The 72089-nt window shown below is 41.7% G+C and overlaps 1 protein-coding gene across 1 annotated transcript; it reads left to right on the forward strand.

Moving 5' to 3' along the window:
* The first annotated feature begins 30903 nt into the window (after positions 1-30903).
* LOC143034545 (uncharacterized) lies at positions 30904-56000 on the forward strand. The gene is made up of 11 exons (XM_076200751.1): positions 30904-30948; positions 31237-31317; positions 31424-31485; positions 35904-36057; positions 36835-36981; positions 40895-40999; positions 41091-41273; positions 41365-41691; positions 44204-44368; positions 48014-48136; positions 53820-56000. The coding sequence occupies exons 2-11, from the start codon at positions 31267-31269 to the stop codon at positions 53949-53951; spliced, it is 1449 nt and encodes a 482-aa protein (XP_076056866.1). The 5' UTR covers positions 30904-30948; positions 31237-31266; the 3' UTR covers positions 53952-56000.
* The last annotated feature ends 16089 nt before the right edge of the window (positions 56001-72089 follow it).

Raw genomic sequence — 72089 nt, forward strand, 5'->3', positions numbered from 1 at the left:
AAGATTGTGCTGTCATACGAGCTGGTCTGACAAAGGAGGTGGGAGAGAGGTACTCGCGTGAAACCGCGAAAGTTTAAAAATAAGGCCGCTTGAATCCGGGCCGATGCGAGCCGTTAGCGTCAGGTCATCCGTAACGGTAACGGCTAGGCTTAACACAAGGACGTGGTGGCGGATGGCGCCAATAGGGAGGCTTAACTATAACGCCGCTTTGGAAGGCTGGGCCGAGCCGAAACTAAATTAAGCCGAAAATGGCTGAACTTAAAATTACGATGTGCGGCTGAGGATGCCGCTGAATGAAGTGGCCGGGCGGAATTACCCGTGAAAAAGGGACCAGTGTAATTTCAGCACAATCTAATTCTACTTAGGGGGCGAAATGTTGCACAAGAGAAAGGTAAAAGTAGGAAGGGTAAATTAATGTGACATAAAATTACTATATCATGGTTGACCTAGTGCGTGCCTTAACGAGCAGGAGTGACTCCTGTACAGTGCATTGAGTTGCTAACCTATGCGCAGGGAAACATGTTGTGATCTACTTCATGAGTTGTCATACTGATTATTGAACTAGTGAAGTCGCATTAATTTACGAGTTCTGTACATAGGTAATGGAATGAATATCCGGTTCGAAGGACCACTAACGAGCACGTGACGCAAATTCCTGGACAGTGGAAGAAGGTGGTAGATGAGGTGGTGTGGGTAACACGTACCTTAAGTGATTGATGAAGGGAGGGGGAAGATAGCTGCAGTTGGGGAACCGAAGTCCAGGTGATTTTTATCACATCTCGGGACCACTCGCCTTCCCTCCAAGGCAAGCGTGAGTAAATCAAAGAGGGGTATGATGGGACAACTCATTAAGTGAACCGTCCTAGGCTAATGAAACCCAGAACTCCTATTGTGAGTTTTAATGAATTGAATAATTAAACACTAAAATTAAGCTACTTGACATTAAATAAGGGTTTTAACAGTTGTGTTCACATACATACATACATCCTATCTATTCCCTGCGCGCGTTCCTAGCTTAAGAAATTGTTGTTGAATGAGTACTTATAATTGTCTTGCTTGTGGAGACGTCTTCAATTAGCCTGATCTCCTGCTGAGCTTCGATCGGCGCCACTTCGTTTGGTGGGGGCGGGGGGTGGACGGCCTGGGCGCGCTGTGATGGGGGTTGTAAGTCACTTCGTCGGCGTACTTTTCCCGGTCAATCGCACTACACTCAGTTTTTGCTTGAGGGGTTTATACCCAAATAATCGACACTCGATTTATTCAAGAGGATATAAATCCCCAACAGTCACTTGAGGGAGGAAAGGACGCGCTTATTCTTCCGAGATCGAGCGGTCTGACCTCCTTTTTCGAACTCGATGCTTAGACTGCCTGTGTCCTGCGACAGGTCAGGTCACGATGTCCGCTAGCCGGCTTCCGACGTTGCCAATAGTACTATGTCTCCGTCCCTAGTTGCGAAGGGTACTACGAATAATGTTCATGCGGGAGGGTGACACAGTTCCAAGTGTTCTTTGAGGTAGACACTGTTCACGAGCGGGTTAAACACAGTCCTAATAATTCTAATTGCCTAGCTTAATCAAATATGTGGCAGCGCGCAGGGGCGGGGAGGGGGTGTGTTTGAGTGCTTTGTGTGAGTGCGAAAACCGTTGAGCATGGCTCCGAGAACACAAATCAAAAGGGGGGGGGTGTGTGTTTCTAGATATTAGAAGTCTCTCCCTTCGTTAAGGCATTGAATTGGTTGTCAAAAATGACATGACAAATAAAGAGGATAACGAGGAGGAGAAAAGACAGGATGTTGCTACTAGAAGTCTTAAGGACTGGAAATTCCCCCGAGTATAGGGAATAAAGGGCTGTTACGGAGAGAAAACAGACGAGAAAATGGGAAGGGAGACAACGAGCTGGGTGTCACAATTTAAAAAATTGTGACAACTTTTCCTATTCAACTTAAGCTAATCTACAGTCATGGTGGTCGACAATTTTACCATGTTTATATTATTTTCGACGCTCGCTGTGACTCAGGACGAAATGAACATGACTTTTCCTATTCAACTTAAGCTAATCTACAGTCATGGTGGTCGAGAATTTTACCATGTTAAAATTGTCTCAACAGCTCACTGTCACTGAGGACGAAATGAACATGACTTTTCCTATTCAACTGAAGCTAATCTACAGTCATGGTGGTCGAGAACTTTACCATGTTAAAATTATTTTCGACGCTCACTGTGACTCAGGACAAAATGAACATGACTTTTCCTATTCAACTTAAGCTAATCTACAGTCATGGTCGTCGAGAATTTTACCATGTTAAAATTATTTTCGACGGTCACTGTGACTCAGGACGAAATGAACATGACTTTTCCTATTCAACTTAAGCTAATCTACAGTCATGGTGGTCGAGAATTTTACCATGTTAGAATTATTTTCGACGCTCACTGTGACTCAGGACGAAATGAACATGACTTTTCCTATTCAACTTAAGCTAATCTACAGTCATGGTGACTGTGACTCAGGACGAAATGAACATGACTTTTCCTATTCAACTTGAGCTAATCTACAGTCATGGTGACTGTGACTCAGGACGAAATGAACATGACTTTTCCTATTCAACTGAAGCTAATCTACAGTCATGGTGGTCGAGAACTTTACCATATTAAAATTATTTTCGACGCTGACTGTGACTCAGGATGAAATGAACATGACTTTTCCTATTCAACTTAAGCTAATCTACAGTCATGGTGGTCGAGAATTTTACCATGTTAAAATTGTCTCAACAGCTCACTGTCACTGAGGACGAAATGAACATGACTCTTCCTATTCAACTGAAGCTAATCTACAGTCATGGTGGTCGAGAACTTTACCATGTTAAAATCATTTTCGACGCTCACTGTGACTCAGGACAAAATGAACATGACTTTTCCTATTCAACTTAAGCTAATCTACAGTCATGGTCGTCGAGAATTTTACCATGTTAAAATTATTTTCGACGGTCACTGTGACTCAGGTCGAAATGAACATGACTTTTCCTATTCAACTTAAGCTAATCTACAGTCATGGTGGTCGAGAATTTTACCATGTTAGAATTATTTTCGACGCTCACTGTGACTCAGGACGAAATGAACATGACTTTTCCTATTCAACTTAAGCTAATCTACAGTCATGATGACTGTGACTCAGGACGAAATGAACATGACTTTTCCTATTCAACTGAAGCTAATCTACAGTCATGGTGGTCGAGAACTTTACCATATTAAAATTATTTTCGACGCTGACTGTGACTCAGGACGAAATGAACTGACTTTTCCCATTCAACTTAAGCTAATCTACAGTCATGGTGGTCGAAATTTTTACCATGTTAAAATTATTTTCGACGCTCACTGTGACTCACGACGAAATGAACATGAGATTTTTTGGATTTTGGGTCATTTTGGTCACTTGCTCCGATTTACCAGCCATCTCACCCACAGGTCGAGGGCGGCTAGGGCTGCCGTGGAGTCCAATTTGACACCACTCAGGCCAACGGTATGGGTGCCAGAGGCCAAAAGGTGATTACTGGGTGAAAAGGCCTAAATTTGTAGGGGTGCCACTGCCACGCCCTTGGACTCAGGCTGCTGATGTTTACCTTGCTGTGCACTTTGACCGACTCTCTCCCTGTGGGGCAAGTTTAGACCAAATCGGTCACCTTCGAATTTTCGGCTAAATTCATGGGGTCCTTTGAGATTTTTTGGATTTTGGGTCATTTTGATCACTTGCTCCGATTTATCCGTCATCTCACCCACAGGTCGAAGGCGGCTAGGGCTGCCGTGGAGTCCATTTTGACACCACTCAGGCCAACGGTATGGGTGCCAGAGGCCAAAAGGTGATTACTGGGTGAAAAGGCCCAAAATTTGGAGGGGTGCCACAACCACGCCCTTGGACTCAGGCTGCTCATGCTTACCTTGCTGTGCACTTTGACCGACTCTCTCCCTGTGGGGCATGTTTGGACCAAATCGGTCACCTACGAATTTTCGGCTAAATTCATGGGGTCCTTTGAGATTTTTTTGGATTTTGGGTCATTTTGGTCACTTGCTCCGATTTACCCGCCATATCACCCACAGGTCGAGGGCGGCTAGGGCTGCCGTGGAGTCCAATTTGACACCACTCAGGGATACGGTATGGGTCCCAGTCCCAAAAGTGAATACTGGGTGAAAAGGCCCAAGTTGGGAGGGGTGCCACCGCATCTCCCTTGGGCTAAGGCTGTTCATGTCTACCTTGCTTTGTACTTTGTCCGACTCTCTATCTGTGAGGCAAGTTTGGACCAAATCGGTCACATTCGGATTTTGGGCAAAATTCATTTTTTGGATTTTGGGTCATATTAGTCACCTGCTCCGATTTACCCGCCATATCACCCACAGGTCGAAGGCGTCCAGGGCTTCCGTTAAGTCCAATTTGACACCACTCGGGGTTACGGTATGGGTGCCACAGGCCCAAAAGTGAATACTGGATGAAAAGGCCTAAGTTTGGAGGGGTGCCACCTCCACGCCCTTGAGCTAAGGCTGTTCATGTTTACCTTGCTTTGTACTTTGTCCTACTCTCTACCTGTGAGGCAAGATTGGACCAAATCGGTCACCTTCGGATTTTGGGCAAAATTCATATGGTTTCAAAGGATTACAAAGGATTACAAAGGCAAAGCATGCCGACAGGAGACCTTTTGATCCATATCTAGGTCGGATGCAAAAAAAAAAAAAAAAAAAAAAAAAAAAAAATCATATTAATAATAAATCAAAACTATAACAATGTAAATAACAATTAAAATACATAAATAAATGCATTGGTATAGTTGAATAACAAACAAACAGGTAAATAGTAAATGATAATAAATTGACATATAACTAATAATAAATGATTTTTTGGATTTTGGGTCATTTTGGTCACCTGCTCCGATTTACCCGCCATATGGTCGAGGGCGCCTAGGGCTGCCGTGGAGTCCAATTTGACACCACTCAGGAATACGGTATGGGTGCCACAGGCCCAAAAGTGAATACTGGATGAAAAGGCGCAAGATTGGAGAGGTGCCACCGCCACGCCCTTGGGCTATGGCTGGTCATGTCTACCTTGCTCTTTACTTTGTCCGACTCTCTACCTGTGAGGCAAGTTTGGATCAAATCGGTCACCTTCGGATTTTCGGCAAAATTCATGGGGCTCCTTTGAGATTTTTTGGATTTTGGGTTATTTTGGTCACCTGCTCCGATTTACCCACCATCTCACCCATAGGTTGAGTGCGGCCAGGGTTGACGTGGAGTTCAATTTGACACCACTTAGGCCGACGGAATGGATGCCAGAGGCCCGAAAGTCAATACTGGGTTAAAAGGCCCAGATTTGGAGGGTTGCTACCGCCACGTCTTTGGGCTCAGGCTGCTCATGTCTACCTTGCTGTGCACTGTGTCCGACTCTCTCCCTGTGGGGCAAGTTTGGATCAAATCGGTCACCTTCGGATTTTCGGCAAAATTCATTTTGGATATTTTGGATTTTGGGTTATTTTGGTCACCTGCTCCGATTTACCCGCCATCTCACCCACAGGTTGAGTGCGGCCAGGGTTGCCGTGGAGTTCAATTTGACACCATTTAGGCCGACGGTATGGGTGCCAGAGGCCCAAAAGTGAATACTGGGTTAAAAGGCCCAAATTTGGAGGGTTGCTACCGCCACGTCCTTGGACTCAGGCTGCTCATGTCTACCTTGCTGTGCACTGTGTCCGACTCTCTCCCTGTGGGGCAAGTTTGGATCAAATCGGTCACCTTCGGATTTTCGGCAAAATTCATGGGATCCTTTGAGATTTTTTGGATTTTGGGTTATTTTGGTCATCTGCTCCGATTTACCCGCCATCTCACCCACAGGTTGAGTGCGGCCAGGGTTGCCGTGGAGTTCAATTTGGCACCACTTAGGCCGACGGTATGGGTGCCAGAGGCCCAAAAGTCAATACTGGGTTAAAAGGCACAACTTTGGAGGGTTGGTAGGTTAGGTCAGATCACCATCTTGAGAAAATGAAGTTGCATGAGATGCATTTATGAGACTTATAACCAATGTGATCTCTTGTATGCATCTTCATATTGTTAGGGAAAACCAATGAAGATCATTTGTGCAAGTTCTCTTCAAAGTTGGGGGCCAAGTAATAACTGGAGACTCAAGAACATAATAAAAACTTACCATCCATGTGAATTCTTGTATGACAATTCAGTTCTTCAGATTGAAAAAGAAGATTCACATAAAGTACACTTATGAGACATATCATCAAAATGGTAGTGAAAGACAAGGAGAAGGCAACACAACCAGCAACCAAACTGGTCCTCAGTCTGGTAGATAAGCCATAAGGAATGACTAAAAGTACTGGGCCTACCAACTTTGAAAGATCAAAGAGAAAGAGATGACATAATTACAGTGTTCAGGTCATTAAAGAAGATAGAAGAGATCTGATTAAAGATGAGAGGGCTTTAAGAGGTCATGGAAGTAAATTAATAAAAGATGTGAAGAGAGATCTATATATATGTGGAATAGCTTAGAAGGTGATATAGCCCAAGCTCAAACAGTACATGAATTCAAAGCTAAATATAGTTGGAAATCAAAGATATAGATTAAGTTGGAACTGTACATGAATTTGAGTCTAGGGATGTTAGAAAATTAGGGAATAGGAGATGGGACCCAATGAGCATTGCTCCTTTCCTGTATACTACAATTAATAAATATAAGACTCTCCCTCATGATTCCCCTCACCTTCACAGAGGCTGGGGTAGACTCCAAAGAACAAACATGGTCAGGTTATGGGGAGAGGAGTGTCCAGATAAATGGTTTGCAATCTTAATGAATATCAGCATCACTGGAATCACATGAAATACTATAGGACCAGGGGTACCCCCAGGAAAACACATTAGACTTAAAAGCATTCACTGTGTGCCTATAGTTCGGCATTATGTCCTCACTGTGTAGCCCTGCACCCCAACCCCCAGGGTTGGCAGGAAGAATGAGTGAAATATCACCAGAATTGCATTAATGAAATCAAAATACTGATTCCTCTCATTTTTGGGTAAGAAATAGATTACCCTACTCAAACCCAACCTAACATAATGTAAGTAAAAGATGAAAAACTCGCATGTATTTTCATTTTTTAATTTTTATTTTTTAAAGATATTTTTCATATAAACTTTTTTCTTTTGTTCAGAAGATATTGCCACATAAATAATAAGAACACTATTTTATAACAAAATTAATATACTACACTTACTTCAGCTACTCATCTTTCCACCATCATTAAGTGACCATATATAGTGAAAAAGGGGAGCATACACACATTATACAACCAAAAAATACTTTGTCAGAAAAAGCATACCTTTATGGAAGATCTTCAGTCAACAAGAGGTTGTGTAATTGATGAGGTAAATTCAATTAGAATAGAAAAAATGACAGGGCATATGGCAGACCTCTGCAGAAATAATATGGCATTTAGGACACCTTCTAGTATTAAAACAGTACATACATACATACATATACCAAGGCTCTTTTCCCCCTTACCAGGGGGGTAGCCAAAAAGGACAAGGCACAAAAACATTCCCACCCATTTCATCCCCGAAAACACTCCACACCCCTCCACCCTCCCTCCCATCTTAGCACCTCCTAGATGACGGGTCATCCCTGCACCCTGTCCACTGCCCTGGGTCAGAAGCAGTGTTGCAGGACACAGCACATCCACAGTACAGTACTAACACATATTAATAAAAATTAAAACAGTACTAACACATAATAATAACAATAATGATAATAATAATAATGATGATGATGATGATGATGATGATGATGATGATGATGATGATGATGATGATGATGATGATGATGATGATGATGATGATGATGATGATGACGACGATGATGATGATGATGACGATGATGATGATGACGATGATGATGATAACGATGATGATGATAATGATGATGATGATAACAATGATAATGATAATGATGATAATGATAACGATGATAATGATAACAATGATAAAGATGATGATGATAAAGATAACGATGATAACGATAATGGTAATGATAATTAATGATAATGATAATTAATTATAATTGATGATAATGATAATTGATGATAATGATAATTGATGATGATGATAATTGATGATGATAGTAATAATTAATAAAGTTTATTTGGCAATGAATCAATATACATGAAATGCAGATAATGAAAAGAACACATAGTTCGAAGTAACAATTACAAATGCAGAGGATAACACAAAAAAGTATGTAAGCTTATTTCCATTGTCCTATGTGCATCCACCACACAAAAGACACAGAGCACCTCACCCCACAATAACAATTCCTAAACAACAACACAATATTTCTTCCCTGAGTGAATTATAGGCCTTCCTGGTGACCCAAGCCAGATACCTAGGAGCTGTGTGTCTCCTACAAGAGACCTGGAGCAACACATTGATTGATGAATGTATTGGTTGTGGTCATGTCTACAGGAGTTCTGTTGTTAACAGTACTTATAAATTAGACTCTACTTTACATTTTAAAATTGTTAGAAAACCCTAACAATATTTGGCATTTATTGACACTTCTCTCTTCAAATACACTTGATGTATTTATGTTTGTCGAAAATTATTTATTTTGTTGCTACCACAAATACCTAAAATCACATCATCTTTAATTTCATCATCTTTTCATTCATGACCCTTTCACCCCATCCAAGGATGAGATCAATGGATGGGATGAAAGGGTCTTTGAGCAAGATAGGAATGGCTGTTCAGCAAGGGAGGATGGAGGCAGGTATATGGGTGAGTGGAGGATGGTTGTGTATGAATGATTTTTTTTATGCAACCTAAAGGGATTTCTCCCTGTTTTCTCTATTTTCTGCATGAGGGGACAGGGAGGGAGGGGAGGGGTTGCCATGTAAAAAAGTGGCTCTGCTAGGGATGTGCTGTAAAATTTCAGAAACACACATGTGCAGATATTTAACCTAACCTATTTTTAGAATAAAATGGCATCATTATTATATATAATTGGTAATATTATATTGAAAAGAAATTCCATAGAAAAAAATAATCTTTCAAAAAAAATTAATAAATAAAAATATATACTAATGAAAAAAAATTATTAGTGTGCTACTAGAATAGAACCAGTATCTTGTTACAGTTTAATCAGTTATCAATTTGATCTTATTACTTCACTACACATGTTTAGGCATGCATAAGCATATAAGCATGTCACTACCAGTATACTTCTCATTTGGAAAATCAACCACAAGGTTGCCAATCTGTGAAATCCTTGTATCAATAATGGGCATGTCTTTCAATACCTCTGTATTGTGATTCTCATCAGTACTCGTACTAGAAAGCTCAGTCAATTTAATATGGGGGCAAATTCATCTATTCACTGCCTCCTGCAGATCATCTACCATCTTAGGTTATTCAACTTGCACAGAGTACAGATCCATAACATAAGTAGGTAGGTCAAACACCACCAGAGGCGCCACCGTCGATGACGAGCACAATAGCGCGTCATTTTATGCGCACGCCGTTCAAACGGCCAAATTTACATACCGCGGGAAATTTAATTAATAAAAATGTTGCGTGAGTGTATTTACTACGATCGTAATAAATTTCAAACATTCACATCATCAGTTACATGTCGGTCAATAAAAACATTAGATAAACATGGCGGCCTGCATTCAGCAGTGGATCAAAAATTGGTATATGTTTCAACGTAAAAAATGAGCTAACAAATTTATTGTGCGGGCAACTGACCATAATTAACCAAAACTACTAGTATCGTGGATTATTCTAATACCAAAATAAAGTCAGTATGTTACGGTAGAGCTGAGAAATTGGTTGTTTAAATTAGTTTTTTTTTCTATCGGGTCGGATTATCGGATAACAACATCAACATCCATCCCGCCATCTTATCTATCACTGGTGATATGGACCAAACTTCACTCTATTAAGTTTCTTACTATTATGTTATTAGTGTAATAGACTTATAGTTGAATTATTTTAAATATTTCCTTTAAAATGTGTGATTTTCATGTAATTTGATCGAAGAGAAGTTACGTTTTCATCCTCCGTAATATTACGGACCACAGCTACGATTCGTCCTGCCCGTTATCTATGATCACTGGTGGTATGGATCAAACTACACTATTAAGTTTGTTACTATTGGGTTATTAGCGTAATACCTTGCATATAATTGAATTATTCAAATTATTTTCTTTAAAATGTGTGATTTTCATGTAATTTTACGGTATTCGTAGCTGTGGTGGGTAATTTTGCAGAGGATAAAAACGTAATTATATGATCAAATTACATGGAAATCACACATCTTATAGAAAATAGGTCAAATAATGCAACCATATGCTAATTTTTTATATAAAATTGTGCCTGTCAGTAAAAACCGTCATTGTTTACGTTTGATCGGCGATCAGTCAGACCGCACGTTTCGGCCCGATTTCCTCGGACAAAATAGGCCCGATTTAATTCCATTCAAAATGCAATATCTCGAGAACTAGGACAGCTAGATGGATAAATCAAATTGCATTACACTCATAGCGACTTTTTTCCATCCCATGAGAACTACTTCAGCTCAAATATCAGGAATTCCATTTTCATATTGACCTAGCTAACATTTGCTGAATGCTGTACTTTCATAAATCGACCTTCCTAATTCATATTTCAAGTCCAAACTTGTAACCAAACCATTTATCAAATTCTCCACTAGTTAAATCTTAGAGCAAGTATCTTTCCTTCCTTCTGCCTTCTCCTTAGAACCTACCATTCCAATCTTCCTCATTCATTAGTAATTGTACTTTAAATTATTGCATCAAACACTATATTACTTAAAACCAATGTAGCTAATATGCATTCTTGCTTGGTTACCCACCTTAGGGCCATCATTTTGTTCATCTACTACTTGGACAAAATTTACATAAACTTTGTCTTGTTCTAAATAAATACTCAAACATGAAAATATTATAAAGATATCTCTATAACTAAATCTCCAACTCCTTTCCTAACTTTGTTGTTTGAGGTGACCTCTTCAGTACGGACCAAAATATCACGGGCAGCATTACCTGCCAAACGTACGATGTGTCATAATAATACTCGCATCATAAAATATAGTCGTATTGATTGTTCTCTCTTTCACCCGTGAATATTGATAAACATAGAAAATGTGATGAAGACAGTTTAGAGCAGTGGTTCCCAAACTGGGGGAAATTTCCACCTGGGGGGAAATTTTAAGCTCCCAGGGGGAAATAATTACACTACCTACTAACTAAAAAATCTCTGATGGATTTTCTCATGTCTGAGAGAGAGAGAGAGCGGGAGAGAGAGAGAGAGAGAGAGAGAGAGAATGCCTGTATATCAATATATTTGTACATTTGAAAAACAGATTAGTAAATAGTCACAGTGTATTTTAACTAGTCTTTCCCTGCTACACATGAAGGGGGAAATCTGGATAGTTGACCTGGGTGCAGGGGGAAATGACAGAAAAAAGCCTGGGAACCACTGGTTTAGAGAGTATGTCATTACGTAGGGGCAACTACAATACATATAATCAAGACGCCGATATGGCAGCCTCGCGTATCCACTTGCTCCTCATGCCGCCTACGTATGCGGCACCGTATGGAAGGGGTTAATGTAAATGATGCAACAAATTGGAAGTATTGTAAGGACAATGTTGAAACTGATCACCTTAAATGATTGTTACATATTTCTCAGAAACGACCTAGAAGTATTTGATAGTGCCTTATTAGGTTAGAAGATAAATTTAGGGTAAATACTTGTTTGCTGTATAAGATAATGTTCCTATTTATATACAGATTTTTCTACAATACAAGGATGTTGGTGCTGAGTACTATAGTCACCCATTTATTTTTGTCGTCTTCTGTGGTGCGTTTAGCAAGTGAGAAGAAAGCGTGCCTGGAAATCCCTATTATCCTAGCTCACCTGCTGTACTCGTGATCGACATATTTTTCTCCTCTACACAGGTCCAATAGGCGGGGTTATGTGGCATTATATGGTATATGTAGTACTTGATCCTAATATAGTAATAATTTTATGTGTGTGTAATCTGCGTAGTCAATATTAGGTAATTATTCTATAAACGGGATAATAATTGTTTGAGATCTGTTTACTTTCAGTGGCCTGTATTGTTTTTCTTTAGAGTATGTGCCTATCCTATAGGTCTCCTCGGTTTCCCTATCTAAGCCTTTTCCTTCCGCTTGTAATTCTTTCCGAATTTCCTTGGCGATCTCTTTCTCCTCCTTTTCCCTCTGATATCTAGGTACATCATGCTTCTCTCTAATGCCATAGATTACAATGCTTTTTTTATCCACTGTGTGTGTGTGTGTGTGTGTGTGTGTGTGTGTGTGTGTGTGTGTGTGTGTGTGTGTGTGTGTGTGTGTGTGTGTGTGTGTGTGTGTGTGTGTGTGTATTTACCTAGTTGTATTTACCTAGTTGTATTTTACGGGAAGGGGAGCTATGCTCGTGGGGTCCCGTCTTCATATCTCATTTTATCTAAACTATTTTTAAATTCATGTATTGTTTTTGCACACACCACTTTCTCATCTAACTTGTTCCAACTGTCTATTACTCTGTGAAGAAAGCTGTTCTTTTTCAAATCTCTTCTATAGCTGTCTTTTTTTATTTTCTTTCCGTGTCCTCTAGTATTTCTGTCATCCCATTTTATCAGGTTCTCTCTGTCAGTAATTTCTATGCCTTTCATGATTCTGTAAATAGCTATCAAATCTCCTCTCTCTCTTCTTTGCTCTAGTGTCTGTAGTTCAAGTTTTTCTAGTCTCTCTTCATATGATAGTTTTGAGTGTTGGTGCCAATTTTGTAATTGCTCTTTGTATTCTTTCAGGGTTTTTTTTATACAATTTTTTGTACTTGGTGACCATATCGTTGCTGCATATTCCAATCTTGGTCTTATCAGGGTGATTAGGATTTTCTTCACCATTTCTTCATCCAGGTATGTAAATGCCACTTTGATTGTTCTTATTAGATTATAAGTCTCTCCAAAAATCTTATTTATATGTTTCTCAGGTGACATATTATTCATAACAATGACTCCCAGGTCCTTCTCATTTTCTACTTTTTTTTATTCCTTCTTCTCCCAATTTATATGCTCCTGTTATTCTGTTTTTGCTTTTTCCAAATTCCATTATACTACACTTTTTTGTATTGAACTCCATCTCCCATTTCTTACTCCATTCTTGTACTTTATTTAGATCTCTCTGTAGTGATTCACAATCTTCTTCAGTTTTCACTCTTTTCAGTAGTTTTGCATCATCTGCAAAGAAGCTCATATAGCTTTCTATTCTTTCATCCATATCATTAATATATATAGCAAACATTATTGGGGCCAGCACTGTTCCCTGCGGAACACCGCTTATTACTTCATCCCATTTTGAGTGTTGGTTTCTTATCACTACTCTCATTTTTCTTTCTTGCAAAAAGTCCTCCATCCAATTTAGTAGTTTGCCCTGTATTCCTCCTTCAGTTTCTAATTTCTTAAGCAACTTCTTATGTGGTACTTTGTCAAAAGCTTTCTTTAGATCTAAAAATGCACAGTCCGCCCATCCATCTCTTTCCTGTATTATATCTATTAGCCTTGAATGGAAACATATTAAATTGGTGACGCATGATCGTCCTTGTCTGAATCCAAATTGCCTTGGATTTAACACTTTGTTTTTCTCTAAATATTTTACCCATCTACTTTTGATAATTCTTTCAAAATTTTTTGCTATTGTACTTGTTAGAGAGACTGGTCTATAGTTGGTAGGTTCTTCTTTATTTCCTCCTTTATATATAGGTACTATGTTTGCTTTTTTCCAATCTTCTGGAACTTTTCCTTCTTTCAAGGAACTATTTAGTATGCTATGTATTTTGTCTGCCAGTTCATTCCTGCATTCTTTTAGTATCCAGTTTGCTATTTCATCTGGTCCATGCGATTTTCTGACATCAAGATTACTCAAGTGTGTTAATATTTCATTCTTTGTTACTTCTATTTCTTCCATAGGGGGGACTTTCTCTTTCCATTCGTTCTCTTCAGGTTGTATGTTCTCCCTTGTAAACACTGATTTAAAATGTTTGTTCATAATTTCCGCCATTTCCATTTTCTCAGTGTATTCAACTCCCTCCTGTCTTAATTTCTCCAAGTCTTGTTTGTTTTTCAGTTTATTGTTTACAAATCTGTAGAATAGTTTTGGTTGATCTTTACACTTTTCTATGATATCTTTTTCATATTTTCTCTTTTCTTCTCTGCACATTTGTACATATTCATTTCTATAGCAGGTATATATTTTCCATTTTTCAGGTCTTCTGTCTTTTTTCCATCTGGTCCAGGCTTTGTCTCTTTTGTCTTTTAACTCCCTACAGCTTTTGTTGTACCAGCATTTTACATATTCTTTTTCTTGTTTTTGTCTTGGGACATACTTTTCCACTCCTTTTTTGTAAATTTTTGTCAAAATATTCCATTTCTCTTCTACTGTTGTTTCTTCTTTGTATATTTCTTCCCAGTTTTCCTTTTGAAAAAATTCTCTTATTTTATCAAAGTTTGTTTTTTCATACATCATTCTTCCTTTTCTGTATTGTTCATTTCTTTTGATATATTTTTCTTCATTAAGTTCCAGTTCAATCAATATGTGGTCACTTTTACTTATTGGTGTTTTGTATTCAATTTTGTCCACTATTCTAGGTTCGGATGTAATTACTAGGTCTAGTCTCGATGGCTCTTCTTCATTTCTATACCTAGTGTTCTCCTGTATCCATTGTGTCATTGTATGGTCAGTAACCATCTCGAGTAGAGCGTTTCCCCATGAGCCGTCTCCACCCTTTACTGTCATTTCTTCCCAGCAGATTTCTTTGCAATTAAAGTCGCCCATCATAACTATTCTTCCTCCCTCTTCCATTATCTTGTTTAATGTTATCTTTGTGTCCTCTAACATACTTTTATGTTCACTCTCTTCCCACGAGGCTGTTTTTGGGGGCACATAATTTATCACAAACTTTCTGTTCTTCTTATCTCTGTCTTCTACTTCCATCATTATCATTTCTACTGTATTCTTTCCATATGTGACACCCTTCACGTTTATATCCTTCTTAGTCAGGAACATAACTCCACCCCCTTCCTTTTTCACTCTGTTTCTAATCCAATAATTATATGCATCATGTCCTACACTGTTGGGTGGTAGTGGACTTTTTAATTTTGTTTCTACAATTCCCATTATGTCTGGTGCTTTTTCTTTCAAATAATCATTCAGTTCATTCAATCCTGTTATTAATCCATCTATATTTGTGTAAGACACTCTTAGTTTTCTGCCACTTCCATTGTGTTCTCTGTTTCCCTTTTGTTTTTCTCTTGTATGTCGACTTTCTTTAGTTTCATATTCACTACTCTCCAATAGAATATTTTTTTCTGACTCCGTTCTTATCTCGTTTTTTTCCTTTGCTTCAAGTCTTTTCTGTTTTTCTTCCTCTCTTTCCTCTTTATTCATTTCCCTTTTTATCCATACCTTTTTATATTGTTCACTTGTTGCTAGTTTCCCTGTTTTGGATAAGATATTCTCAGCCGTAGTTTGTGACCTGAATTTAATCTTGATTGGTCTGGTCTTGTCTGTACTATATTTCCCTAGCCTGAATTTCTCTTCGATTTGTTTAATTAATTCTGGTTCATCTTCCTGAACTAATTCTAGTAAATTTCTTACTTTTTCATTTTCCTCTTTGATTCTTGTGGTTCTATCTGGGTTATGTTTCTCTTCCATTCCTAATATAATTATACATTTCTTTTTGTCTGCTAAGTCTCTTACTATATTCTCCTTCTGTCTCATCACTTTAATAACTGAGTTTTCAGTTTGTTCATTCATTTGCTGTCTGATTATGTCAGTGAATGCAACCTTGCTATTTTCATGAATTTTTTTCCAACCCTCCTTGTTCTCCTTATTATTCTCCTTTAAGACTTTATTCTCATCTTTTACTTCTTTTAACTGTTGTTTTAATTCTTCAATTTCCTTAGTTAAGTTTTTGTTCGCCCTCTCTAGTTCTTCCAATTTTTCAACTCTTCGTATAATACTGTCAACATTACCGAACCTACGCTCCAAGTCCTCGATCATCTTATCGACATTCTCTTCTAGTCTTGTCAGTCGGGGGGGGGGGGATTTGTGTCCCCCCCACCCTCTTAAAATCCCTGGAAAATATTCTCATCACTTTCTACTATATTGCTCTTGTCTATACTTCTAATCTTTACATTTTTATTAGACATTTCGTCATCATCGGGAGGCCTTTTGTTTACCTTTCGCCTGTCTGCCTGGGCCAAGTCTACTCCTTCCTCATTTCCTTCCATTTCCCTCAGTAATCCCTCCCCCTTTCCTCTTTCCCTACTTTCCTACTACTCCACGAGCAATTTCCCCCCCACCCTGTAAAAACAATAGGCACTTCTCTTTGCGTTGGGATCCACAAACTTCAATTTTCTTCAGAACGTCTTCTAAGCCGTCCATTCGTTGAAGTGTGTGATTGTGTGTGTGTGTGTGTGTGTGTGTGTGTGTGTGTGTGTGTGTGTGTGTGTGTGTGTGTGTGTGTGTGTGTGTGTGTGTGTGTGTGTATTCACCACGGATCTGCTGCAGCCTCTTGTCGAGACAGCCAGACACCATCCTACGGCAGTGAGCTCAGAGCTCATTATTAGCCGATCTCTGGGTAGGTCTGAGACCACTCACACATCACACACCGGGAATGCAAGGTCACAACTCCTTGACTAACATCCCGTACCTACTCGCTGCTAGGTGAACAGGGGCTACACGTGAAAGGAGACAAACCCAACTTATCTCCGCCCGGCCGGGGAATCGAACCCCGGTTCTCTGACTTGTGTGTGTGTGTGTGTGTGTGTGTGTGTGTGAGAGAGAGAGAGAGAGAGAGAGAGAGAGAGAGAGAGAGAGAGAGAGAGAGAGAGAGAGAGAGAGAGAGAGAGAGAGAGAGGGAGAGAGAGGAGGGAGGGAGAGGGGGAGACACACAGACGTGCTGATGACGTCATCAGTTGTCATCGGGGAATCCACTCGTTGTACACCAGTTCAGGAAAGATGGAACTTGTATGTGGTAATTGCTCATATACAAAAAATACAATAATACACATTTTTCGTATTGATTTAGCTGCTACTAATATGTATTTCACAAAAGCTTAATGTGTATTTTAAACCAACATTGTTAAATACGTATCACCATATAGTGATAAGTCATTTTGATTAACGGATTGGGGTATTGGCTGTTTGTTATTGTGGCAAAGTAACATGCAGTTGATACTTTAGGGTCTATACGGGGCGCCCCTACAGACCAGAGCCACACATCATTTTGTCTATGATAGAGGAAAACTCTGTTCATAGAGAAATTATGACACTTTTATACTACGACTGTCCCTCCGTTATGCTGTCCCCCAACCCCTTGTTGCTGTCCTGTACCATTTCTCTGAGTATTCTTTTTCTGTGATGGGGGAATTCCCTGTGGTGGGGGAAAAGAATACTGCCACCGAGTATTCCCACTTGGATCGTAAGAGGCGAGAAGAAAGGGACGGGGATTGGGACTAGGCATCCTTCTTGTTGCTCCACAGGGGACATTCCTAAACAAAAAAGAGAAGGCATAAGAGGGTCTAGAAGTTCTCGGACCAGCACCCTAAGGTTTGGGTCTTTTAATGTGCGTGGATGTGGTACAGATGAGAGTAAAAGGGAAGAGATAGGTAGTATGTTTGTGAGAAGAAAGATGGATGTGTTGGCTTTGAGTAAAACTAAGTTGAAAGGGAAGGGTGAGTGTAAGTTTGGGAGTGTAAGTGGAAGGTTATCAGGAGTGAAGAGAGGGCGAGGGAGGGAAGGGGTGGCTATTCTAGTAAGTGAAGAGATAGGTAAACGGGTAGTGGAGTGGAAGGAGGTTTCCTCAAGGATAATGTGGATGAAGGTGAAACTGGGGAAGGAGATGTGGGTCTTTGTAAGTGAATTTGGGCCTGGTAGAGAGAAGAGTGTAGAAGAAAGGGAGGCCTTTTGGATATATCTAAATGAGTGCATAGAGGATTTAGGAAGAAATGTCAATGTAATAGTACTGGGAGACCTTAATGCTAGGGTAGGAAATGATCCAATCGATGGAGTGGTTGGGAAATGTGGAGTTCCAGGAAAGAATCTTAGTGGAGAGCTGATGGTGGAAATGTGTCTAGAAAGAGAGTTGATAGCAAATACAGTATTTCGGAAGAAAGTCAAGCATAAGTGCACATGGGAGAGGGTGGTGGATGGAAGGGTGGTAGATAGAGCCCTAATGGATTATGTAGTGGTAAATAGGATTATAATAGGAAGAGTTAAGGATGTACATGTGCTAAGGGGAGAGGGTGGGGGAATATCAGATCATTTTTTGGTGGAAGGTAAGTTGAGAGTGGAGGATAGATGGAGAAAGAGGAAAGGGACAAAAGGTAGGGAGGTTCTTAGAGTGAACTCTTTGAATGAAAAGGAAAAGGAGAAGGAGTACGGAAAGAAACTGAAGGAGGAGTGGGAGGGAGTAAAGGATAGAGTAGAGCTGGGTGTGGAGGAGGAATGGGGATGGTTCAAGGAGGGAGTCATAAAGTGTGCAATGATGGTGTGTGGAACAAGAAGGACAGGGGGAAATAGAAGAAAGGGTAGTGAATGGTGGGATGAGGAAACAAAGAAGGTTGTAGAAGGGAAGAAGCGAGCTTTCACAGATTGGTTACAAAATAGGACGAGGGAGTCATATGAGAGGTACAAAGAAAATAAAAGAGAAGTAAAGCAAAAGGTAAAGGTTGCAAAGAGGAGAGCAGATGTGAAATCGGGTAAGAGTATGACAGAAAATTTTGAAAGTAATAAAAATATGTTTTGGAAAGAAATTAAGAGAGGAAGAGGAGGCGAATCAAATAGAGAAGAAAAGGTAAAAGGTGCAGATAGAGAGATGATATTGGAAGAGAAGGCATTAAGGGGAAGATGGGCAGAATATTTTAGGGAGTTGCTAAATGTGAAGGAGTATAGGGAAGGAAAGATAGCTGCAGTGGGAAATGCGAAGAAAATGAGAGTGAGGAGAATGGAGGAGAAATAAGGAAAGATGAGGTAAAGGCAGTTGTTAAGATAATGAAAGCAGGTAAGGCACCTGGTCTGGATGGATGCCATGCAGAATGTCTGAAAAAGGGAGGTACAGTTATAGTGGACTGGTTGGTGAGGTTATTTAATGATTGCTGGAGAGAGGGTAGAGTGCCGGAGGACTGGAGGAGTGCCTGTATAGTTCCACTTTACAAGGGAAAAGGCGACAAGTGTCAATGTAGTAGTTTCAGAGGGATTAGCTTGTTAAGTGTAGTTGGGGAGGCTTATGGAAGGATCTTGATTGAGAGGATTAGGAGAGGAACAGATGGAGTAATTGGTGAGGAACAGTGTGGATTTAGGATGGGTAGAGGTTGTGTAGATCAGATCTTTGTGGTAAGACAGATATGTGAGAAAGCTATAGGAAAGGGGAAGGATGTTTTCTGGGCTTTTATGGATCTGGAAAAGGCTTATGACAGGGTAGACAGAAAGGCACTGTGGGAGGTTATGCAGATATACGGGATAGGAGGAAAGCTTCTCGGAGCTGTCAAGAGTTTTTATGAGAGTAGTAGAGCTTGTGTCAGGATTGGAAATGGAGAGAGTGAGTGGTTCGAGGTAAAGGTGGGACTTCGTCAAGGATGCGTTATGTCGCCCTGGCTGTTCAACTTGTATATGGATGGGGTGGTGCGAGAGGTAAATGCAAGGGTAGTGGGAAAGGGATTGGAGATGGCTAGAGAAAATGGAGAAAAGTGGGAGGTGAGCCAGTTGTTGTTTGCGGACGACACTGCGCTTGTGGCAGGATCGGAGGAGGGATTGAGGAAGTTGGTGACAGAGTTTGGGAGAGTGTGAGAGAAGAAAGCTGAAGATAAATGTGGGTAAAAGTAAGGTGATGAGATGTACAAGGGGTGAAAGTGGCAGTAGACTGGAAGTGAGCATTAAGGGAGAGTGACTGGAGGAAGTGGATAGTTTTAGATACTTGGGTGCAAATGTGGCAGGAAAAGGTGGAGTGAAGGTGGAGGTAGAATGTAGATTGAGAGAAGCGAGTAAATGCCTTGGTGGATTAAAAAGTGTTATGAGGAATAGACATTTGGGAATGGATGCTAAGAGGAGACTGTATGAAGGAGTGATTGTGCCAACAGCACTGTATGGGGCAGAAACATGGAACATAAGAGAGGAAGAGAGAAGGAGTTTGAATGTGTTTGAGATGAGGTGTCTGAGAAGTATGATGGGGGTTACTAGGCTAGATGGAGTGAGAAATGAGGTGAGGAGGAGAACAGGGGTGGAAAAGGAGCTGGGAGATAGGGTTGATGAAAGAATATTAGGATGGTTTGGACACATGGAAAGAATGAGTGAAGAAAGACTAGTAAAAGAGGTATGAAAGGCAGATGTGGAGGGAGTGAACATGAGGGGACGTACTAAGATGAGGTGGATGGATGGGGTGAAGGGGGCTTTGGGGAAGAGGGGAATGTCTGTTGAGGAAGGACGGGAGAGGACAGAAGACGGGTGAATGGAGAATGGTTGTATATGGATGATGTGATTGCATGAATTGGAATGGGTGGGGTGAGGTAGTATGTGTGAGCAAAATTTGACGCAGCCCAAAGGGATTTCTTCCCGTCCTCTCCTTTTATGCAATGGGGGGACGGAGAGGGGGGTCGCCGATTTAATGAAGCGGCCTTGCTGTGGATGTGCTGTGTCCTGCGACACTGCTTCTGACCCAGGGCAGTGGACAGGGTGCAGGGATGACCCGTCATCCAGGAGGTGCTCAGAAAAGAGGGAGGGTGGAGGGGTGTGGAGTGTATTCAGGGATGGAATGGGTGGGAATGATTTTATGCCTTTCACTTTTTGGCTACCTCCCTTGTAAGGGGGGAAAAGCCTTGGTATAAGTATGTATATGTATGATTCAAAGTATGAAAACGTGGCTACTATTATAATTTGAAGGACATAAGAATGAGACTGCAAAAGACCATGAGGCCTACACTAGCCGGTTCCATGCCCATTAACAGGTATCATCCTTATCCATAAATTCATCTAGTCTTCTCAACAACCGATAGTTTCAGCGCTTACGACATTGTTACCAAGTCTATTCCCACTCGTTTACAAATCTATGGGTAAATCAGCTCTTGCATATTTTCTTCTTAAACCTTAGTATATCTGATTGAAATCTATTACTACGAGTCCTACCCTGTTGTCTTAATGTGATGACCTTGCCTGTTCACCCTTGTAGCCTTTGACCCATTTGAATAGTATTAGAAACCGCCACATGCCTTCCTCACCCAAAAATTTGCTTTCCCAACGTGCCTCTAATTAATTATCATCAATGAAAGATTTGAAAGCTTTATATTTTCCATCAAGTGTTTTCTTTATCTTGTGTAATATAATGAACTTTGTATTTTATATACATATTTCTTTTCTCTCTCCTTGTGAATTTAAGAAATTATATTTGTAAGGGCGCACTAATCTCAACTTTGTTTTACTTCTCATTCCTGCTATGATGTACTTTCCAGCCCCTACACATATGTTCTTTTTTTTCTTACTTTATTTCTTATAACTGGCACATCAGCAGTGTACGGCTTCCTTGGATTCCTCCTGTACAGTCACGGGCCTGGGGAAACCCACCAAGTAAGCGTACCAGGACCAGGAAAAAATATTCAAAGGCCAGCTTTTGATAATATTCGAATATTCGTTTTTATAATGTTTGGTCTTTGTATTGGATACCTAGAGTAATTGTGCAAGTATTTAATTTTGTATTAAGCTGGATTAGTAATAGATGAGAACATGAAAAAATAATAGGGGAATAAATGCCTTTCGTACACGTCTGCCATGTCCCCATAAATCGACCATTGTTGATTTTACCCGACCATTCAAAGGATTACAAAGGATTACAAAGGCGGAGCATGCCGACAGGAGACCTTTTGATCCATATCTAGGTCGGATGAAAAAAAAAAAAAAAAAAAAAAAAAAAAATACATATACATATACATATATATATACACACATATACACATACATACACATATACATATCATAATAATAAATTAAAACTATAATAATGTAAAAATAACAAATAAAATTAATAAATAAATGCATAGGTATAGTTGAATAATAAACAAACAGGTAGTAAATGATTATAAATTGACATATAACTAATAATAAATGAAAATCAGACAGACAAATTATAACAAAACAAATAATATAACATAAATTATAATCATTACAGCATCTTACTTAGGTATTTATCTAAATGATTCTTAAAGCTTTGGACTGAATTACATTGCACTACCTGTGCAGGAAGTTTATTCCATTCATTAACTACACGGTTGGCAAAGTTGTTTCTACCTACTTCCAAATTGAATCTATTTCCGGACAGTTTGAGACCATTGTTTCTTGTCTGATTCTCATTCAATGTGAAAATTTTGTCACTTTTGATGTTGTCAATTCCCTTTAAAATCTTAAAGACCTGTATCAAGTCACCTCTGAGTCTACGCTTTTTTAGGGAAAACAGATTCATCTGCTTAAGTCGATTTTCGTATGATTTGTTTTTGATATTTGGAATCAGTTTTGTGGCTCGCCGTTGTACTTTTTCCAGTCTGTCAATGTCTTTAATGAGATTCGGTGACCATACGGAAACAGCATATTCCAAATGTGGACGAACTAACGATTTATATAGCTTGTTAATGAGTGATGGACTTTTGAAATCAAAAGATCGCGCAATTAATCCCAGAATCTTATTTGCTTTCTCAGAGGCTGAAATACACTGCTTGGATGATTTGAGGTCGTTACTGATAATTACGCCGAGATCTTTTTCACTATCCACTTTTGTTAACGAATTTCCAAATAACTTGTAATCGTACTTGCTGTTATTTTTACCTATGTGCATTACCTTGCATTTACTTGTGTTAAATTTCATTAGCCACTTTTCAGACCATTGCTGTAATTGATCTAAATCTTCTTGAATATCTAATTGGTTTGAGTGATCATTTGCCACTCCGCACAGTTTTGTATCATCAGCAAATTTGGAAACAGTAGATTTTAGTCCATGGTCTATATCATTTATATATACTATGAATAGAAGTGGCCCAAGAACGGAACCCTGAGGAACTCCACTTGCAACGCTTTTCCATCCAGAAGTTTTTCCATTTAAAACAACTCTCTGTTTTCGACCATTCAACCAATTACTAGTCCAACCTAATAGGCTACCACTTATTCCATGCAAAGCTAATTTAGTAAGTAGTCTTTCGTGTGGGACGGTATCAAAAGCTTTTGCAAAGTCTAGATATATTAAATCTATATTGTTTCTTTTGTCATAATTCGAGATAACTGTGTTGTAGAATTCGAGTAAGTTAGTCACGCAAGAACGTTTCCGTCTGAAACCATGCTGGCTATCATTTATCAAACGGTTACTTTCTAAATGATATTCGATAGCATCTCTTATATTTACGTTGAGTACGCACATAAAAACCGTTATTATACTATTTGCACTACAGATGACGAGTCATTATGTAATAGTAACCAAAGCTTTTTGAAGCAGTAAGTTAGTAACTCGACTGTACAGTGAAACCTAAGGATGTTGAGCATACCATTTCCAGGAAAGATATTGCACCATGTAACGCAACAAGTGGTTCCTTGCCAAGTGTTTAGTACAGTAGTACCACTATTAATATAAAATTTAGTAGTTTGCGTATTGCAATGAAATATGGAAAGTTCTGCTTCTTTAAGCGATAGTGGTCAAAACAATAATCTAATATAAAGTAGGAAAAAACCTTAATCTGTATTGGGAATTGGCATCGCGCCAACGGCGCCAACACTCAACAAATAGTGAACAGTCAGGAAGTGTAGTTGACGCCCAAAAGTCCTGTTTTTCATCTGGATATTTTTACTATTAGTATTGTAACGTTGAAAGGTAAGAACGTAGGAAGATAGCTTCATTTGTGTTTTGAAACAAACCGTATGAAATCAGCTGACTTGTGTAGAAAATTGTGTTAACGGGTAAAATTTTGCAAGCGTTCATGACTACGACGTTCATGACGTTCATGACTACGACGAAAACAAATAGTGGGGCATGAATCCTGCAACCTAACCAATAGTTAAACTTGGGTGGTAACCCGTGGTAGTTTTTTCATTAGGCCTTAGGGTCATATTTTATACACTGGATTTCCCTAAATGTATCTAGATGTTATACAGAAGACTGGTGCTTGGTACTTAGATGATATTGAATAGCATACTCTACTACGATTTTTGGTGCGAACTATTAACTGTCGCCTCCTGAACCTACATAAGATAAAGATTGGCTAGTTTCATGCTTCCTCTCGTTGGGTCGTCGTTTCTTTCTAGTTGAAGATTGTCCTCTGCATCATACTTATTTTTCATTATTTTATGTATCAACCCATATTTGACAATATATTTTGGTATTTCCAGGACTTGCAAACACTGAGTAACTTATATTTCTTAGACCAGGGATCAGTTTTGAAGCTCTTCTGAGGATATTCTCAACCAGTCTTATGTCTCTGATATAGTAAGGACCCCATACTGACTGAACATATTTCACATGTGGCTTGACCTTAGCCTTGAACTTAAAAGTAGGGATGTCCTATTACTCGGCTTGCCTAATAGAGAAACAGCGAGGAAATAAGAAGTAAACTTCTTGTCGTAATCCCCACCTCTAGGACTTGCTAGCCAGTTATTGGATCAGTCTTACGTGTGTGTCATAACGAGTTTTAAAAGAGGCTAATGAGGGCAGAGTCACTACACTTTCTGGGAGTGCATTCCAAAAGTTTATCACTCTCATGGCAAACCAGTTACCTTTCAAATTCATTCTCCAGTGTGTGCGTTTAGACAACTTGAGTGAGTGACCCCTTAAGTTGCTTGTATTGAGGGTAAAGAACTTAGTGAAAAGGACATTGTCAGTGCCATGGAGCAACTTGTATACTTGTATTAAGCCCCCCCCCTCATTCTCCTATCCTGGAGGATCTGGATTCCTAATTGCTGGCACCTATCTTCATATTCCAGGTTGGGTAGCTCTGGTACCAATTTGGTGGCCCTCCTCTGCACTTTCTCTAGGGTCTGAATATTTCACCAAGTGTGGAGACCATACTTGGACCCCAAAATCGAGGATTGGCCTGACCAGAGAAAGATAGAGTGGCACCATGATTTGATTAGCCATGTTAACTTTGTCTTGTATATGAAATTCAAAATTTACGTGACGATCATTTGAAATCCCCAGGTCTTTTTCACATTTAACAACCCTAATTTACTTTGGTATTATTAAGGAAGTGAACTCTGTCAATACAAGATTAAATATTAATTTTGTAAATTAAGATAAATCAATGTAATATATTTTTTTGGTAGAAATCCATAAATAACCCTTACTAAATGCAAATGTATTTCTGAAGGGAGATGTGGTGAAAGGTTCGAGACATCATATTTGTGTTTTCTGTTCAGTCCTATTAATGTCTGTTTGATGATGGCACTCTACCTTGCACATACTAGAGTGATATATCAGTATAATATATTAAATATTTATTTTGTAAATTTTGGTAGAAATTTATAAAAAAAAAAAAAAAAAAAATGCTAAAAATGACCAAGTATGATTGGATGCTAAATCTGGCTGTCACCACCCCAGATGACCTTTTGCATTACAGGTACCACATTACTAAATGCAAGTTAGTTTAGGTTAGAACAGAATAAACATGGTGTCTGGGAGCACTCATTGCAGCACCATTAAGTAGTGTATCACTTTTAGCAAGGTTTTTTGTTATTGATTTCTACCAACAAAAACATATTACATTGATATAATTTACAAAATATTTGATTTTCTATTGCTATAGTATTTACGTGTGTACTTTTTAAATGGACATTTATTTTTTCTCAGTATCACCCTTCCTAAATGGCACTTTGTCAGTATTTTTTAAAGTGCACATCTATGCAGTATAACATTAGAAATTGAATATTAATTTTGTAAATTATAATATATCAATGTAGTTAATAATTTTCTTGGCAAAAATCAATATCAGAAAACATTGCCAAAACCTATATAGCAACAAATGAAGTCGCTTATACTCCTTTAGGCACCATCTTTGTTTTGATAGATTTGGAAGTCTGAGATTGTGACCCTGATAACCTCTGGAATTACAGGTCACATTATTAAATGCAGGTTAGGTTGGATAGGTTAGGTTAGACTAATTTATCATACTTTAATATCTTCAGCTTCTGCCTCTGGCTCTACCAAGACAAAGATGGTGTCTCAAGCAACTGAAGTGGCTATGTTTCTTGGTTTATAGCTTTTAGTAACCTTTTCTATTATTAATTTCTGCCAAGAATTATGTACATTGCATTGGTGTATTATGATTTACAAAATTAATGTTTAATTTTTTATTGCTATATTGCATAGAGTGCCAGAGGACTGGAGGAGTGCTTGTATAGTTCCACTTTACAAGGGAAAAGGGGACAAGTGTGAAAGTAGTAGTTACAGAGGGATTAGCTTGTTGAGTGTAGTTGGGAAGGCTTATGGGAAGATCTTGATTGAGAGGATTAGGAGAGGAACAGAGGGAGTAATTGGTGAGGAGCAGTGTGGATTTAGGACAGGTAGAGGTTGTGTAGATCAGATTTTTGTGGTAAGACAGATATGTGAGAAAGCTATAGGTAAGGGGAAGGATGTTTTCTGGGCCTTTATGGATCTGGAAAGGCTTACGACAGGGTAGACAGAAAGGCACTGTGGGAGGTTATGCGGATATACGGGATAGGAGGAAAGCTTCTGGGAGCTGTCAAGAGTTTTTATGAGAGGAGTAGAGCTTGTGTCAGGATTGGAAATGGAGAGAGTGAGTGGTTTGAGGTAAAGGTGGGACTTTGTCAGGGATGCGTTATGTCACCCTGGCTGTTCAACTTATACATGGATGGGGTGGTGCAAGAGGTGAGTGCAAGGGTAGTGGGTCAGGGATTGGAGATGGTTAAGGAAAATGGAGAAAAGTGGGAGGTGAGCCAGCTGTTGTTTGCGGACGACACTGCTCTTGTGGCAGGATCGGAGGAGGGATTGAGGAAGTTGGTGACAGAGTTTGGGAGAGTGTGTGATAGAAGAAAGCTGAAGATAAATGTGGGTAAAAGTAAGGTGATGAGATGTACAAGGGGTGAAAGTGGCAGTAATCTGGAAGTGAGCATTAAGGGAGAGCAACTGGAGGAAGTGGATAGTTTTAGATACTTGGGTGCAAATGTGGCAGGAAAGGGTGGAATGAAGGTGGAGGTAGAATGTAGATTGAGAGAAGCGAGTAAATGCCTTGGTGGATTAAAGAGTGTAATGAGGAATAGAAAATTGGGAATGGATGCTAAGAGGAGACTTTATGAAGGAGTGATTGTGTCAACAGCACTGTATGGAGCAGAAACATGGAACATAAGAGAGGAAGAGAGAAGGAGTTTGAATGTGTTTGAGATGAAGTGTCTGAGAAGTATGATTGGGGTTACTAGGTTAGATAGAGTGAGAAATGAGGAGGTGAGGAGGAGAACAGGGGTGGCAAGGGAGCTGGGAGATAGGGTTGATGAAAGAGTATTAGGATGGTTTGGACACATGGAAAGAATGAGTGAAGAAAGACTAGTAAAGGAGGTGTGGAAGGCAGATGTGGAGGGAGTGAACATGAGGGGACGTCCTAGGATGAGATGGATGGATGGGGTGAAGGGGGCTTTGGAGAAGAGGGGAATGTCCGTTGAGGAAGGACGGGAGAGGACAGAAGACAGGTGAATGGAGAATGGTTGTATATAGAAAATGTTGTGATGTATGAGGTGGATTGGATGGGGGAATGGGGGGTGAGATAGTGTGTGTGAGCAAAATTTTGACGCAGCCCGAAGGGATTTCTCCCCGTCCTCTCCTTTATGTAGGGGGGGACAGAGAGGGGGGGTCGCCGATTTTATGAAGCGGCCTTGCTGTGGATGTGCTGTGTCCTGCGACATTGCTTCTGACCCAGGGCAGTGGACAGGGTGCAAGGATGACCCGTCATTCAGGAGGTGCTAAGATAGGAGTGAGGATGGGGGATCATGGAGTGTTTTCGGGGATAGAAAGGGTGGGAATGATTTTATGCCTTGTCCTTTTTGGCTACCTCCCTAGTAAGGGGGAAAAGAGCCTTGGTATATGTATGTATGTATATTGCATAGGTGTGCACTTCTTAAAATTTACCCTTTGTGTCTTCAGGAATCTTGTATTTACTAAAGATTTTCATGTGTTTACATTTGTCTGGGTGGAAGGGCCACATTTGTGTGGGTGGAAGGGCACCAAATTAACTTCAAATCACTGTTGGAGTTGGTCAAGATCCTCTTGTAGTATTGCTCAGTCTTGTGGTGAACTGGTTTGTCTAAATATCTTTGTCATCATGAAACAGATTCACACCAGATTTCACATGTTCAGGAAGGTCATTAACAGATAGTACAAAGAGAGTCAGACCCAGTACATTACCCTGCTGTACTCCACATCACAAAACATTTCCTCCACAATTTTGCACACAATGCTAGTCTGATTCATGGGATGACAGTTTGAAGGATCAGATTTATTGCCTTTATGGAAGATTGCACTTATGTTTGGAGTTTTTTAGTCCATAGGAAGCTTACTCTCGTTAAGTGTTGTTGAAAATGTCAACATGACAGTACATAATTCTTCCCTTGGTTCTTTCAAGATCCAAGGATGGGCATAGTCTGGACCAGAGGACTTCTCAATATTTAACAATTGAAGATGTGTCACTACTTCCACCTCGGAAATTTGTAGATCGGTGATGGCTTTCACACCTGTATTCACTGATAAGTAATTGCAGCCTCTGATTTTCTCATAAAAACATAGGCAAAAAAATTGGAAAGAATTTTAGCCTTGTCACCATATTCCTCTTGTTCATCTACATTTGTTCTTAGATTTGCAATACCTGTAATTGTCTTCAATTTTTGTTTAACGTACATGGTATGCCAAGGGCTTTTTCCCCCTTACAAAGGAGGTAGCCAAAATCGAAGGCATAAATCCACTCCCATCCATTTTATTCCCACATACTCCACTCCCATTCACCACCCCTCCCTCTTTCCTTGGCTCCTCCTAGATGATGGGTCATCCCTGCATCTTGCTCCCGTCCTGTGTCAGAAGCAATGCAGCAGGACATAGCACATCCACAGCAAGGCAGCTTCATTTAATCTGCGACCTTCCCCTCTCCATCCCCTTGTTTCCCACTCTATTCAGCCTAGTAACCCCTGTCATACTTCTGAGAAATTTTATCTTGAATACAGTAAACCCTTTCTCTTCCTCTTTTATGTTTAATGGTTCTGCCCTGTACAGTGCTGTCAGCAGTATCACCTCTTCATACAATCTCCTTAGCACCTATTCCCAACTGTCTGTTTCTAATTACATTTTTGAATCTCCCAATGCATTTACTTGCTTCTCTTAACCTACATTCCACCTCCAGTCCATCCTTTCCCACCACATTTGCCCCAAAGTATCTAAAGTTATCCACTTCCAGTCTCTCTTCCTTAATACTCGCTCTCAGTTTGCTGCCATCTTCTCCCCTTTTACATCTTGTCACCTTACATTTATCCACATTTATCTTCAATTTCCTTCTTTTGTATACCTTCCCAAACTCTGTCACTACCTTCCATAGTCCCTCCTCTGATCCTGCTACAAGTGCAGTGTCGTCAGCAAACAACAATTGGCTTATCTCCCATTTTTCTCCATTTTCTATAACCGTCTCTAATCCATCCCTTATATTTACCCCATGCACCACCCCATCCATGTATAAATTGAACAGCCATGGTGACATGACACATCTCAGGCAAAGTCCCACCTTTACCTCAAATCACTTGCTCTTTCCATTTCTAACACAGGCTCTACTATTCTCATAAAAACTCGTCACTGTTCTTAACAGTTTTGTCTATTGTGACAGAAATTTGATATGACTCATTATATTGTTAGTAAGAAATGCCTATTCTATTAATATGCATTTTCTTACATACATATACCAAGGCTTTTTCCCCCGTACAAGGGAGGTAGCCAAAAAGGGAAAGGCATAAAATCATTCCCACCCATTTCGTTCCTGAATACACTCCACACCCCTCCCACCCTCCCTCTTATCTGAGCACCTCCTGGATGACGGGTCATCCCTGCACCTTGCCCACTGCTCTGGGTCAGAAGCAGTGTCGCAAGACACAGTACATCCACAGCAAGGCCGCTTCATTAAATCGGCAACCCCCCCCTTGCATAAAAGGAGAGGACGGGGAGAAATCCCTTCGGGCTGCGTCAACTTTTGCTCACACATACTACCTCACCCCCCATCCCCTGCCCATTCCACCTCATGCAATCACAACATCATCCATATACAACCATTCTCCCCTGTCTTCTGTTCTCTCCCGTCCTTCCTCCCTCTTCCCCAAAGCCCCCTTCACCCCATCCATCCACCTCATCCTAGGATGTCCCCTCATGTTCACTCCCTCCACATCTGCTTCCATACCTCTTTTACTAGTCTTTCTTCACTCATTCTTTCCATGTGTCCAAACCATCCTAATATTCTTTCATCAACCCTATCTCCCAGCTCCTTTTCCACCCCTGTTCTCCTCCTCACCTCCTCATTTCTCACTCTTACTAACAATATAATGAGTCATATTAAATTTGTCACAAGAGACAAAACTGAGGTGAAGAAGACTTGTACAGTATGTTCCAGATTTCTTGGATTGTAACCATACACAAATTGTAGGACTGAACAGAATAAACTCATTGCCGAATTAAGTGCTCAAGAGTATTGTTGTTGAAATGTAAACAGAGCTGTAGGGATAAATCAGTTTCAGCTGTTGGACCCTGATGTGGATTTTGCTGCATTGCTTTTGACCCAGGCACTGTTCACGGGACAGGGAGGGCCATCCACAAGGAGGTAAGGTAATAAGGGAAAGCAAATGGGTGTGGGATGAGTGGCCACCTCCCTTGTAAAGGGGAAAAGTCCTTTTGCTGCATGTACTGCAGATATGTAGTATCATTACCATTAATGCTATTATTATTATTTGGGACTTAAACATAGATGTGATAAGTTGAACATACTAAGACTAAATATTTAAACAGAGACAAGTCATAGAGGCAAGCATATAGGCACCAATAGGTGTAGTCAATCTTGGAAAAATTATGTAGGTAAGTTATGATTATTATAAATATATTTTTGTTACAGGGTGATTACAACACTGAAGAGGAATTTAAGATGGGTCACTGCTTACCATGGATTTTGTTGTTGACCTACATGTGTTACTTGGTGAGTTTTGTTTGTAGACAGCCAAAAATTTGTTTGTGTATAGAGACTGGATTTTTATATTTAAATACTGTGAGAATTTATGTATTTATTCTTTGCCTTTTTATAGGGTCTGAGTGTGGGAGCTGTCTTATGGACCTCTTTTGGATTTTCACCTTTAAAGCCCCATAAGTAAGATGTATTGCAATATTGTTTTGGTATTGATATTTACCTAGTTGTATTACACGGGAAGGGAGCCATGCTCGTGGTGACCCGTCTTTGTATCTTTCACCATCAAGTTTTTTTCTTAAAATCTTGAATAGTATTTGCGCACACTGTTTCATCATCTAAGTTATTCCAGATATCCAGTACTCCATGTGGGAAGCTTTTTTTTTTCTCAGATCTCCTCTTTAGTTATCCTTTTTGAGTTTTTCATGACCTCTTGTTTTTCCATTGTCATTTTTTAGTAAATCATTCCTATCAAGGATCCCTTTCATGATTCTAAATATAGTCAGTAGATCACCTCTCTCTTCTCTGCTCCAGTATTGGTAGTTCCAATTTTGATAGTCTTTGTATGTTAATTTGGAAAGAGCTGGTGCCAACTTTGTCGTTGCTCTCTGTATTCTTTCTAATTTCCTCATATTCTTTTTAGTACCGGGTGTCCATAGTGTCACTGTGTATTCCAGTTTTGGTCTAATCAATGTAACTAATATTTTTTTAATCATTTCTTCATCCAAGAGGTATGCAGGATGTTATCTGTGTGGGGATTATTCTTATATCTTGCCCGTGGACACTTACATTTGTCATCAAGAGTTATGCTGTGCATTTCATTACTTTTCCTGTACTCGGGAAGCTGAATTTCTCATCTTTGCCCATGTTCATTTACATGCACTTTCACCTGCCACTTTTTTCTATTCTGTTCAATTCCATAAGCTTTGCAGACCCCAGCTTCCTCATTTTCTTCTTTTTGTCCTTTTAGTTTGATTTTTTGCTAATAAACAAAAATGAAGATAAGTTTAGTGATTTTGTTTTAACAATAGAAAATTTCGTGTAAGAGAGCTTTAAGAGGACTAAAAGGCAAAGCTGAGTAACCAGAGGTACTCTGGAATGAGCACAATCCAAGTATGCCACAAGTTTTACAATACCCTCCCCAACCTTACTAATAAAGATAAAGTTAAAGCGGCCCATACACGATCAATTATATTGTGCAATTTCACTGTCAATACTCTGAATTGATAATTAAATTGACTGTGTATGGGCGATATATTGCCCATACACAATTAAATTGACCGTGTATGGGCAATATATTGCCCATACATGGTCAATTTAATTGCCAATTCAGAGTATTGCCAATAAAATTGCGCAATATAATTGATCGTATATGGGCCGCTAAAGGGTGATGCAAGCATCATTGTGAAGACACATCTCTCATGAACAAATACCACTTAGGACTACACTACAGCCTGTAGCAGTGGAAGTGGTAATGAAGAAGCAATACACTATGTGTTCCCTTTACCTAGTGCCAAATACCAACATTTTGTACCCAGATTTAGAAGATCTAGATAGTCAACTAAGGTGTCCCCCAGGGAAGCATCTTGTGTTACAATGTGTTTAATATACATTAATACTGTTGTTGAATACTTACAAAGTTGAGAATCATCAGTTGTATGTTCACTGTATGTTGATGACTTAGCAATCTATTATAGTTACTGTATGTTGATGACTTAGCAATGTATTATAGTTTATCAGACTTAATCAACACAACATATAAGATCTAAAGATCTGTCAGTCTGGAACCAGAATAGCTAAATTGCACAGGTTCAAGTTTTCCACATTGAAAAGTTGCCATACATTTCTGCAAAAGATCCCCAAGAAATAACACCCTAATATCATGGACGAACAACTGCTAAATTATGAACCACGTCAAGTTCTTAGTACTACTATTTGATGCTCGCCTAACTTGGTCACACAGTCTAAAACAACTAAGAAGTAAAGCTACACCTGTCACTAAATATTTTAAAAGTTGTATCAGGACATGATTGGTGAGCAGACCAACAAACTTTGCTTAAACTATACAATTCCCTTTGCAAGTCAAAGCTAAATTATGGATGCCAAATCTACTTCTCAATTTAAAAATGCTTGACATGGTATATAACCAGTCTTTAAGGATGTGCACAGGTGCGTACAAGACTTTCCCCATTGAATCCCTTTATGTCGCTGCAGGAGAGAGACCTTTAGACCAGCAAAGGGAACTCTTAAACATGAATTTTATTTTAAAGACAAAAAGCTTTACTGAAAGCTCATCTTTTAAAACTCTTAAATAATTTCAACCTTGCGCATTTATAGTTGAAGCCACCAATGCCAAACATTCAGATTGCCACCATGGATGATGCCTGACAACATCTGCTCATTCAACATTAAAAAGCCTGATCATACCACCACAAGTGTATACTCAGTGTTAAAAAGAGTATCGACACACTCTCAAATAAACAATATGTATACACAAATAGCTCAAAATCAAGTGATGCAGTTGGATGTGCAGCAGAGTTGATTGCCATTTTACTAATTAAAAAAAAAAAAGTTCCATAAACATAGTAAATCCCATTTTACCATATTCATGGACTTGAAAAGTGCATTGAATGCCATGAATAATTTTAACTCTGAAAATGCAATAGTATTAGATGTACATTATCATTTGACAACTCATTAATAGTGACAAGTGGATAACATTTTGCTGGTCCCCAGGACGTGTAGGTATCCAGGGAAATGACAATGCTGATAAAGCTGCCAAAAAAGCTTCCTCCTGGGATACTGTGAATTATAAAGCAGTGCCATTTTTAGACACCAAAACTCGTATCAAAAGTTTCATCGCCACCAACACCAAGCTGAAATCCATCAAAAGAGACACTAGACCAGTGTTTCCCAACCTTTTTTGGCTGCGACCCTAAATCCACTCTTAGCCTGGAGTCGCGACCCTAATTGTAATAATAAATTCAACCATTTCATGTTATATTTCTATGTACTTGCATAATGTTTATAAACTTTCGTTTTTATAGTTCAGTTTATATTTACTAGCACAATGAATTTAAATACATTTGAAACTTGAATGAAAAAAAGTTAAAAAAGACCCTCTGGAGACCCTCAAAAACACCCTCGTGACCCTGGGGTTGGGAACCACTGTACTAGACCATATCCTATCATCAAATCCAGGAGTAGAAGAGATTTGAGGGTGCCCAACAGGCTATGCATTGGCCATATGCACATGAATTGGTTATCTTTTTAAAACCCCACATGTTCCAACTATGTGCAACAGATGCCAGAACATGTTAACCATAAAACCCTTCCTTGTGAAGTGACCTGGTTTAACCCATCCCAGGGACAAGCGGAGCATCCTGAAATCTTTGATGGAACATCTGATTGAAAATGTAAACATCAAAAACTTAACATCTTTCTTAAAAGAAAGTAATCTTTATCATAGAATTTAATTTTAAATGACAAATTAAAAACTCAGGAATATACTGCATATAATTATAAATATATTCACATTAACGTTGACAGCCAAATTGTGAATAAACAAGTTTAGCTAGATTGTTGTATGGCCTCAGGACCTAAGCCCAAACCTATCAATTCAATTTAATTCTTCCTGTCTCCTCCTCTTCCTCTCTCCTCCTGTTTACTTGTCTTCCTCTTGTTTCCTCTTCTACTGCCTGTCTCCTCCTCCTGATCCTCCTCCTGTTTACTTGTCCTCTTGTTTCCTCTTCTACCGCCTGTGTCCTCCTCCTCCTTCTCCTCCTCCTCCTCCTGTCTCCTCCTCCTCCTCCTGTCTCTTTCTCCTCCTCCTCCTCCTCCTGTCTCCTCCTCCTTCTCCTCCTCCTCCTGTCTCCTACTCCTCCTCCTCCTCCTCCTCCTGTCTCCTCCTATCTCCTACCCTCTGTCTCCTCCTGTCTCCTCCTCTCCCTCCTCCTTTCTCCTCTCTCCTCCTCCTCTCTCCTCCTCCTCCTCCTTTCTTCTCTTCTCCTCCTTTCCCCTCCTCTTCCTCCTCCTCCTTTCTTCTCTTCTCCTCCTTTCCCCTCCTCTTCCTCCTCCTTCTCCTCCTCCTCCTCTTCCTTTCTCCCCTTCCTCCTCCTCCTCCTCTTCCTTTCTCCCCTTCTTCCTCCTCCTCCTCCTCTTCCTTTCTCCCCTTCCTCCTCCTCCTCCTGTCTCCTCCTCTCCCTCCTCCTTTCTCCCCCTCTCCCTCCTCTCTCTGCCTCCTCCTCTTCCTCCTCCTCCTCCTCCTCCTCCTCCTCTTCCTCCTCCATTCTCCTCTTCCTCCTCCTTCCTCTTCCTTCTCCTCCACCTCCTCCTCCTCCTTTCTCCTCCTCCTCCTTTCTCCTCTTCTTTCTCCTCCTCCTTTCTCCTTCTCCTTTCTCCTCCTCCTTTCTCCTTTCTCCTCTTCCTTCTCCTTTCTCCTCCTCCTCCTCCTTTCTCCTCTTCCTCTTTTCTCCTCTTCCTCCTCCTCTGTCCTCTTCCTCCTCCTCCTGTCTCCTCTCCTCTTCTTCCCCATCTCTTCCTTCAACTGTTCCTCCCCTGTGTGTGAAAGATTATATACTTAATATTTGTATGTTAATTAGTATTTCAGATGCTACATATGATGAGCGGAATGACAGGCAGAGAGGCTTCTACAATTTCCTGTTTGTTTTCTTCTCATGCGGGGCTTCCGCTGTTGTGGCTGCGTTGATTACCCTGGTTGGTATCTGCTCTAGAAGCATCTTCAATACTACAATGGTAAGTACAGACCCAAATGTATAAGAAACAACTCAAGTGAAAGCAAGATTGAAACTTACTGTTTAGGATTATAGTACAAGTGAATGAATTGGAATTGAATTATTTGCCTGTAGGAGCTTGTTCAGAAATTTGATGAATTAAGATGTGGGGCAGGAGGATCTCTGTGCTAGAGTAGATGGGCCAGTAGATTGAGTAGTAGGGAGAATTCAACTGCCAGATGAGTAGTATAGTGGACATATGCTGTTGATATGTTTAGAAACAGAGTTGATGATAGCAAATAGAGATGGAGGTGGAGGAAGAGGAGACAGGAGGTAGAGGAAGAGGAGACAGGAGGTGGAGGAAGAGGAGACAGGAGGAGGAGGAAGAGGAGACAGGAGGAGGAGGAGGAGACGATAGGAGTAGAAGAAGTGTGTGGTTAGAGGTAAGGTTGGGCTGGACCAGGGTTTGTGACATCACTGGTTGTTCAGTAAGGGTAAACCAGCTTTGGTCCCTAGGCCCTGCTGTGGAAGTACTGCATCCAGCTGCATTACCTCAGACTCGAGAAATATGGGAAGGGACTGGAATTGCCCTTTGTCCATTAAGTGTTAAGATGCAAGGGACAACAATGGGTTTTTGGATGGGTGTAGAGTGGGTGAATGGTTTGACTCAGACACTTCCTTTATAAAAGGAAAGGGCCTTCTGGTGTATGTATATCTTTTAACTTTCTTCTCCTCTTCCTCCCCCCAATTGGGGGAAATGGCATGTTTGTTTTAAGACTAATAATTTCACTCTCCACAGGCCTTCCATGGAAGCTTATCTTTGGGAATCCTTCATATGGTCATGATCGTGAAATTCCTCTTTCGTAGGACAGTGCCTGGAGATTCCCCTGCTTATTCATGGAGTGCTGAGATAAATGGTGGCTTCCTAGGACTGTGTGCTCTACAGGTAGGGAATCTCAAAATGTTTGGATAAAAGGGTCTGGGTTTCCCATTTAACAATAAACAAAATCTGACATGTTATATAAAAGGTCATGAGAATGGCTTACCATCCAGTGGTTTAATGTAACAGGATAGTTAGATTAAATGATGAAAGTATATGTAGGTATTAAAGTTAGTGTGTGATGTTTGTGTGTAAGAAGGTGAATATTTGTTTATAGGACCAACTACCTAAATAAAAGCAACCTAATTATAGAAGGCAGATGTGATAAATGAGCCTGCATGGGTTGAGTCGTAAATGCTATTGCATGATTTGTAATATGGTTTTCTCAGTCTGTACCAACACAGAATAGGTCTGGCTACAGACACAAACTGCCCCAAATGCAATCAACACACAGAAGACAAAGAACACCTAATACTACAATGCCCCACACTGACTATCCTCAGACAGTAATACAATATATCTTCTCTAAAGTGACTTACGGTTCTGCCTGGGTGCTGTTGCCGATTTATTAGAGGTATGGGTCTTCTGTAAGTTCAGGGGCAATAGATGATCAGGCTGACAAAAGGTATTCTATAGATTTAGAACTTTGTGGGGGAGAGATATTGATTTTGAGAGTCAGAGAAGAAAAGTTTAAATGTGTTTGAGATAAAATGTCTGAGAAGTATGATAGAGGTTACAAGGTTGGACACAAGGTGTCAGAAAAGTTCCAGGACTGGTGTCACAAAAGATTTATTTCAAATACAAACTAAATGTTTTCCCTTTCAAAGTAATCCCTTAGGTGTCTAACACGCTTTCCCATCTTCTGCCTTGTTTGCATCCACTCTTGGAAGGATTCCTCTGGGATCCTTCACATCTCCATCGTCTCGGCCTTTTTGATGTCCACATCTTCAAAACGGGTCCCCGTGATGACCTCCTTGAGTTTGGGGAAGAGAAAAAAATCACACAGAGCCAAGGTTGGGTGAGTTGGGAGGTTGCTCCAGCATGGCACTGTTTTACTTGGCCAGGAACTGTCAGATTCTAAGGGCATTGTGAGCAGGTCCATTGTATTGGTGAAGCAACCATGAGTTGTCCTGCTACAACTTTTGCCTCTGCTCAATCACTGAGCAAAGCAAATGCCACAGTATCCCTTTGTAGACATGTTGGTTGATTGTCTGGTCCCATGGCAAATACTTAAAGTGGACAGTGCACCCTCACATTGAAGAATGCAATCAGCATGAATTTGACTGGCTTGCTTTCTTCAGCTGTGATAACTTTGGACACTTCCACTGAAGGCTCAGGCATTTGGTCTCAGTCGTACTCAAAGATCCATGACTCATCACTGGTGATAACTCTCCCTAGCAAGTCTAGTTTGATTTTAAGATGCTCAAGGATGTCCTGACACACTTGCACTTATCATTCCCTCTGGTTGTTCAGCAGATTCAGCACCATCTTTGCACAGGCTTTTTCCTCCTTACAAAGGGAGGTAGCCAAAAAGAAAAAGCCATACAATCATTCCCACCCATTCCATCCCTGAATACACTCCACTCCCCTCCACCCTCCCTCCCATCTTAGCACCTATTGGATGACGGGTCATCCCTGCACCTTGTCCTGGGTCAGAGGCAGTGTCGCAAGTCACAGCACATCCACAGCAAGGCTGCTTCATTAAATCGGCGACCCCCCCTTTCCATCTCCCCATGCATAAAAGGAGAAGACGGGGAGAAATCCCTTTGGGCTGCATCAAATTTTGCTCACACATACTACCTCACCCCCCATTCCCCCACCCATTCCACCTCATGCATCACAACATCATCCATATACAACCATTCTCCATTCACCCCTGTCTTCTGTCCTCTGCCGTCCTTCCTCAACAGACATTCCCCTCTTCCCCAAAGCCCCCTTCACCCCATCCATCCATCTCATCCTAGGACGTCCCCTCATGTTCACTCCCTACACATCTGCCTTCCATACCTCTTTTACTAGTCTTTCTTCACTCATTCTTTCTATGTGTCCAAACCATCCTAATACTCTTTCATCAACCCTATCTCCCAACTCCCTTTCCACCCCTGTTCTCCTCCTCATCTCCCCATTTCTCACTCTATCTAACCTAGTAACCCCCATTATACTTCTCAGACACCTCATCTCAAACACATTCAAACTCCTTCTCTCTTCCTCTCTTATGTTTCATGTTTCTGCTCCATAGAGTGCTGTTGGCACAATCACTCCTTCATACAGTCTCCTCTTAGCATCCATTCCCAAAAGTCTATTCCTCAATACACTTTTTAATCCACCAAGGCATTTACTCACTTCTCTCAATCTGCATTTTTCCATATAGATGCATAAATACAGTAATTGGAAATTCAAGATATAGATTAACCTCTTGAATATGACAATGCCTATGTATTTACCTAGTTGTATTTTGTGGGAAGGGGAGCTACACTCGTGGTGTCCCGACTTTGTATCTCGCAGTGTCTAGTTTGCTCTTAAACTCATGAATGGTTTTTGCACACACTATTTCATTGTCCAGTTTGTTCCAAGTGTCCACCACTCAATGTGGAAAACTGTTTTTCTTCAGATCTCTTCTGTAGCTATGTTTTTTTATTTTCTTTCCATGTCCTCTTGTGCTTCTCTTGTCCCAGTCATGAGCCGCGAGTTAGGTATACGAGGATGCCAGCATTTACTTCCTGGTTATATATTTTTTTGTAGTTGTAGCTGATTGACCCCTGTATTCTGTGAATAGGCTTGATCAAGTTTTGTAATATATTTATTCAGAGTTAAAGAGAATGGGTATAACAACAGTAACTTTATATTTTGTAATGCATGTGGTTTCTATGCCTTTTTCTTTTTGGCTACCCCCCCATACACCTTTGGTGTATGTATGTATGTATTGTGATGCATCATCGCACATCAACCTGGTGTGTGCACGAATATTTGACTCGTATTGATGAGGTTAAGCTGGAACTGTACGTGGACAAGGTTAGGTATGATGAAAAATTAGGGAATAGGAGACTGGACCACATGGGTGTTCCTCCTAACTAAAATTAGGTAAATACATACTAGTTGCCAAGTCAGGCTACAGACATTTGAGGCAGCAGATATAAATGTTTATGAATTATGACTAGATTCATGTTTCTTTTCATACATACATACATATACCAAGGCTTTTTCCCCCTTACTAGGGAGGTAGCCAAAAAGGAAAAGGCATAAAATCATTCCCACCCATTCCATCCCCAAAAACACTCCACCCTCCCTCCCATCTTAGCACCTCCCAGATGACGGGTCATCCCTGCACCCTGTCCACTGCCCTGGGTCAGAAGCAGTGTCGCAAGACACAGCACATCCACAGCAAGGCTGCTTCATTAAATCGGCGACCCCCCCCCTCTCCGTCCCCCCATATAAAGGAGAGGACGGAGGTGAAATCCCTTCGGGCTGCGTCAAAATTTTGCTCACACACACTACCTCACCCCCCATCCCCCCGTCCATTCCACCTCATGCATCACAACATCTTTCATATACAACCATTCTCCATTCACCCCTGTCTTCTGTCCTCTCCCGTCCTTCCTCAACAGACATTCCCCTCTTCCCCAAAGCCCCCTTCACCCCATCCATCCATCTCATCCTAGGATGTCCCCTCATGTTCACTCCCTCCACATCTGCCTTCCATACCTCCTTTACTAGTCTTTCTTCACTCATTCTTTCCATGTGTCCAAACCATCCTAATACTCTTTCATCAACCCTATCTCCCAACTCCCTTTCCACCCCTGTTCTCCTCCTCACCTCCTCATTTCTCACTCTATCTAACCTAGTAACCCCTATCATATTTCTCAGACACTTCATCTCAAACACATTCAAGCTCCATCTCTCTTCCTCTCTTATTATAAATTTTCTATAATTTAATTTTTTTTTCATATATAATTATTAAAAAAAAATTGTTTTCCTACAGGTAGTCCTCGATATAATACATCTGAAATGGAGGAAGAATACTTGGATAACTCTTAATTTAAAAGAACTTTTTTCCCTGAACTCTATTTTCTTCACGGCAAGAACAGTAAGTAGATGTTCATTGAAATGTCACTTTGTTTATTGTGATTTTATTTACTTTTTTTCTCCTTATATATACTTGTGTTCCTTCTTTTCAGGTTCTGAGTGGATATCTCATAGATGCCTTTGCATCAGATATGTTGTGGCATCTTACACGCTACACTTGTCATCAGTGCCCACCTTGGAGTTTTTATTTCTCTGTTGTAGCCATTGGCACTTGTATTGTGGTGAATGGTCAATCCCTGTTAAGCGTCTACTTTGGATCACTTCATAGAGCATTTGTAAGTATGAAATTCATGTTTATTTTCATGAAAGAAATTATTTATTTATTGAAATATTTTTATCTACATCACTTTTTTCTCATCATTGCAGGCAATTCTTAGCAGCTTCCTCTTAACGGTTGTTTGTGGTTGCTTGGCCGTGGTGAATTCTCCCTACTTTATCTCAAGTATTTACCATGAATTTATTTATTCAGATGCAGTCTTTACATTTTCACTCGTTCTGACCATTGTGCATCTTGTCCACCTAATCCTTCTTGTTGTTAAACCAAATGGTTCAATATGTTCATTGCTTGAGGTGATGAAGAAGAACCTGGAAAATTTGTCTGTAAATGTGGAGGGATTAACCCAGCAGCTGCAAAGTTCTCATTCTGGAAGTTTGAATACAAAGAAGAAAATTCACTCCCACTTGATCTCACTGGTGAGTACTCGGTTAACTTTTGGTATTTCATAGTAGTTATTATGAATGGTGACCCTATGGACCAGAGCCACACATCATTTTGTCAGTGTTAGAGGGAATCTCTATTCATAGAGAAGTTATGCTGTTTTATTATACTGTGACTGTCCCTCTGTTATGCTGTCCCCTCCACTCTTGATATTGTCCTGTACCACTTCTTTGAACATACATTTCCATTGTTGCCAAACCCTGTGGTAGGGGAGAAAGAATACCATCACCAAGTGTTCCTACTTGTCATCAAAGGCAACAAAAAAGGGACGGAGGATAGATCTAGGCCTGGTAGTGAGAAGTGTTAGAGGAAAGGGAGGCTTTTTGGATTTAAATGAGTGGATAGAAGTTAAGGGAGAAATGTTAATGTAGTGGTATTGGGAGATCTTAATGATAGAGTAGGAGGTGAGCCAATAAATGGAGTGGTTGGAAAGTGTGGAATGCCAGGAGAAAATTTGTACTGGAGAGTTATAGATGTGTTTAGAAAGAGATTTAATGATGGCTAGCATGGCGTTTAGGAAAAAAATCAAGTATAACTACACATGGGAGAGTGTGGTGGATGGAAGAATGGTAGATAGGGCTTTATGGACTATATAGTGGTACCCAGGAGAAGAATAGATAGAGTTCTGGATACACCTGTTCTTAGGGGAGAACATGGGAAATGAGGTGAGGAAGAGAGCAGAGGTGGAAAAGGAAGTGGGAGATGGGGTTCATGAAACTGTATTGTTTGGACACATGAAATAAATGAGTGAAGAAAAATTGGTAAAAGAAGTGTGGAAGGCAGAGGTGGTTTGAGTGAACAGAAGGGGGCACCTGAGGATGAGATGGATGGATGGGGTAAAAGGGGCATTGAGAAAGAGGGGAATGTCTGCTGACGAAGGAAGGGAGAAGACAAAAGATAGGGATGACTGGAGAATGGTTGTGTATGGATGATGCTATGATGCATGGAAGGGAGTGGGTGGGGGATGGGGGGATTAGGAAGTGCTTATGTGTGAATGATGTTTTGACAGAGTAAAGGGATTTCTCTCCGTCTTCTATTTTTCTGCATGAGGAGATGGAGAGGGGGGGGTCATTGATTAAATGCAGCGGCTTTGCTGTGGATGTGTTTTCTCTTGCTGCATTATGACCCAGGGCAGTGGGCGAGATGCAGGGATGACTCGTCATCCAGGAGGAGCCAAGAAAAGATGAAGGGAGTGATGGCGAATGAGAGTGGAGTGTGTAGAAATGAAATGGGTGGGAGTGGAATTATGCCTTTTGACTTTGGCTGCCTCCCTTGTAAGGCAGAAAAGCCCTTGGTGTATGTATGTATGAATTACTATTTCCATGGACCAGTGAGTGAAATTGGTATATTTCAGCTGTGCTTCAAGATATGCTAATATTGGTTTTTATGTAAAAATTCCCTCAGATTTAAAATGGAGCTTGCAGGCAATTTTTGGTTTAATGTGTGTTTCTGTAATTTTCTTTTTCTTTTCTACTTTGTCTCCTCTTTATCCTCGTTATTCTCCTCCTCCTCCTCCTCCTATTCCTTCTCCTTTTTCTCTATTTTCTATTTCTGCTGCTTCTTTTTCTTCTCTCTTCTTTCTCCTCTTTCTTCTTATTCTTCCCTTTCTTCTTGTTCTTCTCCTTCTCCTTCTTGTTCTTCTACTTCTCCTTGTTCTCCTTGTTCTCCTTCTTATTCTCCTCCTCCTCCTCCTCCCTACATATCTACCACGTTTCTTCCCACTCACTTGTTCTGTGTTGCCCCTACATTTCTCACTCTATCCATCCTAATCCCCACCATACGTCTTACTTTTTAAAATGCTTTAACTCATTTTTACAATAGTGTATGGCTCCAGCTTGTGCTATTTAAATTTTGTGAATACAGTATATGTAAATTTATGATTTCAAAGGAGAGGGAGGGTGGGAGGGGTGTGGAGTGTATTTAGGGATGAAATGGGTGGGAGTGATTTTATGCCTTCCCCTTTTTGGCTACCTCCCTTGAAAGGGGGGAAAAGCCTTGGTATATGTATGTATGTATGTATGATTTCAAAGAGAAGAGGATCAAAGAATCCTTGTGGTAAGTTTTAGATTCCCATGAGGATATTCTAGTTATAGTGACTAATTTTATACATACATATACCAAAGGCTTTTTCCCCCTTACACAGGGTGTAGCCTAAAAGAAAAAGGCATAGAAACCACTCCCATCCATTCCATTCCCTACATATTCCACTCCCCTCCACCCTCCTCCCTCCCTCTTATCTTGGCACCTCCTGGATGACGGGTCATCCCTGCATCCTGTCCACTGCCCTGGGTCAGAAGCAGTGTCACAAGACACAGCACATCCACATGGAATTATCTTTTTCTGCTAAGGAGTGGCCCCATTCTCTGAATTTTGTTAGGATTATGAAATTTGTCTTTGCAAAAGAGGAGATAGACAGGCCTCATGATTTAAAAATGAGCTGTATTTGGTGAAAAAATGTATATTGACTAATTTTTTTTCCTCCTGCAGTTTGTATCTATTGTGTCGCTGAGTTTAATTGCGTCATCATACTGGTGGTACGCAGTTTGGTCCAAGGTACTCCTTGTATCAATGTCCAGTTCCCTGATATCAAGGTCCCTAAGTGCTGTATTATACGAGGTTATCACACGTAAAGTGTATGCAACTTCATTCCAAGTGAGTATTTGAAAGTAATTAAGTGTCGGGTTTTAATTCAAGATTTGCTGATTTAGTATTAAGTGGTTTCTTCCCAATATTTGTAGGTTTGCAGTTTGCAGCTTTGGCCATTCACATTTGCTTTTTTGTGATGTCCACTATGATTCACCAAAGTCTTGGATCATGAGTTTGACACGATCCAAGGCTGTGGTAAATCACAGTGGATGCCACAAATAAGGAAATCATGTGGTATGAGCTTAAACACTTCTTTCTGATGCCCATGGCTGCTTCATTGGAGGGGAGTGATGCAAATATTGGTTGTTGACACCTTGTAAGGAAGTGGCCATTTGATATAGATGATAGGCAATTTCCTACCTTGGGGGAACTGTCATTGATAAATAAAAATTTCCAGCAGCAGCCAGGAAATGGGTCACCCAGTACAGAAAAGATCAAAGCAACAAATCCTGATTGATCAAATAAGAGCCTATGCTCCATGGAAATCTAACTTCATGAGATGAAAGAAAATTTGCCTTTCTTTTAATATTAATATATATATATATATATATATATGCATTGTTAAAGTCAACAGCTGTGATAGCATTATTCTGTTTATAGAATTTCTTTTCTATAAACAGAATAATGCTATCAAAGCTGTTGACTTTAACAATGCATGCATTATTAATGGTCTACTTAAAATTTTATATATATATATATATATATATATATATATATATATATATATATATATATATATATATATATATATATATATATATATATATATATATATATATATATGATAGAGCGGGTGGGAAGAGGAAAGACTGGAGAGGGTGGTGCCCAGGAGAAGAGTAGGAAGAGTTCTGGATGTACATGTTCTTAGGGGAGTGAGTGGGGGAATATCAGATTTTTTGGTGGAAAGTAAATTTAGAATGGAGGATAGATGGAGAAAAAGGAAAAGGACAGAAGTTAGGGAGGTGCTTAGAGTGAATTGCTTGAATGAGGAGTACAAGAAGAAGCTGGGAGAAGAGTGGGAGGAAGTGAGAGATAGAGTAAAATTAGGAGTGGAGGAAATGGATGTTTCAAGGAGGGAGTCACAAGATGTGCAAAAATGGTGTGTGGAACAAGGATGATGGGATGAAATAGAAGGGTAGAGAATGATGAAGCAAAGAAGGTAAAATAGGATGAGAGAAACATATCAGAGGTATAAAGAAAAAAAGAGAAATAAAACATAAGATAAAGGAGGGAAAAGGGAGAGCAGGTGTAAAATAGGGTAAGAGTGTGACAGAAAACTTTGAAAGTAATATAAACATATACCAAAGGCTTTTTTCCCCCTTCCAAGGGAGGTAGCCAAAAAACAAAAGCATAGAAACCACTCCCACCTATTCCATCCCCTACATATTCCACCTCCCTCTTATCTTGGCACCTCCTGGTCATCAAAGTAATAAAAAATATTTTGGAAGTTAAGAAATGAAGGGGAGGCAAATCAAGTAGAGAAGATGAAGTAAAAGGTGCAGATGGAGAGATGATAATAGAAGAGGTGGCAGTAAGAGAAAGATGGGCAGAGTATTGTAGGGAGTTGCTAAATGTGAAGGAGGATAGGGAGGGAAAGTTGGTCGTAGTTGGGGGCACTAAGATGATGTGAATGAATGTTGAATGAGGATGGAAAAGAAATTAGAAAAGATGAGGTGAAAGCTGTTATTAAAGTGATAAAAAGTAGTCAAGGCAACTGGGTTAGATGGGTGTCATGTGGAGTATCTAAAAAAGGGAGGTACAGTAATGGTGGACTGGCTGATGATGAATTTTTGTCTAAAAGTGGGTAGAGTGCTGGAGGACTGGAGAAATGCCTGTATAGTTCTGCTTTATAAGGGAAAAGGGGACAAGTGTGAGTAGTAGCTTCAGAGGGATCAGTTTGTTGAGTAGTTGGGAAGGCTTTTGGGAAGGTTTTCATAGATAGGATTAAGAGAGCAACAGAGGGAGTAATTGAAGAACAGTGTGGGTTTAGGGCAAGTAGAGGTTGTGTGGATCACATTTTTGTGGTAAGACATATGTGAGGAAGCCTTAGGAAAAGATAAGGATGTTTTTATGGGGGGCTTTATGGATTTGGAAAAGGCTTATGACAGGGTAGACAGGAAGGCACTGTAGGAGGTATTGCAGATATATGGGATAGGAGGAAAGCTGTAGAGATCAGTCAAGTTTTTACAAAAGTAGTAAAGAATGTGTTAGAATTAGAAATGGAGAGAGTGATTGGTTTGAGATAAAGGTGGGACTTCACCAGGGATGTGTTATGTTGCCTCGACTGTTCAGTTTATATACGGGTGGGGTTGTGCAAGAGGTAAATGCAAGGGTAATGGGTCAGGGATTGGAGATGGTTAAAGAAAATGGAGAATAGTGGGAGATAACCCAGTTGTTGTTTGCTGATGACACTGCACTTGTAGCAGGATCAGAGGATGGATTAATGAAGTTAGTGACAGAGTTTGGTAAGGTGTGTGAAAGAAGGAAGTTGAAGATAAATATGGGTAAAAGTAAGGTGATGAGATGTACAAGGGGTGAGGATTGCAGCAAATTAGAAGTGAGTATTAAGGGAGAGAGACTAGAGGAAGTGGATACCTTTAGATATTTGGGTGTGAATGTGGTAGGAAAGGGGGTGGAGGTAGAATGTAGATTGAGAAAAGCAAGTAAATGGCTTGGAGGATTAAAAAGTGTAATGAGAAAGACATTTGGGAATGGATGCTAAGAGAAGATTGTATGAAGGAGTGATTGTGCTGGCAGCACTGTATGGGGGCAGAAACGTGGAACATAAGAGAGGAGGAGTTTGAATGTGTTCAAGATGAGGTGCCTGAGAAGTATGATAGGGGTTACTAGGCTGGATAGTGAGAAACAAGGAAGTAAGGAGGAGAACAGTGGTGGGAAAGGAGTGTATGTATGTGTGTGTGCGTATATATATATATATATATGTCTTGTTAAAGACCAATGCTAAATCAGTTTCAACTATTTTCTTAGTTGAAACTGATTTAGCATTGGTCTTTAACAAGACATGTTTACAAGAAAATTTACTGCCAAAATATACTAATATATATATATACATATATCTTTTTTTTTTTTTCCCATTTAATTTCTGAAATTAAATTTTGAATTTACAGTGTCTTTTGTTGAAAATTATATGCATCTCCTGTATAAATAGTTTGTGATTTGGTAATCATTATCTTGTTATTAATAGTACACAACATGAGAATAAACCATTGATAGGAATAATAATAGCAATAATAATAATGATGAAAAAATTTAATCACACAATTTTCTGCTTCACTGGTGCATAAGGCTGAAATGACTTGCTGTAGAAATACAAATGAAACCATACTTAATGCACTAAGGGATATTTCTAACTTGATATAATAGATCATGCTTGTGGCTACTATTTTGTGCAAGAAAACTAATTTTGCCAAAAATATTGCTTGACCCTCGTTGGGTGTGGGGCTACTTGTTTACTCCTACAGACAACAATTTATTGCATCTCAGAATTGCCACGTACTACCCATCATTGGTCCCACAAGCATATTAAAGATTTAATACATGCACTAACTGGTCAGTTGTTTTTTCTTTATTCATAGCAAATTTAGGGTGATTGTCTTAGATGTTACTAATGTAATCTTGTTTGTTTAACAGGTCTTACTGGTCAGCACCATTGAATTTATTCCTGTTCTTGTGGGTGCTATTGGAATTTTTGCAAGAGGGAGACTGATGGAAATTTTTGGAGGCATTGCTCTTATCAGTGTTTATATCACACAGGTTAGTATTGTAATTAAATTTTGTCCCATATTTTACCTACCAAAATCTAGCACCACAACCAGCAGTTGTCCTTGTGGCCCACTCATAGGTGTAGTTATGTATTCCATCAAATCTATATACCCTTACAAGGGAAGCTTGCTGGCTGAGTCGGTTAGGGTGTCGTTACTTGCGGTGAAGGTCGAGGGGATGGCAGTTCGAATCCTGCCACCGGCAAAGTTGAACCGAGGGCATGTTTAATTAAATTCCATGCTACAAAGCCCTCTGCGAGGGGCACCATCCTAGCCTTTCGATGAGAGGAGTTTGTGATGTTAAACCATATCATCATCACAAGGAAGGTAACCAGCCACCCCCACCCATCCCATTCCCATTTGTTTCCCCTTTATTTTAGCTCCATGTGCATGAGGGATCATCCCTGCCCACTGCCTGGGTCAGGAGCAATGCAGTAAGACACAGCACATCCAAAGGAGGGCCAGTCACTACATTTACGTGGCAGCCCTCCCTCCGTCATCCCCTTGTGCGAAAATAAAGACGAGGAGAAATCCCTTCGTACCACATCAATTTATAGTCCATTCATAACCATTCTTTACTCTCGCCTAACTCTCTCCTTCTCCCTTCCCTGTTCAACAGACATCACCCTTTTACTCAAGCCTGCCCACCCCTCACTCGATCCATCCATCCCATTCAGAAAACCATGTTTAGCAGATATAAACATAAGTGAGAGAAGTGCTCAATCTCCTTGGATCATTGGAAGTGACAAAAGCCTCAGGACCTGGCAGGATCTCACACTGGATATTTAAAGAATGTAGGAAACAACTCGTGGACAAGATCCAGTCTTGTTACTTGTTCATTGAAAGAAGGCATTGTGCCACTTGATTGGAAAAGGGCAAATGTGGTGCCAATTCACAAAGGCGGAAACGAGGAAATACTACTAAATTATAGGGCAGTATCACTAACCAGCACAATAGTGAAATTATGTGAAAGGATTGTGAAAGATCAATGGACTAAATATCTTCAAAAGATGAACATTCTGACGGAAAGTCAATTTGGCTTCAAATCCAGAAGATCACGTGTGTTGAACCTTTTAACCAAGAACGAGCGATAGAGCAGTGACTTTATTTTTTATAATGCGAGTATTATGATGCAACACCGCACGTCTGGCAGCTAATGCTGCCAGACGTGCGATGTTGCGTCATAATACTCGCATTTTAAAAAATAAAGTCACTGCTCTATCACTCGTTCTCTTTCACCCGTGAATTTTAATAACCATAGAAAATATGATGAAGCCAGTTTACAGAGTATGGGGGTCACGCAGGTACGACTACAATAAATATAATCAAGACACTAACGTCGGCATCCTCGCGTACCCACTTGCTCCTCATGACGCCTTCACCGTATGGAAGGGGTTAAGCTTTTATTCGAGAGTGATATGCTGCAAGAGAGAAAGGTGGGTGGACTGTGTGTGCCTGGACCTAGAAAAGGCATTTGATAAAGTACCTCACAGTTAACTTACGTGGAAATTGGAGCATGTTGAAGGACTGAGAGGCAAACTATTAGAATGGATTAAAGATTTTTTGAAGGAAAGACACACTATGACAGTAGTAAAGGATAAGATTACAAACTGGAAAGCACTAATAAGTCGAGCACCACCAGAGAGAGGTGACCTACTGACCATCTACAGAATCATGAAAGGCACAGAAATACTTGATAGAGAGGACTTGTTAAACTGGGACAGGAGAAGCACAAGAGGACATGGAAAGAAAATAAAAAAACATAGCTACAAAAGAGATCTGAAGAAAAACAGTTTTCCACATAGAGTGGTAGACACTTGGAACAAACTGGACAAGGAAATACATACATACATACATATACCAAGGCTTTTTCCCCCTTACAAGGGAGGTAGCCAAAAAGGCATAAAATCATTCCCACCCATTCCATCCCTGAATACACTCCACACCCCTCCACCCTCCCTCTTATCTTAGCACCTCCTGGATGACGAGTCATCCCTGCACCTTGTCCACTGCCCTGGGTCAGAAGCAGTGTCACAAGACACAGCACATCCACAGCAAGGCCGCTTCATTAAATCAGCGACCCCCCCTCTCCATCCCCCTATGCATAAAAGGAGAAGACAGGGAGAAATCCCTTTGGGCTGCGTCAAAATTTGCTCACACATACTACCTCACCCCTCATCCCCCCGCCCATTTCACCTCATGCATCACAACATCTTCCATATACAACCATTCTCCATTCACCCCTGTCTTCTGTCCTCTTCCGTCCTTCCTCAACAGACATTCCCCTCTTCCCCAAAGCCCCCTTATATCTGCATAACCTCCCACAGTGTCTTTCTGTCTACCCTATCGTAAGCCTTTTCCAGATCCATAAAAGCCCAAAAAACATTCTTCCCCTTTCCTATAGCTTTCTCACATATTTGTCTTACCACAAAGATCTGATCTACACAACCTCTACCCGTCCTAAATCCACACTGTTCCTCACCAATTACTCCCTCTGTTCCTCTCCTAATCCTCTCAATCAAGATCCTCCCATAAGCCTACCCAACTACACTTAACAAGCTAATACTTCTGAAACTACTACATTGACACTTGTCCCCTTTTCCCTTGTAAAGTGGAACTATACAGGCACTCCTCCAGTCCTCCGGCACTCTACCCTCTCTCCAGCAAACATTAAATAACCTCACCAGCCAGTCCACCATCACTGTACCTCCTTTTTTTAGATATTCTGCATGGCATCCATCCAGACCAGGTGCCTTACCTGCTTTCATCATCTTAACAACTGCCTTCACTTCATCCTTCCTTATTTCTCCTCCATTTTCCTCACTCATCACGGTCATTTTCTTAGCATTTCCCACTGCAACTATCTTTCCCCCCATCCTCCTTCACATTTAGCAACTCCCTAAAATATTCTGCCCATCTTCCCCTTACTGCCTTCTCTTCCATTATCATCTCTCCATCTGCACCTTTTACCTTTTCTTCTCTACTTGATTCGCCTCCGCTTCTCTCTTAATTTCTTTCCAAAACATCTTTTTATTATTTTCAAAATTTTCTTTCATACTCTTATCCCACTTCATATCTGCTCTCCTCTTTGCCTCCTTTACCTTTTGCTTTACTTCTCTTTTCTTTTCACCTCTCATATGACTCCCTCATCCTATTTTGTAACCAATCTGTGAAAGCTCACTTCTTCTCTTCTACAACCTTCTTTGTTTCCTCATCCCACCATTCACTACCTTTCCTTCTATTACCTCCTGTCCTTCTTGTTCCACACACCATCCTTGCACACTTTGACTCCCTCCTTGAACCATCCCCATTCCTCCTCCACACCTAGTTCTACTCTATCCTTCACTCCTTCCCACTCCTCCTTCAGCTTCTTCTTGTACTCCTTCTCCTTTTCCTTTTCATTTAAAGAGTTCACTCTAAGCACCTCCCTACCTTTTGTCCCTTTCCTCTTTCTCCATCTATCCTCCACTCTCAACTTACCTTCCACCAAAAAATGATCTGATATTCCCCCACCCTCTCCCCTTAGCACATGTACATCCTTAACTCTTCCTATCATAGTCCTATTTACCACTACATAATCCATCAATGCTCTATCTACCACCCTTCCATCCACCACCCTCTCCCATGTGTACTTATGCTTGGCTTTCTTCCGAAATACTGTATTTGCTATCATCAACTCTCTTTCTAGACACATTTTCACCATCAACTCTCCACTACGATTCTTTTCTGGAACTCCACATTTCTCAACCACTCCATCAATTGGACCATTTCCTACCCTAGCATTAAGGTCTCCCAGTACTATTACATTGACATTTCTCCCTAAATCCTCTATGCACTCATTTAAATCTATCCAAAAGGCCTCCCTTTCTTCTACACTCTTCTCACTGCCAGGTCCATATGCACTTACAAAGACCCACATCTCCTTTCCCAGTTTCACCTTCATCCACATTATCCTTGAGGAAACCTCCTTCCACTCCACTACACATTTACCTATCTCTTCACTTACAAGGAAATAGTGTGCGCAAAAACCATTCATGAGTTTAAAAGCATACTAGACACTGCGAGATACAAAGGTGGGACACCACGAGCGTAGCTCCCCTTCCCCCAAAATACAACTAGGTAAGGTTTAGTGCTTGCACCAATAACGTTTCTTGTCTATGTTAATGACATCATGGAAAGAACAACAAGCTATGCCAATATGTTTGCAGATGATACAAAAATCATGAGAGGAGTGAAGAATGAGCAGTGGCAGATAAACCATATGATTAAAGACTAAAGGTACTTGGTCTGCCAACTTTGAAAGATCAAAGAGGAAGAGGTGATATGATTACAGTCTTCAGGTCACTAAAGGGATAGATTGCTTTGATGGAAGAGATCTGATTAAAGATGGGAGAGCTTTAAGAGGTCATGGAAGTAAATTAAGGAAGACCAATGTCTTAAGGATGTGAAGAAACATAGTTTTCCATATAGATATATGAATATTGGAATAGCTTAAAAAGTGATATAGCCCAAGCTCAAACAATACACAAGTTCAAATCTAGAGATGATAATTGGAAATCAAAGATATAGATTAAGTTTGAACTGTACAAGAATTTGAGTCAAGATATTTTAGAAAGAGAATGTACCCAACAAGTATTCACCATGGTCTTTGAATCACGTGTTGGACTCGTGATCGACAGCTATTTCCCTCCTGGAGGAGAGCTCAGAGCTCGTATGACCGATCTATGGGTAATGCTGTGACCTTACACGCACACACACACCCCCAACTCCCCGCCCACAAGAATTGGAGTAACGACTCGAAGCGCAACGATACTGAAATTATTTCAGCCCTGGTCAGGATTCAAACTTGGACCGCCGTAGTGAAAGTCGGAGACTCTACCAACTGCGCCACCGAGTCGTGCTGCTCCTTTCATGTATACAATTATGTAAATACAAATATTTTGCATATGCATACTGTACATGCACAGTATGTGTTAACTTGCACACTGTCTCATACTCACAGAGACTCACAAGAATAAAAATTCATTGTTGATAACACATTCTCAAATTGCCCAACTTAAGAATAAAATTGACCCATTGTGGGGTATGCTCCCCATGCTGGGAACCACTGCTAGAGGAAGTGGATAGTCCGAAGTATTTAGGTTCACATGTGGAAAATAAGAGAAGATGGGGAGGAATCTCTTCTGGCTGCATCAAAATGTCATCCACACAACCACTCCCCCCCCCCATTCCCTGACTGACCCTTCGCTTCATTGCTTGACAGACATAGAAAAGAGAGAAGACCGAGAGAAAATCTCAAAATATCTTTCATACACACCCAGTCTCCACTCACCCCAATCCCCTGGCTGTGGCTTCTGCTGCTGCTGCTGCAGCTCCTCCTCCTCCTCCTTCTCCCCCCTCCTCCCCCCAAGGATTGTTTCCTGATAATGAAACTCATGGCAACAGTATTAATAATTTGGATTCCCTTCACAAGGAGCTGGGGAAACTAGATGTTGAATTGCTAAGTTGATGGGTGAGGAGTGAGTGCCTTGGCAGCTACCTTCCTTATATGGTCTTTTGGTATTTGTATGCTTTTCCATATTAGTTTACACCAGTATTTCATCAGTGTTTTCTGTTAAGTTAGTAGCTGTGTATGCCATGGAATTGATTTTCATTTGCATTTCTTTTCTTTCCAGTTTTGGCAGGAGCGTGAAATTATAATTACCTTCTTCAAGAGGATTAGGAGCAAGTTAAGTGAAGTAAATCTTAGTGAAGAATCTGAGATCCTCACTGACTCGCCACCAGTTAATACTGAAGAAGTAGCTTGACTTGATGAACTTAAGTGACATTCTGAATCTAAAATATATACCTGGAAGATAAGTTGTCAGATAATCCAAACAGGTTCTTTCATTTCTTGTACTCCTTTTACCTCTTGAAATTTGTGAACTTTTGTCATACTTTTTAGTTATTTTACCCTGTATCAGTGTTATCATTCTGGTCTGTAAAAACAGCAGTCTCTTGCTCCTCTTGCCCACTCATATCGTTATAAGAAAAAGAAATGAGAAAAGGCTGTAATTTGGTGACATCTGAAAATTGCAAACCATATAATCAGCAACTGTAGTAGAGTCAATTTCTGTTTTGGTAAGAAAAGCAGATGGTTGTAGTCACCTACCAAAGGTGGTCCACCGTGGTTTTCGTAAGTCTGTGCTAACTAGTTTTGAATTTGCTCTCAGTGCACAATGCTTCTGAATATAACTAGAGTGTATTGTTAGGGAATTGTAGGGGCCTTCTTTCCATAATGATCATACATTTGATTGATTTATTTATTTTATTTTTATTTATTATTATTATTTTTTTTAATGATAATTATTGTGCTTTGACAGCCACCCTTTATATAGGACAAGATGAATCAAAATGCTGAACCATGTGTAGTGGTGCTTTAAGCTGCTTGGCCAGTGAGCATCCCTTGAATGTAATAAATAATAAAGAAATGAATTTTAATGTATTACCTGTAATACTCTACAAGGAGCTAAGATAGGAGTGGAATGGGTAGGAGTAGGCACATGTCTTGACTGGCTACATCCCATATAAGGGGGAAAGAAGCTCTTGATATATAAATAGACCCACATGTTTAAATTGTCAGTATGTTATTCACAACCCCTCCCTCCCTCTTTTCTCGGTTCCACCTGGATGACCGATAATCACTGCATCTCTCCCACTGCCCTGGGTCAGAAGCATTGCAGCAAGACACAGCACATCCACAGGAAGGTCGGTTCATTTAATCAGCAAACCCTACTGTCCGTCCCCTCATGCCAAGGGAAAAGAAGAAGAGGGAAAAAAAAAAAAATGGGAGAAATCCCTTGGGGTTGTCAAAATAACATTCACATGTAACCACTCCCTACCCCACCTAATCCCATGCATCATAGCATCAGTATATGCGTCAGTAGTAAGGTCCACATACAGAGTGAAGGGTATAAGCAAGATTGAGAGAATACACAGGGCAGAAACTAAACAGGTTCCCAGCCTGGCAGATGAACTATATGAGGAAAGACTAAAAGTACTGGGTCTGCCAACTTTGGAAGATCGAAGAGGTGACATGATTCAGGTCACTAACAGGGATAGATTGCATTGATAGAGATAACCTGATTAAAGATGGGAGAGCTTTAAGAGGTCATAGAAGTAAATTAAGAAAGACCACATGTCGAAAGGATATTAAGAAATACAATTTTCCAAATAGATATATAAATATGTGGAGTAGCTCAAACAATACACAAGTTCAAATCTACATACATACATGTACCAAAGGCTTTTTCCCCCTACACGGGGGGTAGCCAAAAAGAAAAGGCATAGAAACCACTCCCATCCATTTCATTTCCTATATATTCCACCCTCCTCCCTTCCTAAATATGATAATTGGAAATCAAAGATATAGATTAAGTTGGAACTGTACACAAATTTGAGTCCAGGTGTGTAAGAATAGGAGACGTGACCTAATGAGCATTGCTCATTTCCTGTATACTAGTTAGGTAAATACAACCATTCTCCACTCACCCCCCATCTTCATTGAAAGTATTGGTACCAAAAGGCTTCTTCCTCCATAGAAAGGAGGTAGCCAAGAAAAGTTGTTAACCAATTTGTTTACGTGCCACATGACCACTAGTAGGATGCTTAACAGTACCAATAGTATCAATATTGTGATCTTGGTTTGTTTCTTAAAAGTTTTTAGGGTGGGGCAAATCAAAAGGCATTTTTGTTAGACTTTTGAATTGTCTTGTTTTAATATTTGGGTGATAGGACCCTCATCTTTGTATTTCATCAGTGAGAATGTATGTGAATTATAAAGCTTTATTTTTTAAGCATTTTAGTATTGTTACTTTTGCCACAGTATATATTCACCTTGTTAATCTGTGAAAATATGATAAATATAGCTTATAAAACAATGAAAATATTATTTACAGAAATACTGTGATGTTGTTTATAGATATAAATCGTCTATATTAACCACTTTATTACGAGTCAAATTCTCGTGTGCAGCATCAGGTACCATATGAACGATGCGTCACACTACTCGCAATATGAAATATAGAGTCACTACTGTATTACTCAATCTCTTTTACCTTGAGTAATAATAAACAAAAAATATGATCAAACCCATTCACAGAATCCCGGAGTAACTTGTGTACAACTACAAAAAAAATTATAAAATAAACACTCCAACGCCGGCATCCCTGTGTATCCTTTCATGCCTCATGATGCCTACATAGGGTCATTGCACCAAAGTGGTTAAATTTATGATGTAAATAAAATGAAGCATGTATAATCATGGAGTAAAGGATAACTCCCAAGTATCCTGTATCTGTCATGAATCCTGTTTCAAGGTCCTGCAATTTGCTCCACCTTGTCTCCTTACTAAAATGAAAAGAGCAAGATCTCAATACGAAATTTAAGGACTGGATATTGCCCCATCATCAAGTAATGCTCTATGAGAGTTGCCAAGAGTGAAGAAAGTAGCTGAAAATTATAGTATATTGTCACCATCAATCTCCTCTCCCACTAATTATCAACAACTTTGTTCTTCCTGCTAACAACCATAGCAATAGTGCATGATGGTTGGGGCAGGAGTTGGTGATCTCTAGAAGCCTCCAGTCTCAATTTTAGGCAGGTATTGTAGACATAGGATCATCTTAGGAGAGGACTAGGAAATATCACAGTTCAGCATCAGCCGTCATGACTTGTATTATTCAGAATCCACTCTACCCATTCCACATGGGAAGGAACTAGAAAATGTACCCAAAACTTCTTTGTATATACCTAGGGATTCTTCACTCCTTATAAGGGAGGTAGTAAAGTCAAGGGTACACACCCACTCCCATTCACCACCCATGTTTTCTTCTTGGCTCCTCATGGATGAAGGGTCATCCCTGTCTCCTGCCACCACCTGGATCAGAAACAATGCAGCAAGACACAGTACATCCACAGCCAGTCCGTTTCACTTAATCAGCAACCCCCTCATACAGAAAATAGAGAAGACAGGGAGAAATTCCTTCAGGCAGCAACAAAATATCATCCACACAAAACTCTAACCTCACTAAGGGATATTCCATATCTGAGTCTACCCGGTCCCACAACCCATCAACTTCACCCATAACAAGACAAAGTAGACTCTGATTTAGACCAGCCAAGACTCTTGGTTCTGAAGCCCCATTAATGAATTGATAATAAAGAAAAGCCTCCTGGAATTATACAATGAACTTAGTGGAACTCTTTGTGATATGTGGCTCAAAAAGAAACTCGAACAATAGACCTAGAATCAAGAATTCAGTGTGACAAAAGCCCAACAACCCCATATACATTCAAGGATGTCCTTACATCGACATAATTGATATTTTGAAGTATCACTAGTAAGCCCAAGAATAGGGCATTGGCATCTCACACATGACCGCCTCTTGACAGGAAAAAAACCCTGATGCATTCTAAATTCTATTTGTTTTATATATAATGGTGGCTCATTTGATCACTCGAGTGAACAGCTAGAGTCAGTAGTGTGCTACTCGTTTCGCACAGCAAAAAATCAAAGCGTGTGTTCTGTCATGATATCTAAAATCTTTTACTTGACTATATTGTGCAATGATATAGTCATGTAGGAGACAAATATTGCACAATATATTGTGTTAATAATATTGATCGTGTAGAGCAGCCCGCGAGGTTTCTAAACACAAAACACAAAGAATGAATGGATCAAGCATCTTGTTGATGTCCGTCCGCAAAAAGTGATGCCCGTGTACTTTGAACGGCGCCATAATGTTAGCGGATGATAGTACTGGAGATCGTACCTAAGAACGGGACTCGGTGTCGTGCTTATGGTGGCAACAAACAAGAGAAACGCAAATTAGATTAGGAGACGAATCAAAGTGATCGTGAAGACAGCGAAGATGAAGAGTCAAAGTTTAAAAAAGATAATTTCCACGCACTTTTCACTCGTAAGTAGACTATATCGTATCCAGTGACTAAAGCATTACATGCAGGGTCCTCATATCTAGGGGGTGAGGAAAGAGCCTTTGCATGCCGAAGTGCTGCCCCAGGGCATACCCCCCCCCCCGCGGTGAAGAGTAACGGTTCTCTGTGACAGACGGCGTGAAATGTCTGTAAAGATGACATCTAGGGATTCTTTTTTTTTGTAGGGGGGGGGGATGAGTGGGTTGTTTATTATTAATATTATTATTATTACTATTATTATTATTATTATTATTATTATTTTTTTTTTTTTTTTTTTTGCGACAGGCTGAAGAAATGAGGCTTCCTTTTTGTGTCAATTTGCGAGAAAACGGGGGTGAAGGGGACCTAGAGCTAGAGCAGCATAGTCCACCAAATTGCGGACTGCTTGCACACAGAATGCGCGAAGGACCTGGTGCGTGGCACCAAGTGCCCTCCCCGTCATTGCTTTCATAACTGTGGTTCTCGCCTTCAGCCTCTCCTTGAGATAGGTTAGTTCCTTCTGAAAGGTGAGCCTCCCATCAATCCAGACCCCCAGGTACTGAAACTGGTGGACCCAGTCCAGCCCAAGGCCCTGGATGGTGAGGTGCTCCCCCCTCACTCCAGAGTCCCACCGCCATGGCCTTCGATTTGGTAGGGGAGATCTTTAACTCTAATCTGCAACATGCAGTCTTTACGGCGCTGAAGCATCGCCGCCTTCCAGTAATTATAAGCGCAAGGTCATCTGCATAAAAGATAACCTTGCACCCATTGGGTAGAGGTAGTTCCAGAATGTTGGAGACGAGTACATTGAACAGAGTGGGGCTGAGGACCCCCCCCCCTGTGGAGTGCCATTCTCCAGCATTCTGGCCTCTGATATGTGACCCTGAAATCTTACTTTCGCAGACCGGTGACTGAGATAGTCAGCAATCCAAGAAAGCAGCTTGCCTTTTACACCCTTGCGAGCAAGAGTGTCTAATATCACCCGTGGACTGGCCAGCTCGAACGCCATTTCCAAATCCAAAAGACCACGATGGACGGTGTGCCACTGAGAGCATTGAGGAGTATTGCTATACTGTTTGCTGTGCCAGTGCCCCTGCAGTAAGCATGTATATGCTCATGCATTGGGCCCAGTTTCCACAGCAGCCTGTTTAGTACCATCCTCTCTGCTGTCTTCCCCATACAGCTTGTCAGGCTGATGGGGCGATAGGCACCAGGTTCTTTTGGGTTTGGAATTGGCGTTATGATTGCCGTCTTCCAGGCTGTTTGTAGCGTGCCAGTCCTCCAAGACGCGTTTATCACCCTTAGAAGTGCCTCATTACCCGCTGGCCCAAGGTGGGTCAGCATGGAATAGGTGACGAGGTCCTCTCCAGGTGCCGTGTCTGAGCTGGTCCTGTGTGTGACCCGTGGCTCCTGAAGCATAAAGCTAGTGTCAGTATTATCCGACCGACTCATCATGTCCTCAACACCAAGGCACCTCACTTCTTGGAAGTCCTGTAGTGTGTCTTGAACACACTGTGGGAGTGAGGTGCTGCTGGAGCGAGAGACAAACTCCTGCACCAGCCGCTGCGCCTCAGCATGAGGGGCATGATGAGTGCGTCGCGGTTGAGTCCTGCCAGTTGCTCTACAGAGCTTAGACCACAGCTGTGCTAGGGAGGTGTGAGCGTTAAAGCCCTCACACCATTCGAGAAACTTTGTTCTTCTGGCATCTGCAGCCGTGACATGTGCGTCACGAACTGCAGCGCGCAAGTTGGCCAAATTGGTCTGAGTTCGGCGCCGTCGGAAAACACGCCAAAGCATGTTGACCGGTTGGCCTCTCTCACCTCGGGGGTAAAATACCAACTGTTCTTATGTTCCCTGAGGGACTGGCGAGTCTTTGGGATGGCTCTGCTGGCAGCCACCTGAAGGGCTGCAGAAAAGTCAGCCTCTAACGTTTCCACGTCCTCTTCCCATTAACCTATCTAGGTCGATTTAATCTCTATTTGAGGGTTTTCATAAAAGTGCAAATAATTCCTATGTTATGAAGCTACCCATAAACAGTTCACCCAACTTTTTCAATCGTTAGTGATTCGAGCGGCTTTTTACCAAAATGCCTCGATGTGAACAACGTCTTGAGATGTCAAAACTGGCCCCGACAAGATGGATGCCGCGAATTTTTAGTGACTTCACTTTTGAAACAGTAGATGCTCGATCCAGTCTTTCTTTGAGATAAGTGGTTCTGACATGGTTTCTTTTTGTGTATGAACCTTAGAATATTTCCCTCCAAGAACTTTTCTATTGGTTTTTCCAAATTATGAGCCAGATCCAGTTTTATGTCCGTGGGTGCTGTAGTCGTCTGCAGAGGAAATAATACCCAACAAACGCTCCAAAAATAAGCCTATATATTCATTATTCTCCTCACATAACGTAAAAACATTTGGAACCTCTTGTATCATACATGGTCACCTATGACAGGAAATTACCTTCCCACCTCCCAATGAGAACCCTCTAACAACAGTATACAGTATACACTGCTAGTATAGCTGGTTTACGCAATTAACCCAATAACCACCTACTATCATCTGCTCCAACAACAACAATCACACTACACCAGTTTTTGGATTATAAAGCGCCAAAACTTCTAATATTCCCCCACAGTCTCGTATGAATATTAATCCAGAAATTTGACTAGACCAATGCGTAAAATAGAAATTATCGCACGACACGGCGCGAGATAGTCCTAATGGCAGAATCGCCAGTCAACATGTGACTATAACAACCAATCGCAGACTTGAGCAAGAGTAAACACAAATAAATAAATTGTCGAATACATACATGAAAATTAATGATAAAACAAATTGAAAATTTTGTTTAATTTTGAAACTTGGTTTCAAATACCTCCAGTGATTGGTTGTTACACATTTCTCTGGAGTGACTTATCACAATCTTCCTGCGACAGCGGACCAATGAGAAGGCAAGTCGTCGATTCGCCGACAAGTCTTTGGCTGACAAGGGTAACGAAGTTTCAGTGCAGTTTGGAACGCTTTGAGTGAACGTCCAGCTCAACAACGGTCTTGTCTGCGCTGGTGACAAACTTTCTTGCAGTCTCTTCTCGTGTTTGCGTGCATTTTTCAGGCATAATTTCCAGAAGATTTGAATGTACAGTCCCGTGCAGCCATGGTGAATGTCGTTAAATCTCTTGAATGCAAAGCGTAGTCTTGGCAGCTACATAACCACAAATTTTAATAGAATTTGCTATTCTCGGCTTGTCTTAGAAATGCAATACTGCAACAGGAACGTTCACACTTGCCTGTTTATGAAAATTTGCCACGAGAAAATGTTACGAAGTACAGTTTTATTTAAACTCTACGGTCTTGTGGCTGCTACGGGACGCCTTCAACTGTATAGACTATAGTGTCAGATATGTATATTTTAAATGTTCAATAGTGGAGCAAGGTGATCTCTAATGCACAACCCTCCTCTCCTAACCCAGGACGCCTTTGTGAGGACAGCGTTTGCAGTGTTGGTGCTCGTGGTTTACACGTGTGGGTAAGTCTTTTCTGCCTTGTTTTTATGGGACCATGATTTGAACGAACTGGTACTTGTGTAATGGTTGCAACAATGTATTACCAACCAAAGCATCACAGGCGCTATATCGTCCGATCATGGCTGAGTAATGCTGCAAGTCGAACATAATGATAATGACACCACAGTATTTCGCCTATTTCTAGAAGACAAACATAAAAGGAAATTATGTAGGGAGGCATGAATTGAGCTTATTTATTGTTGCAAACTATCGTTATGAACAGTTACAATTGCACAAACCTGCAACATCGGTGTTGTATTGAAACTACTTTGCTATTGAACGCATGTAGCGGTGTTCTGGATTTTGTTTTGCTACGTTCTTATGGTGACTCGCGTAAGTAGTAGTTTAAATTATACATGCAACTTGGATCAGTGTCGTAGCCGAAGGATCTGACGCCAACAATCAACTTAAAATGTAGGCTTTACCTGTTCATTGTTGTGAATATATTCTATTGAGAAAAAAAATTCCTGGCCCAAGGGGATGATATGTGGGATTCGGTGGTGTGCTACAGGATGGGGTAGACTGGTAGGGTGTTGATATTGGCCCCGTTGATGTAGGTCAGATTATAATATTTACATTGGCAGCCATAATAATTTTCAACGTCTAGCAATTTAAGGGTAAATAAAGGTTACGAAATTGGATTGCATTTAGTTTTTGCTTCTTTGGCAAGATGGGGAAGTAGTCTGGCAAGATTTAAAGGGATTTGGTGTATATCTCCGGTAAAAATTTCGTGCTCGCCGTTAAGCACGGGGTAGCTGTTGGAGAAATGTTGGTCATGGCACAGAAAACGGTAAACTTGTCTCGATAACATTTGCATTTTACGCATTGTCGTAACCCATAATACTAGTGCACATCCTGGGCACAAACGTTGATATATGGCCACATTGGTTATGAATTTAACTAATTGCAAATTTTATCTTGACTGACGATTCTGTGCTTGACTCCAAGTTTACGAATTTGGAAGTGTAGAGAACTTACTGGATTCTAGTGGTGGGCAGCTACCGATAAAGTTACCGGTTTTATCGGTAACAGCCTTGACGGTAGCTTACCGGCAATAATCCTGCTACCGTTAAGGTTCCGTTAACCGATAAGCTATACCAAACACTCGTGGAGCGGTAAGCACGTCTCGGCTTGGTGGTACTGAGTGACGGTAGTGGTGGGCAGCTACCGGTAGTTACGGGTTTTATCGGTAACAACCTTGACGGTAGCTTACCAGCAAAAAATCTGCTACCGTTTAGGCTCCGTTAACCGATAATCTATCCCATAATACTCGGAGAGCGGTAAGCACGTTTCGGCTTGGCGGTACAGAGTGACAGTACTGACGGCCCTACGTAGGATGAAAATTAACAGGAACGTATTCAACGTGCTAGATCGTCCTGCTCCCTTCTCGGCCCACAGATGCACAGTACGAAATGTACGTATTCGAATATGAAAATTAACAGACGTGCTAGATCGTTTTGTTAGCATCTCGGCCCGCAGAGGTTCAGTGCAAAATGTACGTATTCGATTAGTCAGCCTATGTGATCTAGAAATGAAGAGGTGGTCAAACTACTCGAAAACTTTTCAGTCTGCCTGGTTAACTACTCTTCCTCTTCCTCCTCCTGATCCTCCTCCTTTAACTACTCTTCCTCTTCCTCCTCCTGATCCTCCTTCTTTAACTACTTTTCCTCTTCCTCCTCCTGATCCTCCTTCTTTAACTACTCTTCCTCTTCCTCCTCCTGATCCTCCTTCTTTAACTACTCTTCCTCTTCCTCCTCCTGATCCTCCTTCTTTAACTACTCTTCCTCTTCCTCCTCCTGATCCTCCTTCTTTAACTATTCCTCTTCCTCTTCCTCTTCCTCCTCCTACTCTTTCTCCTTCTACGTCTTACCATCCTCCTCCTCCTGTTCCTCCTTCCCTTTCTCCTTCTACGTCTTACCATCCTCCTCCTCCTGTTCCTCCTTCCACTTCCTCCTGTTCCTCCCACTTCTCCATCTCCTTCTCCTACTCCCTCCATTCTCTGCGACCGTAATCTCTCTATTATTTCAAAGTCTGGCGAGCGAGCTCGACGTCCGACTTGGTGGAACGGAATGTAGGGTTTCCGAGTTCAAACTCATATCTACACTCCTCCTACAAATTCAGCTCTCCCTCCCCTCTCCCCTCTTCCCCTCCCTCCTCTCCCCTTCCCGCTTCCTCATCTGTGAATCGGCCCCTCTCCCTTCCCTTTTCAAATTCCCTTTCCCCTCTTCCTCTCTTCCCCTCTTCCTCTCTTTCCCTCTCCCAGCCCTCTTCCTTGCTTCTGACTCATTCCAATTCCCTTCCCAACACAATTTTATTTTTTTCATTCCTTTCCCATTCCCCAACTTTCCTTTCGTCACCATCCTCCATTTTAGTTTTCCTTTCCTCACTTTTTTCAGGTTTCCTTTCCTGTCCTATCTTCTTTTTCCCCTCATGTCCACACTCCCCTTTTCCCTTTTTTTTTTTACCTTCTTTTGTCCCCTTCTTCCTTTTTTTTTTTTTCTTTTTTTTTTTTTTTTACAATATCCTTCTTCTTGACACCTTTCTCATTCTTCCTCACTCCTATCTATTACACTATTCCTCCAACTTCTATTTCCATTCATTCTAGTCCCTTACCACCATCACCAGCATTACCACCATCACCAGTATTACCACCATCACCAGCACTACTACCATCACCAGCATTACCACCTTCACCAGCATTACCACCTTCACCAGTATTACCACCTTCACCAGCATTACCACCATCACCAGCATTACCGCCATCACCAGCATTACCGCCATCACCAGCATTACCACCATCACCAGCATTACCACCATCACCAGCATTACCACCATCACCAGCATTACCACCTTCACCAGCATTACCACCATCACCAGCATTACCACCAGCACCAGCATTACTACCAGCACCAGCATTACCACCAGCACCAGCATTACCACCAGCACCAGCATTACCACCAGCACCAGCATTACCACCATCACCAGCATTACTACCATCACCACTACCACCACGGCCATCACCACCACTACTGCTAACAACAACAACAACAGAAGCAGCAGGAGTAATAGCGGCAGCAGCAGCAATAGCAGCAGCAATAGCAGCAGCAGCAATAGCAGCAGCAACAGCAGCAGCAGCAATAGCAGCAGCAGCAGCAGCAGCAGCAGCAATAGCAGCAATAACAAACACTACAACAACATATACATCAACAGATACTACAACAACAACAAACACTACAACCACAAATACTACAACCACCACAACCACAAATACTGCAACTACCACAACCACAAATACCACATCCACCATAACAACCACAACAGCCTCTACAACCAGAACAACCACAACAACTAGAACAGCCACCATAACCACAAATACTGCAGCCACCACAACCACAAATACTACAACAACCATAGCCACAAATACCACAACCACAACCACTGTAACTACAAATACCACAACAAATGTCATGACCACCACAAATACCACCACAACCACATTAACTACAACCACAACCACCATAACCACAAACACCACAACAACCACAACCACAAATATCATCACCATCACAATCACAAATACCATCATCACCATCAATACTACCATGTCCAACACCGTCAATCCGGGTCAAAAGGACCTCGGTTGACCTCGGTTGACCTCTTCCACCTCTCGTTTCATTCTGGTCACAGATGGATAGAGGTCACGTGACCAGGAATGAGGCAAAACTCCCGTGAGTTCGTTTGATTAAAAACGACTTCAATTACCAGGTTTCGTTTTACGCGTCTCCAAATATCAAATTAATCTTTGGATCATACGTTGGGAACTGAGTACTTGATTAAGAGAAGTTAAGACAATACGAATATTAAATACGGTTTTGGAAGTTCTCTCAGGGAGGTCTAGGATACTGTAAGGAAGGTTTGGCTATCTAAATTCACGACAGTCGACGAGAATCCGTCTAGTAAGGCGCAATTGCTTCCTGCAGACAAAGTCGTTCTCATTTGGGCAAAGCAGATGCCCCGTCCGATTGGGACTCTCGAGTCCCTACGAAACCAATTTTGGCCTTCTTCTCGACATAACCTAACTCTTCTAGCAAAAAGAAAGAAAGGAAGAAAGAAAGAGAAAGAAAGAAAGAAAAATCTAATATCCTGAACTTTTAGAATACACTTCCTTGTTGTCAGCAAGACATTTTTGGGTGGAATTTATTAGTGTTGCGATATATCATTTGGATCGATATTATGGCTGAATCATGACGAAATTCTCTATATTTCCCGCAGTGAAAAAGGAATTTCTTTGTCAAATTTGGGACCTAAGTATGAGATCGACTCGATACTTTAAATCAAAGGTCGGCATTCTCTGAAAGAGACTGTGGTACTTTCTTTGGTGTGGAGAACCCAGCGTACCAACAGCGCTTCTTTTAGGTACGCAAGTTAACGTCAATTCATATGCACTGTTTTACTGGGGGGGAGGGATGCCAGTAAATATTAAAATTGGGACTATCTGGTCCTAGTTTGAGACCTTGTCGTCATACTATGTTTATTTGAAATAATGATGTTATTTTTCATTACCATGACAAAATTTCAAACCCAACTGTCCTGCTAGGTCAACTCGGTCACGTGTCATGTTTGGGACTCGTACCATAGGGACGGAGTGAGGAGAAGAACAAAGGTTAAATGTCGTTGGTGTAGGAATTGATGAGTGTTTCATGAGCTGACATCATAGCCCAGGGCCCTCATATCGGGGGGGGGGGGGTTGCATACGCCCCTGGGGCGGCACATTAAAGGGGGGGGGGCAGTTCTAGTATGGACATGCCGCCCACAAGGCTGACAAAATAATCATAATATAAAGGTCAAAGGAACCCTGAATATTTTAACGTAATATATGGATTTTGCGTTAGAATGAACAGAATATGAAATATTTTTCCCCTTATCCTTTCTACAATAGGGGCATTAATTTTTTTTTTTTTTAATTGTTTAATTATTTTGCAAGCCAGTAGATATAATAGGCAGTATGGGATGGTGGGAAGGGGGAAGTAGTGATGGGGGAGGGGGGGTCACTTTTTTTTTTTTTTTTTTTTTTTTTTACTGAGAACTTTGCTCAGGGGCTGCACTTAGGTATGAACAAATTTAGATTTAAAAATGAAATCGGCAAGAATTGGTTTACTAATAGGGTAGTCGACAAATGGAATAAACTAAGTAACCATGTAGTAAGCGTTGAAACTATCAGTTGTTTTAAGAAAAAATTAGACAACTGGGGATGGGGATGACAGGTGGTGATGGATACGGAGCGGCCTAGTGTAGGCCTTATGGTCTCCTGTAGTCTCCTTCAGTCTTACGTTCTTATGCAAGGGCTCTGTCATAGCTCAGTTCGTAAAAAAAAAAAAAAAAAAAAAATATATATATATATATTTCTAAATAGAAATGTAGTAGCACATTTGTAAATAACACACAGGAACCCACAGTCGGAGAAAGAATAAACTTCGAATAAAGAATAACCCTATATTTCGGCTATCAACTGTAGCCCTCTTCAGGAAAGTACATAAGATAGTTGGTTAGTTAGTTTTGTGATTTTAGTCCCAGCGGAGCTAGCCGATTTAGGGACTGGCTTGTAGTTTCTGGGTGGCTTCAAATAGTGTATTTGGAGATGTTAGGGAAGTGTTGGGGTGATTTGAGAAGTTGTGTAATTGGGTAAGAGTTTTGATTTTAGCTTGTGGGCATGCGGGTGCATGTGGGGGTGGTCGGGGTGTTTACAGCAGTCCCCCGACTGGGGAGGAGCAGACGAGGTTGGCTGCAAGGACGAGGAGGTCGACTTTGGAGGAGGAGTCCGCAATGAGGCGTTCGAGGGCTGTGGCAGGGTCATTAAAGTTTGACCTTAGGGGCCAGAAGTGGGCTTCCAATTCGGGGCACAAGAAGTGGCAGTGCTTGAAAGATACTTCCGCGCCACAGGTGCAGCGGGAAGTGGTATATTTGGTCCGCCAGTGATTCACCCGTATCCTGCTGACTGTTGCCGCAATGTACGGGGGTAGAGAGGAGAAGGTAGGGGGGGTCGGTCCAAGGCAGGTCTTAAGGAGCCATCCACGTTCAACAGCAGTAGAGTGGTACTCCAATTTCCAGATGTCCCAGGCAGCGCGGTCAATTTTGCAAAAGAAGTCATGTGCAGAGGGTTGGATTGGGGTGACTGCTGTTAGGCAATGTGCCACCAGTTTTGTCAGTTTTTTCTGCCATCTCGTTGCTAAGGAGGCCCACGTGCGAGGGGACCCATTGGAATCGGAAGTGGACTCCTGCCCTGCCGGCCTCCGTTAGAAGGCACAGGACGTCGTTAAGGATGGCGGGACGTGACGCACAGCTGCCGTTCTGGATAGCTATTAGACTAGATTTCGAGTCTGATAGCACCGTTACCTGCGGTGGTGGGTGGGGAAGGGCGAGTACAATTTGCACTGCCTCTCTGATGGCGACGAGCTCAGCCGTGAGGATGGAGGTGGGGGGTAGTTTCACTGGGTGAGCTTCCTTTGTGTTGTACAGGTAGATGCCTGCTCCTGAGCGTCCATCTTCGAACACTGATCCGTCTGTATATATCAGCAGGTCGTCACGGTATTTGAGCGCAATCTGCTCCCTTGCTCGCGCTGCAAGCGTGTGTGGGTCGTCTCGACGGCTAAGCCCGGGAAGGTTAAGCTCCACCTCAGGAGGGGTGAGGGCCCACGGAGGGAAGGGGTCCACCTGGCACTGGGCAATCCTCCGGCGTTGGCCAGGTTGGATTTTGGCCTTCTTGCAGATGTCCCTTACTGTAAAGGGAAGGCCGTGAACGGGAACGGGGGTGGAGGCTGAGTTCCAGCTCTCATCCATCTCTTCATCTGTGGAGTTAGGTACCCTTGCAGAGCTGAATAGGTATGTACAGGCACCCTTCTTCAGGCAATGCCTGAGTGGTAGTAGGCCGGCTTCATTGTAGATTTGGGCCTGGGGAACCGACTTTGCTAGTCCTAGCCCTAGGCGGAGCGCTTGGCACTCTACCCGAGCCATTCTTTGCACGGCCGTCGGAGGGAGGTCGTGGAGAGCGGGGGCGCCGAAGAGAAGGCGGGAACGCACGAGGCTCTGAATGATGGGAATCAGAGTTTCCCTGCGTTGGCCCCATTTCTCCCGACGGATGACTCTGGCGAGATTGAGCGCCCGTCTGGCACTGAGACAGGCTAGTCTCAGGTGCTCGTTCCAAAGGCCGTCCCGCTGGAAGGTGACCCCCAGGTAGCGGACGGAGGCAGCGGGTTTCACAGCAGTACCGCAGACCGTGATTTGATTCCAGTCCGGATAATGACCTGCGTTATAACCCTTGCTGTGCACCGGCATGTATACAGTTTTGGTCCCGGAGAGGGTGAATCCAAGGTCCATGAGATGGTTTACGACCACGTCCACTTGCTCTTGAAATACCCTTACCTCCGCCCGATGGTTTGCAGAGTTCTTCTTTGGCCGTCGGTACCTGGACTTCCTCCAGAGGGCTATGTCGTCCGCGTAGGCAGTGACTATGGTGTCATGTCTCACCCCCTCTCCCACCCCCGCTAGTAGCAGGGTGAAGAGTAGGGGGGCGACGACGGAGCCCTGGGGGACCCCCATGTCGATTTTGGCTTGCGAACTGATGATCCCTTTCCACCGAACCGCAATTGTTCTGCCGGCGAGAAACGACTTCACGAAGTTGAAGATTGCCGGGGAGACCCCTATGGACTTCAGCTTCAATAGGAGCTTTGTGTGCCAAACGGTGTCAAAAGCCTTGGAGATGTCCAGGAAACAAGTGTGAAGAATTCTTCTCTGCCTTCGGGCTCTCCGGATGTGTTCGGCGAGCTTCACGACGTGATCCGTTACGCTTCTACCCCTCCTGAACCCTGCTTGAAGCTTCGGGAGGCACTTGTTTGAGTCCACATGGTGGCTTAGGCGGTTCAGGATGATACGTTCGTAGACCTTTCCGACGTGGGAGGTGAGGGCCACGGGCCGGTGGTTTTCCACCAGGTTCCTCTGTTTTCCCGCCTTGGGAATGGGGACCACAATTGCATGTTTCCATGCCAGTGGTACCAAGCCTTCTCTCCAGCATTTGTTGTAGATCGCCAACAAGGATTGCTGGAGGGCGGGAGGGAGGTGTCGCAGAAGTGGGTACACAATTTTGTCTGCACCTGGGGATTTCTTGGTGGCCTTAATGGCCCTGAGAGCCCACTTCAGCTCGAAGAGCGAGAGGTCCGTGTGCTCCCCCTTGGGGGGGGGGGGAGAGGTCCACAAGGTCATCATGGGCTGCCCGGAAGTTGCGCTTCTCAGCGGGGAGGCTAGCTGAGGAGCTCGCGCTGGCAAAGTGGTGGAGGAGCCCCTCTGCCTTACCCTCGGCTGTGCGCAACACCCTCCCATCGGGAGCCTTGAGGTCATCATCGGGGGGGCTGTAGTGACTCTTAATTTCCTTGAACCTCTTCCATGCTTCGGTGAGGTCCAGCTTGTCCTTCTTGACGTTTTTCCAGTAGTCCAGTTTTGCTTGAGCAATGGTCTTCTTGCACAGAGCTTTGGTCTGTTTCATTGCGATATGGGCGGACTCCGAGCCCTCCCTCCTGTACCGCTGATAGGCCAGTTTTTTCTTTTCAACAGCCTCCTTGCAGTTCTCCGTCCACCATGGATGGCCGCGTCTTCCGTGCTTACCGCCAGTCACTGGGATGGCTAGCCGGGCCGCCTCGAGCACAATGTCCGTGAAGAGGGTGTTTAATTCCTCTATCGGGCGGGTGAGCTCGAGTTTGAGGTGGGCGTCGGCTAGGTGGGCTTGAAAGGTCGTCCAGTCCGCTTTTCCCAGGTTGAAAGTTGCTTGAGATGGCGGGGGGTGGGTAGTGGGGGTGAGGTGTAAGGTGACGGTGATGGGGAGGTGGTCGGAGGACAAAGGGTCGTCCTGGACCGCCCATTCCGTAATCCCCGCAATGTTTGGGGATGCGAAAGAGAGATCTAAGGCTGAGGTACCATGTTCTGGGCAGTCAGGTAGCCTAGTGTGTGTCCCATCGTTAAGAAGGACGATGTCAGCCGCGTCTAGTTGGGAGCATAATTCTGGTGAGGAGCGGGGGTATCCGTCCTCCCAAAGGGCGTCCCTTCTGTTGAAGTCACCTACCACGATCCAATTGTCCGGGAGGGTTCCCAGCCACTCGAATTTAAGCGACGTGGTTGGGTTGTAAAAGTTGAGTATGTGTACTGACCGGCCATCTTGTAAAGAAACGGAGGATACCACCCCGTAGCCTTCTTCTAGGGGGGAGCCTGGAAGTGACCCAGCACGGGCGGCCAGTCCTATGGAGACGTACGTGGCGGTTCGAACCTTGCCGGAGTCGTCGGTTGCGAAGAAGGGAGGGTAGTGATACCCTGGCAGGGTTGGCAACTGGTGGGGAGAGGTGTGGAGGGATTGTAGTGCAAGTACCTGATAGGAGCTTCCTGCAAGGTGCTGCACTAGGAGGTCTCGGGCGGTGTTAATCGCCCTGCAGTTCCATTGCATAATTTTAATTACCTCCATTATTGGTGATCTCTGAGATGGATTTTAGGATCACGAAGATCCCATCTAATAGCTTGGCTGCTTGTGGGTTGGACCGTGCCAGGTCCCGTTGTAGGGACTCAACGGTGGCCACGAGGTAATTCATGGTGCTGGCTGCGGGTGTGTCGTTGGGTGGGGGTGGGGAGGGTGACGAGGTGTGCTCGTGTGTGGTCTCGCTGCTTTTTGTATACCTAGTGGTGCTGTCCCCATCATCTAGGGGGATGCCCTCATCCTCTTCCCTGGGGTGGGTAGGCATTGTGGATGGTTCTGCCTCTTTGTTTTTAGTTTTGGAAGCCTTGGATTTCCTCTTCCTGGGTCTGAGTTTCTTTCTTTCCTCGGTGGTCTTGCCGACTTCGGTGGGAGATGAAACGTCCAAGGAGACGGTGGTTGGGGTGGGAAGCCTTAGATTTGCCTCCTTTTTCGGGGGTTTTGAATTCTTGGGGGGAGCAGCGAAGTCTCTCTCTTTCGCCCATTCATCCTTTAAACGGGATTCCCAACGTTCCCTGGCGATGACCAAAGCCTCTGCGAAGGGGGTGTAGCGCTGGTTTTTCACTTCATGCGCTATTTTCCGGATGGCTACTTCCGGACAGTTGGGGTACGCTGCAGAGTGTTTGCCACAGCAGTTGACGCAGAATAGTTGACTTTCCTTACAGTCTTGCGTGGCGTGACCCTTACCACATCGAGCACACCGGGGAGCCTTGCGTCGACACTCCTTCCTGGTATGCCCCAGTAGCTGGCACCTGGTGCATCTACGTACGGGGGCGACATAGGGAACCACCTGGTGAAGGGTGTACCCAAGTTTCACTGTGGAGGGGAGGATGTTCGTTTGGAAGGCTACTCTCACTGACCCGGTTGCAACGCCATCTCTTGTAGTGAGACGCTGGACTGAATCTACGGGTAGTTCCTGGG

Source organism: Oratosquilla oratoria, chromosome 17 (assembly GCF_046742065.1).
Source record: "Oratosquilla oratoria isolate Oo_2021 chromosome 17, ASM4674206v1, whole genome shotgun sequence".
In the NCBI taxonomy this organism is placed as follows: domain Eukaryota; kingdom Metazoa; phylum Arthropoda; class Malacostraca; order Stomatopoda; family Squillidae; genus Oratosquilla; species Oratosquilla oratoria.

What these genes read in the sequence shown, in the direction of transcription:
- LOC143034545 (XM_076200751.1), top strand. Translation starts at nt 31,267, where the DNA reads ATGGGTCACTGCTTACCATGGATTTTGTTGTTGACCTACATGTGTTAC. An exon ending in TCACCTTTAAAGCCCCATAA is followed by an intron (nt 31,486 to 35,903) that starts GTAAGATGTATT and finishes TATGTTAATTAG; the next exon opens with TATTTCAGATGCTACATATG. An exon ending in TAGGACTGTGTGCTCTACAG is followed by an intron (nt 36,982 to 40,894) that starts GTAGGGAATCTC and finishes GTTTTCCTACAG; the next exon opens with GTAGTCCTCGATATAATACA.